The 72,089-nt window shown below is 34.2% G+C and overlaps 1 protein-coding gene across 4 annotated transcripts; it reads right to left on the minus strand.

Annotated features, from left to right (window-relative positions):
* Positions 1-22,965: 22,965 nt before the first annotated feature.
* On the minus strand, positions 22,966-53,679 carry LOC129315461 (ALBINO3-like protein 2, chloroplastic). 4 transcript variants are annotated; one of them, XM_054959138.1, is made up of 14 exons: positions 53,230-53,679; positions 52,903-53,009; positions 52,277-52,404; positions 51,311-51,382; positions 50,875-50,976; positions 50,324-50,383; positions 50,019-50,084; positions 30,034-30,081; positions 29,692-29,937; positions 29,552-29,607; positions 29,295-29,412; positions 23,864-23,953; positions 23,422-23,531; positions 22,966-23,330 (listed from the first exon to the last, which is right to left on the minus strand). In XM_054959138.1, the coding sequence occupies exons 1-14, from the start codon at positions 53,628-53,630 to the stop codon at positions 23,180-23,182; spliced, it is 1,755 nt and encodes a 584-aa protein (XP_054815113.1). In that variant the 5' UTR covers positions 53,631-53,679; the 3' UTR covers positions 22,966-23,179. The 4 variants fall into 4 exon arrangements, 2 of the variants coding, with proteins under 2 accessions (XP_054815113.1, XP_054815114.1); XM_054959139.1 differs by lacking the exon at positions 51,311-51,382; XR_008594508.1 differs by having other exon boundaries at positions 23,291-23,330; positions 23,422-23,975.
* Between the last annotated feature and the right edge of the window lie 18,410 nt (positions 53,680-72,089).

The raw sequence follows: 72,089 nt of genomic DNA on the forward strand, positions 1-72,089 counted from the left end.
TTCCTTAGTACCCTGTTAGGGTACAGTGTTGGAAATAATTCTCCTTAGTGCCTTGAAAGGTACTATGTTAGAGAAGATCTCTTAAGTGCCTATTAAGGTACTGTGTTGGATAGGAGAGATTCGTTGGTATCTTTGTGATATGGGTTGGAGTCAACGATGCTCAATTGTGTGTATTGGGAGAAAACCATAATCTGTATTGTGCATTAGAACATCTTTGGCTAGGTGATTCTACCACTGCAGGTGAGCTCAAGACCAGTGAGAGTATACATTGGTCTGATATGGGCCTATGGTTTCATGTCGGGGTGATTTGGAGGTTTGGTTGGTAGAGATCATGCTAGTATTTTATGTGATATGATAAGAGATTGTGGTAACACCGTAATCTTCTCTTATATTAAGTGGTTATAGGAGGAGGTTACACTTGGAACAGAAACCTATATCAAAGGCTCCTTATCGGATGTCTGCATCTAAGTTAGAAAAATTAAAGAAGCAGCTTGAGGAGTTATTGGAGAAGGGTTTCATAAGGCCGAGTGTATCTCTGTGGGGATCACTAGTACTATTTATGAAGAAGAAGGATGGTAGTATGAGATTATGTATTGACTACCGATAGCTAAACAAGGTAACTATCAAGAACAAATATTTGTTGCCTAGAATTGATGATTTGCTAGACTAGTTGGTTAGGGTTGCTATATATTCCAAGATTGATCTATGATTAGGCTACCATCAGCTATAAGTTAGAGTTGATGATGTGCCAAAGACTACTTTTTACATCAAACATGGCCATTATGAGTTTTTAGTGATGCCATTTTGGTTGACGAATGCTCCAATGACGTTTATAGATTATATGAATAGAATATTTCATCCCTACCTTTACAAGTTTGTGGTAATGTCCATCGACAACATTCTAGTCTACTTAAGAGATGAGGAGGAGTATGCAAAACATCTTCATACTGCCCTATAACTTTTAAATGACAACAAATTGTATGCCAAGCTTAGCAAATGTGAGTTTTGGCTAAGAAAAGTGAGATTTCTTAGTTATGTTATGTCAATGGATGGGATTGTAGTAAATCCACATAAAGTATATGCTATTCTGAAATGGGAATCACCTACCTTAGTGACAGAAATAAGAAGTTTTCTTAGTTTGGCTAGATACTATTAGTGTTTATTCAGGGGTTTTTACATATTGTGTCCCCATTAACCAATTTGACTCAAAAGGATCAGCTCTATATGTAGACTGACAAGTGTGAATTGGCATTTCAGAAGTTAAAGAAGAAATTAACATCTACACCAGTATTGACCATTCTTGATCCTCATTTAACCTATGTGGTTCATACAAATGCCTCATTGAAAGGATTAGGGTGTTTTTTGACGCAAGATGAGCGAGTAGTTGCTTATGCCTCAAGATAGTTAAGGCCTCAAGAGGAGAATTACCTGGCTCATGACCTAGAATTGGCATTAATGGTCTTTACTTTAAAGATTTGGTGACATGACTTGTATGGTTTAGTGTTTGAACTGCTCAGTGACCATAAAAGTTTAAAGTACTTAGTGGACTAGAAAGAGCTAAATATAAGGCAACGCAGGTGGATGAAATTTCTCAAGGACTATAATTTTGAGACCAAGTACCATTCCAAAAAAGCCAATATGGTGGCTAATGCACTAAGCCAGAACACGATGCATATTGCTCATATGATGATTCAAGAGCATCAATTACTAGAGACTTTCTTGGACACTTAGAGGAAAGCACCACAAATGACGTTATGTAATGTGCACTCCATAATGGTGACCAATGAATTCTAGAAAGAATTGAGAGTTATATAGTTTAAGGATGAATATTTGCTGGGAATCCGTGACGATATTAAAGAGAGGAAAACCATAGAGTTTGGATTCAATGATGATAGTTATGTGACTTACCATAACTGGATTTGTATACCAAGTGATAAGGAGATAAGGAAAATGATCTTAGAGGAAGCACATGGAAGTGAGTACACCATCTACCTAAGTGCCACCAAGATGTATCATGGTATGAAGCAAATGTGATGGTGGCCCAGAATGAAAAAGGATGTGATAGAGTTTGTAGCTTGATGCCTGACATGCTAAAAAGTCAAGATTGAGCACTATGGACCTAGTGATGTGTTACAACTACTTGAGATTAGTGGAAACGAGACAACATATCCATGGATTTTATCATAGGTTTGCCTAGAACTCAAGCAATTTATGATGCAATATGGGAAATTGTGGATTACCTGACTAAGTTAATGCATTTTCTTATGATGAATATGACTTACTCATTTGAGAAGTATGCCAAGGTCTATAGGCACAAGATTGTCAGACTCTATGTAGTACCGAAGGACATTGTCTCAAACCATGATCTAAAGTCCACATCAAACTTCTAAAGAGTGTTACGAAGGGCAATGGGCACTAGACTGAGGTTCAGTATGGCCTATCATCCACAAACGGATGGCCAAACTGAGAAGACCATTCAGACATTAGAGGATATGCTTCAAGTCTATGCACTAGTGTTGAGGGTTAGTTAGAACACTCATTTACCTTTGGCAGAGTTTGCTTACAATAATAGTTATCACACTAGCATTGGAATGGCTCCATATGAGGCTTTATATGGAAAAAGATATCGATCGCCCTTACGTTGGATAGAATTGAGTGAGATAAGGTTGTTAGCTATGAATTTGGTAGACCAAACTACCTAAAAGATCCAACTGATTAAGAAAAAGTTATTCACAGCCTAGAATCGATAGAAGGGCTATGCAGATCGGTGTAGGAAGCTGTTGGAATTTTTAGTAGGTGACTATGTGTTCTTGAGGGTCACACCAATGACTGTTATTGGGAGATTAATAAAATCTAAGAAATTGACTCTTGATTTTATTGATCCCTTTGAGATTCTAGAGAAGTTAGGACCTACAACCTATCAGATTGCCATGTTACTGAGTTTGTCAAGAGTTCATGATGTTTTCTATGTGAGTCAACTAAAAAAGTATCACTTAAATCCTTATCATGTTATTGAGTTGGAGGATGTGGAATTGTAAGAAAATTTGACCAATTGAGCTGAACCAAGTGAATTGTAGATATGAAAGATGAATAATTGAGGAATAACACTATCTATTTGGTTAAGGTCTTTTAGAAAGGCATGACTCCTAGTGATGTAACTTGAGAGACTGAGGACAAAATAAGGAAGTTGTATGCACATCTATTCTCACAGGTATGTGGTTAAATGAGATCTTGAATTTTGAGGGCAAAATTCTTAAAAGAAGGGGAGAATTTTAACATCCTAGATTTTTATTCTAGGAATTTCTAGTATTTATAAGGGTATTTTGGTCAAATTAGATAAATTATTCGTTTGACAATGTTCTTGGGAGGCTAATGTAGCAAATAGATCATTAGACATTCTTAAAAGTGGGCTAGATCAAAGTTCAAGTGAGTTATGGAGTGGAGGGAGATTTAAATCATGAAGGAGACTTTTTGTGCCATACATCATGCCTGGTAAGCTAATGTGTCAAGGCACACGTGCAAAATCTACACTTATCAATTCATGAAATTAGACTAAAACTCAAAAGAGGGAGTGAGAGAATGTGAAAAGGCGACAAGCAGTGACTAGTGGGTGCTAGGGCTCAACTTTAGGATCACTTTGGAAGCATTTGGAGCAAGATTTAGCTTTGGGTGAGCTTCCTACACCTTTCCCTCTCCCTATATTCAAATTTCTAAAAGTTTGGTGTTTTTCAGGATTTGTTTTCAGTTGTTCATATGTAATGGTCGAACCCATTTGCTTAGATAAGGTAATAGGGAGTTAAATCAAGCCTCTAACCCTAGGTTTATGGGTTTTATTTGGATTTGGAACTGTTGGCTTTGAGTTGGATAAACCCTAATTAGAATTTGGAAGATTAAGAGCAATATGGGTAATGAAATGGTGTTGTTTAAGTGTTTGGCTATTAAATAGAATTAATGGAGTGTATTGGAAATGAGAAGCTAAATCAAGGTTTTGGGTATGATGGGTACCCAAATTTGTGTTAGAAATGGGGTAACTAGTATGTGTATTGATGATTAGGAGTTTGATCTTATAGATTAATCACTGATCAAGCATTGTGGCACTAGTGGACAAGTGTGAAATTGTTGTTTGATCATGGTAACCCTTTCAGTGACAAAAGGGTTACGGTAACCGGATTATCTAAACTCTCTTCTTATGTGTTTGGATGGTTGTGTGGTAGTTATTAAGGGTATTACCCTAGTTTCATATTAATATATTATTGATATGAAATGTTTATGATTTAGAAACTATGTGAAGTGAAATGAAAAGTTATGATTTTAGTGTGGTGGTTTTTGACGGAAAAATGCTATTTTAAGTATAATTAGTTGTGAAATTCTATGTTTTAACTGGAAATGAGGATTTGCAAGAATGATATGTGCAATACCCTCAGTGACATTACCAATCTTTTGCACAATCTACTAATCAACATAAAGCATCTTTGAAAGCTTTGGGATCCCAAAAATAAACCTTTTGAGAATCGCTTATAAATGGTTCAAGTCATACCAAACGGTATGTAGCAGAAGCAGACAATAAGGAATAAGTAATTCTCAAAAGAAACCATTTCAAAACATCAAAATTCACACAAAAAGTAAGCCATGCACTGTTTTTGCATCCGATGTCTGATTAAGGTTATTCAAATGCCTACACAAAGCTTGTTTCATAATCTAACCAATGACACAAATTTTATTTCAATTCGATACCCCAATCAAAAATTGAACACCCAAGTACATTTTGATCAAATTATGTCAAAATTCACCATTTGAGCATCACCATTTGAAACCATACATCATTAACCACCTCTAGGGCCTTGACCACATCCAATTGAACAATTAATACTTGACTAAATAGTTATATACACTATAACACACGTGCACACATTTGGCTTGTAAATCACCCATTTCATGCTTTTTGGCATAATCTCATTTTCTCATCTTTTCTCACAAAAATGGCCAATTCTTTACATACATCACATATACAATATATCCACGTGTACATGTATTCATTCACTTGCCTCCCCCCACACACACACACACATGTACATTATGGATTAGATTACCAAAACTCTGATCACATATACAATTAAAATGTTTATGCATAAAGTAACCATTCCTATGACAACTTATATACATACAAACTACTATTATAACACGAATTCATTACACTATCTTACAAATGGGCTTTTCAGAGGAACCTTTATTCAACCCATTTCTTTTCCCTTCACACCACTAATACCAAAACCTAAAAAATATAAATAACCATGAGTGAGATCAAAGTTTCAATAATCAATATAGCTCATTTAATGTTCATTAACATAAATAACTATGTCAAAGTAACAAAAACCAAGGTAAGGGTTTATGTATCAAAGTAAATATAGAATTTCCTCTTTTCAAGCATTTCCATGCAATCATAAACAATAGCAAGATTATCTATCCACTGATCCTCCAAAGCTTCCTGACACAAAACTATAGGCTCTCCTAGATCAATCACATATTGACCCAAGCACACCTTCGATGTTAAAAACACTCGACTAAAGATAATCTATCCCACCTACGAACTATGGCTTCCCTCATTTCACACACTTGTGATAGAGGTGTCGTTGGCTCCAAACGGCACCCTAATGAGCACTAGGGAATTGCCAGACTGCCCAGATGTCTTATGGTAACAATCCCAATATAATGTTATATCAGATTATCTATGGTACTAGCCCAAATATAATGATACACCAGATGTCCCATGGTGCCAGCCTAACTATATAGATTTGTTTACTCACATTTTCACACATACACATCTACACATACCTTGGGTGAACTCCCACCCCCTAGGATCATGCTTTTCATACAAAATTTACCACTTTTCCACACTTTATACCATACACACCACACATATTAATCAACTTCAATATTTAACAAACTTCCATTTTATAAATCAGTTTCATGCTAACACTGTTTACATTACAAGATCATGCATAGAAACTGACAAAACAGCTATTTCACAATTATATAATTACTTTTATGTAGTTATAATAGTTAATAAACACAATAAATTGTATGGTTAGGTCAACCCTCCTATTTGATAGAAAGGGTTACTCATGTTACATTCCTTTTCTCAAATCTCTTTCCGCTATCAACACGTCACATATAAGAATCTACATAATTAAGGTACTCAGAGTTAATCTTATCATTGACTAAAAGTGTCAATTACAACAATTTAACACTTAATCATTATCATTTCCCTTATTCACATTCATTCACACCTTCTGCATCTAATCACTACCCAATTTAAGTACTAATGCCCCTACTATCAAATTTTCTTTTAGTTTTCTCTCTCTAAATTAGGTTAACTTGAGCTTACAGCTTTAAAGCTGTATTGTTCAGCCTTAAACCAATCATAAAATCCTAGTTCAATTTTAGAGAACTTTTCATTACTATAGAGTAAGAAATCATCTCCTTAAAACTTTTGGATTCAATTTCTTACTAGTTAAAACTAAGAGAAAATAAGGTAGAACCAAAGGTTAAGGTAGTATAAGACTTACTAATAAGTAACTAGTTGAAAACATCATCCTTACCCCCAAAATTTCTTGCCCTAGTAGAGCTCTCCTTCTCCATGCTTGAATCCCTTTTTCTCTCTTTTCTCTTCTGTTTTCACGAGCTAACATGTTCTTATTCACTAAGTTTCTGCACCATGTGTCAGGGCGCATCTAGTTCTAGCCTTAGCACATGGCATAGTGACGGAATTCCTTACCGTGCTCACATGCTCTACTTCACAAGGCCGTTCTCCCACTCAAATGTATGCATATAACATCCCAAAGAGTCAAAATAACAATCCACCATCTAGAATCCTTATCTCACATTAAATCATTAATTCATTCCTTAATCAATATTAATACAGGTGTTAGAAATTTTAGATGTTACAATATGTTATGCTTATGTATGGCTTCACTGAGCATATATTTGGCATGATCATGGTGAGAGGGTGGTAATTCACCCTAGTGTATTATTGTGGACATTATTTAGAGATCCATATGGTACACTAGTGATAGAACACATTTGTTACCCACTTTTATTTATCAATTAAGACCCTTTTATTAATGATTTATCACCTTCAAGTGCACACATTACATGAGATTTAGAATTTTGCCTAAATTTTTAGGTTCAGTGCACTAAAGATATTTTGGTCCAAAAAAATGAACTTTTGAGAAAATGTACAAGAAAAATTGATAAAGTGCATTTTATGTCCAGTTGATGAGTGGTGAAATTATATTTTTAAAATTGATTTTAGTTTGAAAGTAATTAAATAAAAAGTCAACACTTTCTTAAAGTCTTAGTTTGACCTAGTTTTTGGTTTACCTTTGTATGACAATTTTTATATAATTTTGTGTAGCCTGAAACTTAGTTATTTTAATTAATTCTTCCTTCTAATTATGAATTTAATTCTGAAAATTAATTATATTTTATTATGTCACATGCTATTTAATTGAATTATGTGATTTGTGTGACATAAGTGGCATGTGACTTGTGCATCAATTGGGCAGTTGAGGTCAACACTCCTTGAGGTCAATGGCTAATCATTTGCACGTGAATTATGATTATTTTGAGGGATTAAATCATCTTAAATGATGTGGATGACATATGGAAAATTAGGCACACATTGGAATTATCTACAAACCAATATGATGGTGCCACCTTGCAAGTGTGACAAGGCTCCCATTTTCTTTTTATTTTCTTTTTCCATTGTTCAATTGAATATTCAACTGATGGGAAACACTTAGGAGCACTCAGCCCTAATTGGAATTCAACACTCATCTCATTCATCTTCCACATTTTCTCTCTCTTGTTCATAGTGTTCTTCATTTTCTCTCTCTTGTTCTTCTTTTTCCAGCACCCTAACCTCCATTTTCAACCACCAAACCTCCATAAAACTCATTCCATTCTTATCCTCTCTTCATTTTCATTCCATCCCTTCCATTTTCATAAGGATTAAAGCTCATTTCCATCATTCAAGAGCTATGGAGTTTGGCCTTCACAAGCAATCACTAGGGTTCTTGAATATAATGAAGATTGGCTAATTTCTTTACTGGAATCCTAGAGAGATGAAGATGGATGAGTCTTGAGCTTTAAATTGGCTAAGTTCTTTTATTTCCTATCCTCTTCTCTTTTTACTAGATAGTTAGATTCCTTAAGCTAGGGTTTAATCATCTTGGTTTGTAAATTCTAATTTGAATTTGATGTTGATGTAAAGAGAGAGGATTATTTCATTTAATTTCTTCCTTGGACAGTCATGACTGAATTTTTCCACTCTTTTTTTGGCACATAATCTTGTGTTTTTTAATTAATGAATTACTTGTATTAATATTGCATAATCTTATGGTGTTAATGCTTGTGTTGTTGAGTAGCTTGACATAATCTTGTGGTTACTCACATTGTTGTTTTGACCATGGCTGTTGAGAGGAGATTTTGAGTGAATCACTTGGCTAATTTCTTTACCAATCGGTTAATTGAAATAGGGACTTTAATCTAAGACCTAGGAAAGTTAGCTAATTAGGTCAATTAGCTTAGGATAATTTTCTTAAGTCATGATAGTTTTAGTCAAGAGAAAAGGGAAGCTTAACTTAGCCTAATCATGAGAAGATAATGAGTCCAAAATTAACTAATCTCTAGGGTTCCATTATTGTAAGAAGGGAAGTGCATGTCACTCACTTTATTTTGCATTTTAATCATTTGGTAATTAGTTTAGATAATTAGGTAACTAAATTCCTACAACTTTGGGTGATTTATTCCACTAGATAACTTTTAATTAAACTAAGACCATTCCTTGGGAGATGACCTAGGGTTAACCTTATTGCATTAGGATTACCTTTAGTTTAATTTTGAGGATAAGCGACTAATTCCCTATCAAAATTTTGGCGCCTTGCCGAGGAGTGGTAAGGTTTAATTCTAATGTTGTTTAGTGCTTAATTTACATTTTGTATTCCTGAAAAATTTTGTGAAAAATTATAAATATTTGTGTTTTATGTTTTTTTTTGTGTTTTTGTGTGTTTTAAGTGTTTTTATTCTATTTTGGAGAAAAGAGAAAAAAAAAAATTAGTGCAATTTTTGTTGGTTTGGTGTAGAGCTGAAAATACTCTGTTTCTAATGTCTATGCCTGAAATTGAAAAATTAACTAGGAATGATTCTAGGGGAATTTGAAATTGAAATTTATTTTATTGAAAGCTCTATATCTTAGCTTCATTTTAAAATTGTTTTGGTCAATTTTGGACATGGGAAGTGTCCTGTGGAAATTTTAAAAGCTAACAACGTCCGGGGAGCCTTTATAGAGGACTCCCAAAACCCTGTTTCAACTTTGATTTGGCATATCTCCCTCTTCATGTGTCCAAATTGATTGATTCCAGTCTCATTTTTCTTAATACTGTATTATGTTTGTTTGTTGTGTTTAGGATTTTCTTCAATTTTGCCATTTTCCTATTTAAAAGTTTGTTGGAAGCTCTAAAGGTCTTCTAGACAAAATCTTGTTTATCTAGACCTGTGGACCAATTTGTGAAACATTTTGGGAACAATTTGAAAGGATTTTGAATCTGAAATTTTTATATAATTTTCCTATATATCTCTTGTGTCTCTCATAAAAGTTTCAGGGAAATTTCTTATTTGGATTGGATGATAAGAAATTCACAAGTTCACTGTCTCTAGAAAGCCTGTTGCATGAATTCTAGAATTGTTAAAGCTTCTTAATTGAGCATTTCTAACTCTCTTTCTACCTTTTCAATGATTTTTGTTTGTGTGATTATTTTTGTTTGTTGAGTTCAAAAAAAATAAAAGAAAAAAAATTCACTTGTTTTTGCATTCTAGAGCTTGCTTGTGAACCTTGGTTAATCATGTACCCTTACAGCTATAATTTTACACCTCTTTATTATCATAATCAATTTCAAGCACAATACAATTTTAACCCACCTCACCAACAAAGGAATAAATATTGTGTGCATTGTGAGCCTCCTTACCATTTTTATTTTGAGTATCCTTCTCTTGTAAGATGGTCATCACCACAACATGAATACCAAGTAGGAAATTGTTACCAAACAATTAGAGAACTTACATTTGCTCAAGACCAAAATGAAAGAAGTCCATATGATTTTCAAGACAATTACATGTGTCCTATGCAAGAACCATAAGGAACTTCATTCTATCAAGAGGGTTCAATTCAATATGAAGATTCAACAACCCAAGAAATGATGAGAAAACTTCAAGATAATCTTGATTCCATGAAGCAATCCATGGAAGACCGCCAAAGAAAGATCAAATGTTTCAAGCAATGGAAAAATCTTAAGACCCTTTGAAAGCCTTGGATGATATGATAGAGAGACTTACTCAAATCAACAATTCATTTCAAGCTTCATAGATTCAAGAGTCATCTTGTTTAGGTAACAATTCTCCTATTTTTGTTAAGGTTGATTCTTCTTCACATTTGACTTTGTCTAATGATGAGCATAATGATTTAAATGATGATGACATAGATGAAGAAATTATAGTTGAATCACCTTGGATGTTTGAGCATGAATCATATTGTGAAAAAGTATACCCTTGGGAGAAAAACACTTTGAGTTCACATGATAATTCTCTTGATTTAAATTCAAATATCATTGAAAGTGTTGACTCTTCACTTAGCTTGAATAAATAAAATAAAATGGATGTTGATGGTGGCGATGATATATCTTGTGTGCTTGAAATTCCAATTCCTTTTTGTGATATTTTTGATAGTGCACATGCACTTGCTTCTTCTACCATGATGTGTTTGAGAAAGGTTGTTTACCTTCTTTTATAGGTCAACAAGGCAATGTGGCCAAACTATCTCTTGATTTCAAGGAGGAACTTGCTCAACTTGAAGAGGCTAATGCACAAGGCTTATAAGAAATTAAGGACAAGTCACAAGAAGGAGAGAATTTGGAGGATTTAAAGCATGAGGAAATTGAAGTCAAAGTAAATGCTCTTGAAAATCCTAATAGTGAAATCATCAAAGGAGCTAATGTTGATGAATTTCCTCTACTCGAGCTTGATGTCCAAGATGTTTCCAAGCTATTAGAGGAAAGTTCTACACTTGTGGTACCCTTGGCCGAGCACCCCATTGAAGTGCTTGAAGAGGCCGTGGCTCCCCCTAAGGATTTGAAGAAGGAATTGAACATAACTCAAGATGACAAGGAGGTTGGAATTCAAGGAATTGATTTTACAAATCCAAATAGTAATGAGAATAATATTGATTTAATGCTTAATGATTTTGATGATGAGTTGGCTTTGTTTTATAGTACTTGTTCCAACTAGCACCATAGAGGACCCAGTGTTTAGTATTATATTATTTGGATGTCCCAGTACTATGTAAGGTAGATTGGGCATCAACATTTCTAGTATTTATGGACAGGGAAAATCTATAGTCCATAATGGGTGAAGGCACTCTTGCTTGAGGCTGCTCCTACTAATGGTGAGCTTGCACCAGTCTAGTCACATGGACTTGGTCCTATCAAGTTATTAGCCCACAGATTCAGTTGGAAGACATAAGGAGGATATAAGGTGGTGTGTTAATTATACATATCATATTATATCCATTTGTGTGGATATATGACTTGTTATATTTTTTTAATGCTACTTCATATATGAACTATCTATTCTTACACATGAGTAGTTTGATTAGACTATTTGATTACTAAGTCTTTGACTCACCCTGTGGTTACATTTTACAAGTAAAGACTCCGATAGGGGTAAGGGAAAGGAAGGTGCAATCGAGCATAGAGGGGACTAGCCAGTAATTGTATAGTCTCTTTTATTTTATTTGGTTTTTGTAACGAATTATATATGCATATGCCAACTTAGGAATCATATATTATTTTGTGACACACTTGCATGATTTATGTTGTAAACTATGGGTATCTCAGCCTAGGATGTTGTATTGATGTTGTAATGGCTATAAGAGGTCGTGATACTAGTGCAAGTGTTAGTTTTATGTTAATTCAAATGTTTGTTTAGCCATTTAAAAGATGATTGTTTATGTTACCCCTTGTGAAAATTTATGTTAAATATAGGGTCTTGGTGGCCAAATCTTGTTTGGGATGTTGTTGTTGTGGTTTAAATGCATGTATAGGTTTTATGGTTCATTTGAGTTAGGTCAAGTGGTTCCTCGGTATTGGCACTTGGCATGCGAGTTTAGATACCTTGGTGGTGGTTTTGGAAAGAAAATGTTCCATTTTGAGTTTGGATGTCTGAATTTCAATTGGCTTAATGTTTAAGTGTGAGATTGGTGCTAATAGCTAGGTGACTCTAAGAGTAACATGTGGACACTTAAATTGCTCAAATCGAACATTGAATGGCAAAATGGCATACTTCAGAAAGTCATAGTGTTATCATGGCAATGGGCACGCATCGCGGTGTAATGCTCTTTGAGGGACGAGTCCCTCTATGTCATCCACCGCAGTAGGTGTGGCCTGCATTGCAGCGAACGAGCTAAATTCTAAAATTTTCTAGTTTTCCTTTTTGTGTTTTTAAGTGCTGATTTGTGTTTTCATGCTTCCCTTATCGTGCATGATTTATTTTAAATTATACTTTGAGCTCGAACAATCTTTCAAAAGGGTTTTCTAGGGATCCCAACTTCTTAACCTTTTTGTAACCCTTGTATTATGATAATCATTTTTTATCAAATTTGATTAATTCTGGTTATCATAGTAGTGTTCCGTGTTTGGTGTTCTGTGCATTTGGTAATGTCATGGATGACATTACACAAATGAAGAGCTTGTTCTTAATTTTTCTAAGGTGATCATTTCATGTGATCTTGCACTAGATAAAGAAAGGGAGTTATTTAATTTGAATTTTATTGATAGTGCATTAGATCTTATACCAAATGATTTATATGATTGCATTGGTTTATCTAGTTCTTCTCTTATACAAGGTCATTGTTTTATTTCTTATCCTTTAGGACCTTTGCCAATTGAACCCAAGCCTTCAAATGGAAATCAAAGAAGAATTCTATCATTCAAGCTCTTAGAAGGGGCACAAGTTTCTCATTATAGATTCCACTTTCTATTTTAAGCCTCCATGATTGGCTTTAAGGTCGTATCTCTCCAACTCACACCTTGTATTTACTTGGACTGTTCACTTAGCACACATGTTGAGCACTTTCCAATATATGCCTACTGACACTTGTGAAAACATGTGGATCACTAGATTCTTGCTTGTGATTGTGCTTTGAAGTATCCATTTTGAGATTTAAGCATGGGGGAGATATAACCCTTTTCATTAGGTTTAGAATTAGGTATGTTTTCTTTATTTCTTTTTTAAAATAAAAGGGTTTTTTATTCTTGAATTAGGTGTTTGATTTAGGTCTAGTGTTTCAAAAAATTTTCCTCTTGCATTTTTCATGCATTCTTTTGTAAAGACATTGTCCAAAGACATGTTTATACATATATTGTGGACAATGCATGATTTAAGTGTGGGAGGGAACAAAAAGTATTTAATTTTTGCTTTTAAATTTTTTTTAAAAATTATAAAATTTGTTTTGTTTTGTCTTGGGTTAAATTTGTTTTGGATTTTTGGAAATTAAACCCTTGAAATGATGTTACCATAGTTGTTTTACCTTGTTAAATAAATTTTCTTTTAGATTGTGTGTAATTGATTAGAAAAGCAAAAAACCCTAATTGGATGAAGCCTAAACACTTTTTTGCGGTTTGTCTTTAGCATTTTTGCCCTCAAGAACTTGTTTTTTCCTCTTAACTAAGGTTGCATCATTGCATTTGTTACAAGGATGATAATAATGGCATTCATTAAAAATATCCAAGAGATTTAAAAGGCCAACCTTATTAGATTGATCAACCTTTTTGTTAGCCCTTTGAGCCTTTTGTTTATTTTCTTCATTTCTTAAATACTATCCCTATTTGACAATAGATTGAATATATTGTTTTTAAAGTATGTTTCAACATTCTCATCTTTCTTTAGTTTAACTTAGTGGATATTACTCATTTTTTTCATTTTTTATTCTTCCATCATTCTATTTCATTCAAAGAACAAGCGCATTATTCTCTTATTACTTGATACTCGAGATGACTAGGAATGCGAATGAAAAAAGAAAGAAAGAAGAGGGAAAGAAGAAAATGAAAATGTAAAAAAATGAGAAAACCAAAAATTGAAAAATAGAAAAGAAAAAACTTTGAATAAAAGGTTTAATACTTCAGTTACAAGAACATTTTTTCCCTTTGCTTTTCACATTCATTTCACTTACATTTCCATCCATTTTTCACTTTGTACCCACTTAGTGAAGTTTTAGAAAGATTTGAATTTTGTTGCATATTTACATTGTGGCCAAGACTTAATTGCTTGAGCCAAACCCTAGCTTCCAATTGTAAATCCAAGAGCATCCATTTCATAGCTGCATTACATCCCATTAAAGTCCATTTGATTCTTGAGAGCATTTGCATGTTAGTAGTGGAGAGGTAGAGGGATTACAATCTTATGGTAGGACATGTTTGCTAAGAATTTTGAGTGAAATTGTTAAACCCTAAAAACTTAAGTACTTGAGTGCATACACTATCCTTGTGAGGCTTTCTCTGTGAAATTGCATCTCTTTAACATTTTGCTTGTGGTTGATGAGGTATTCCAACTAGGGCAGCAACATCTCTGGTGTTTTTGTGAAAAAATTCATTGACTTTTAACTTGATTACCCTTGACAAGTTGTTTTGTTTTACTTTGTTCTTATTTTAGGATTTTGAGAGAGTTTGTTTTTTGCTTAGCTTTTGCTCAAAGTGCAAAAGGTAGATGTGGGAGAATTGATAAGTTACATTTATTGCACAGTTTTCTTTATTATTATTAACCAAAAATCATCTTATGTTTGCCCAAATTACACACTTATTGATTTATTATGAAAAATTGCCTAAGTGTAGGATTCTATACATTAGAGGCATTTTGGTCATAAAAATGGACTTTTGAGAAAATTTTTCAAGATTCATTTTTAGTCCAAAAACAAATGGTCCAATTATATTTTTCAAATTTATTTTAAATTGATAGTAATTAATTTCACAATAGTTTTGGAAAGTTAAAGTTTCAGGTTGACTTGTTGTCTTGCACTTAGGCTAGGTTATTTTGGCGCATGTGTGGACTTACATTTTTTATGCTGAATGGCACACCTCTAACCTCTTTTGTGATGTCAAAATTGGTTTTAACTTTTTATTGTTTAATTTGCGTTGTGCCACATATTTTGGAATTAATTTTAATTGAAAATGTAAATTAGTATCCATATACTTTGAACTTTGATCTTGTGTGTCACATTTATTTGTGTAGAGTTACAAACCTTAGATTTGATACACGAGGACCATTGGATTAGAATATTAGATGAGTCCAAAGGCAAAACACTTGAGTTTTAGGGTGAAAGTACAAGCCTTGTATGGTCTTGCACACATTGTACCATACTGTGATTCCACTCTCTCTCTCTCTTAATTTTTCATTGTCTTTAGTTTTGTTTAATTCAATTTTCAGACCATTTCACTCTGAATTTTCGTGCATTTCACCCTAGTAAATAAAAAAGTTACCTTAGCTCATTTTTCACCCATTTTCTTAACACTAGAATTAGGCCCATTCACCCTAGATTTGAATCAGGTACCTTAATTTCATTTTCAGCATTCATTCTTCCATTCACCCTCATTTTTATCAACCATCCTCCTCCATTTTCTCTCATTGTTCTTCATTTTCTTCTTCATCTCCATCTCACCTTCAGTCCTCCATAACTCATGATCCAACTATCAAAACCCTAATCCAACTCCACCATTCTTATCAAACCCTAGTGTTTTATTTCTTGATTTGGCTTCAAAATCTTCAAGGTGTTCATGAGTATGGTTCAGCCATCATGGAAGGATTGTGCTCCAGTGGATTCCAGGATAACTAGAAGCTAAATCTACAAGGAGTGCTAGGGGGAAAGGAGCTATAGGAGTTTTAAAGTGTCTCAAGGAAAAATGAAGGTCATAGCCACTCTCCATTAAATATAGGCTGATATAATCTTGTTATTAAAATTAGGAACATTATTATATCTTATTTTTATTGATTAAAATTGGTATTTCACTTATTGGTTTAGTGTTTTTTCACTTGGTTTCACTTTGTGTAATTGCTGGAAATTTTTTCCAATATGTTGTAATTCACATAAATATATGTGTTGTATGTATCTATATTGGCTAGACATAAATATGTTTGGTTAGTGTTTAATAAAATATCTTGTGTGCAAAATTGTGCATTTGACATACAATAGGCCGAGCTGCACTTAAGGCAAACTAAGGGAGATTTTGATCACTTTGCATTTAATTAAGGAATTGATTATGGACTTGTACAAAATTATGCAAAAACTTGGTTAATTGAATTGGTTAGGAAAGCACACTTATACAAAATTGTGTGAGGGTTTAATATAGGTCAAGAGAGTGAAAGTTAACCTAAGCCTAATTAAAAAGAATAGATGTAACATCCCCATTTAAAAAAATTGAGTTAATTAGAGGTCAAAAAATATTTTATTAAGAAGAATATTTGAGGGTAAATAAATTAATTAAAAGATTTGTTAAACTTAGGGTATAATTTTATGTTAAGAATTGTTTTTAGAAATTGGAAATAATAATTATAAGTGATAATATATATATATATATATATATAGGAAGAGTAATAATAATAATGATAATAAGACAATATATATATATATATAAATAGAGGAGAAGAGGTAGTAGTATTAGGAAAACAAACAAAATATATTATAATAATAATTTTAGAGGAGAGGCGGTGGAAAGGGAGTCTATCAATTGTGATTTTGAGGTAACATTTCATGCTCAAAACTATTATTATTCTCAAGACTCTTTTTATAAATATTTTCCTACTCGTCTAGAGCTTTTTAATCATAGTAAAATTTTGATGAGTAGAGAAAATTTTAATGTTAGAACTTAGAGTAAATATTGACTTTTAAAAACAAAAATTATTAATTAGTAGAGATAAATTAGTACTTAAATTAAATCGGTTTTGTTCTATTAACTAATTTGAGAGTTTAAAATTAAGTTTTTAGCTATAAAATTTGTGATTTGTGATGTATAAGACATTTATATTGATTAATAGATAAGTCAATTTAACTTAGTATTGGATTTTTATTGGAGGGATTTAGATTGGAAGGATATGGTTGTAAATTTGAAAAGTTTAGTTGAATTTTATATTGAATTGATAAATTATAATATACGTATACATACATATGTATGTATGTATCTAATGGTATTTATATCATTTGATGTCGTAAACTAATTTGTTATTGTGGCTAAGAAGTTCCCTACACGTCTAAGTTTATTATAGCTTGGCAAAAGAGATAACATTGGAATATACTTTCATGTATTGGGATACTTTTTATTATATATATATATATATAACTGTTAGTGTGATTTTATTATGAAATGTAACATTTGATTTATGTGAAGCAAAAGAGGTAATAAGGATGGCTAACAATGTAATTATTTTTTTAGGACTGATGATTGAATATTGATGCCATGTGGTTTGCCTCCACTATGCACATAATGGTTGGCCTTTTACTTATAGTTCCCAATGTCTTTGACATTTTGGGATGATGGGCATGTCCTTTTTAAAAAAGGGAGTTCTATTCTAATGGCAATATACCTTTGGTCAAGTATAGCCTCAGTTCAAGCTCCAACTAGTAGTAATAAGGGAGTTGGGAGTCATAAGGGTGAGTTTTGATAATATATCGTTGTTGTTTTAATTTGATATTGATTTAAAAATGGTTATATGATTGTGAATCATGCATTTCCTATCTTATGTATTGTTTGTAAAAGGATTGTGAAATACATTAGTATATTTACAAATTGGTTTCAAAAAGTATGTTAGTATATATTAGAATATTCAATTGTTACTGAGATTTTTAATCTCACATGTTATCTCTTACCAATTTTTAGGTGAGCAGTCAGGTGGAGATACAAGGAGGGCACTGAAGAAGTGAGCTTGGTGTCACGACCTTGGAACTCCTCTGTCCTTGAACCATACCGGCCTTAGCGTGATCAACCTCTTGATCTTTGCTAAGTCAACTGAACCCTCAGAATGTAGGCAAGGGAACTAGAAAACTTGAACACAAGAGAGAAAAAACCTTGGATGAGAGAACTTGAAAGTTTAAAACTTTTCCTAGTTTTCTTATTTTGCTTCTTGTTTACAAATGAGGGGTGAGGGGGTATTTATAGTCTTCCCCCTTATTCTAGAGTTTTCCCACCTCCTTAATGGACGATGAAGAATAATCCACTCCTACGATTTACATTCATCCTCTAGAGTGTTTCATAAAATTATCTACAACAAATATCTAGATATTTTCAAGGATATTTCTAGACTAAACTTTAAGATATGTGTGGAATGTTCTAGAGCATTCTAGAATATTTTAGACATCTTCACATCCCTCTCTAAGTTTCTAGAACTTTCTAGAAACTTTTAGATTTCTCCAGATATTTCTACTTTGTTCTAGATGCTTTTAGAACATTCTAGAACATACTAGATTCTTCTTGGAAATCTTTGCATGATGTCTCCAAAAGCACCACAATGTCATGGTTTCTTCTCTTTTTGAATAGAGGTTGTGACATTGGGCTCCCTTCTCTCAACTTGGCACATGGTTTTCAGTTTATTTTGTAATTATAGCTGCCATAACCTAGAAACTTTTTATAAATTTTACTTTGGATAATTGTTATAGGTTATTTGACTAGAACTACTTAATCTTTTTTGTTTGAGTTAGATAACTCTTAAACATGTCAATCTAGACCGTGTTTTTTATTGGGCCAAGCCTATTTATTTTGGGATGTATATATTAATGGTATAAAAAAATGTGTGTTTAGCAGAATTGATGATATCTATAAAATGTTATTGAACCTAGACTCATTTCAAATTGTTTATTGGGCTTCCTCTGCCCTAAGCCCAATGGTGATTATTAATCTTGTTATTGTTTTGTTTGGACAAGTATATTTTTGGAGAAAAATATTTATTTATAAAGGAAAAGGGGGAAAGGTTTCCTTTTGTGAAAAATCTGTGATAAAAATCAAGCCTATTACAATAGATAAAGAATCAAGCATCCCATAACTCCTTAGACTCCACTTTAAAAAGATTTAAACATTCTCATTTTCATTTTACTAGTTAATTAAGTTTTTAATTAGATATGTATAATTAAACACTCCCATAACTTCTAGGAATCTGCCTTAATTAACCTTAGTTAGCATCCTTAGTGAAGAATGACCTAGGTTGCCACCAGTACTATATTAATATTAACTTAGCTATTTTTAGGTGAAAGTGACATATGCTCTCACATGGGAAGAAGTCAAAAAAATATTCTTCAATCGATATTTTCCAATCTCTTTTAGAATTGAGAAAGAAGAAGAGTTTCATGCATTCAGGTAAAGAAATCTGGACTTGCAAGTGTAGGTACTAAGCACAATGGAAGGCCATCTAAGTTAAATTAATTAACTTAAGAGGGATTAGATGCACTATAAGTAATTTGTATGAATGAACCTGGGGTGCTTAAGGCAATTACAACTACAACATAGGAGTACAACAAGATGACCTTGTGCGATGGTCATGACAGAGCACCAAGTATGAAAAGAAAGAAATAAGCTGTGCAAGATGATGGCATCCTCATGTGCAAGTGGGAGATATAGGAATATTACACCCATTATGACACTGATTGGGAAATATTCAGGTCATTATGAGCTAACCCAAATCAAGATTAAATTGTGGTAATGTCTTAGTTGATATTACAGCTAATAGGGCAGTTATCCTTACATTAATGGCAATGATCTCAATCAAATTATTTCCTCCATAATGAGAGAATTAATATCTGATTAGGTCTTCCTTTCGATCCATGGACCCATAAATAGAGGCTTAAGTTGAAAGCTAAAAGATGAACCATTCTCATTATCAAAATCTCTCTCTCTCTTTTGGTGCATCTGCTGTGCACTTCAATCTAGGCTCTATTAGTCTATTCTCGTGTGGGCGGGCAAGAAGACTCTGTCCAAAACTCCTTTTCTTGTGAATTCATTCATTTGTGTTTTCGAATCCTACACTCTCTGTACTATTGCTCATACGAGTTAGCCTTTCATAGAGTCTGTTATAACAGCCTAGCATGGTCATGCACTATTTATTATTAGTCTAGAGAGAGCCTGCCAGGTATCTTGCCTTGGCCTCATTCATTCCATTTGTCCTTACTCTCGTTCTTGGTATCAAAGGTACGCCTGTGTTCACCTGTACATGTAGTTAAGTGAGTTTTACCTACTGGTGTGACACGATCAAGCTGAGTCGAGTAGAGTAGCATGAAATTTGCCCAGCTATCCAAGTACCATGCGGAGTCATTGATTGTAGACGATGAAGCATAGAGCTCCTGAGGAGAGAAGCCATGAGACTGAGGCTGAAACGTATGATCAAACCTTGGTTTATAATATTGTGATTAGTTGTATCCCTTGTATACGTGCATATTCTCTCTGTACTATTGCTTATTCGTGTCATCATTTCACAGTCTGTTGTCACGGCCAAGCATGGTCATGCACTATTTATTAGTCTAGTGAGAATCTGCCAGGTATCTTGCCTTGGACTCATTCATTCCATTTGTCCTTACTCTCGTTCTGGGACCTCCATGATGCTGGATACCATGAAGGCCTCTACCGTAGTCATCCAGAGGTACAATGTTTTTTGGCCAAAACCTCAAGAAACCCAGTTGCAACGGCTTCCTGTGTTTCATCAGAATGGAACAGAGCAATCTTGCGCTTAAGTATTGATGATGAAATAGCAGAAAGACATGCTGAATCAAGACCAAGCTCAGTATGTTGACTATGAAGGAGAACGGACAGGGGGGCTCCAAACTACATGCTGAATAGAAGCAGTGGAAGTGATCTGAGATAAGTTGGGAATGTCCACCATCATGATCTTTCACATGCATGAAATCATAGCATGCATGACTCAACTGGAAAAACGCGAATGTAAGCTTCATGCCAGAAATTATGGATGACGAGAGGTTTGCGCATATTTCTTGGCATAATGATGAAGTCATCTTGGAGTTTACGTGTCCAAAAAGAGTGATTGCTGAAGTAAAAGAGTGGAGCGAAAAACTTGAAGAATGCAGTAGTTAATTAAAAATTACATGACACAGTTGATGAAGTCATCTTGGAGTTTACGTGTCCAAAAAACCATAGAAGAACCATCGACAGGTGTAGATGAAAAAACAGAGAGAGACATCCTTGCCACATGAAGAAACCTGTGCTTGAGGTGAAAAAAGTTTGTGATTCAACGACGCAGAATGAAGATCCAAATGGAACTTAGATCGTTTATTTGGATACCCACAAGGTGAATCAGAACCTTACAGCAGATCAGAGAAGCTTCGCTTATGACAGCGAAAAGCTGGAGGAGTAACGTGCACATTGACAACTGTACTTGAGGAATCAGTGAACATTGGACCGACTTTCAAGGTCCAGGGTCTTGGTGTTCCAGGGAAGAAAGAAGAAGCATTATCCCGCTCAAAGGCTATTGGTCCATGACAGAATCTCAAGTAGAGTGGCCTCTAATAAGATATGTATTTAAAAAACCGCCAATCAAATTCGACCCAAAGAGACTCTTCGTGCAAAAAACTCAGATATCATGAACGTGCAAAATTGAAGATTATATCTGAGAAAGATCTGACGTTGTGAGAAACATGGCCAGCTTGATGACAACTAAAACAAACGCGCAATCCTTTCACAGTAAATATTAAAATCAAGAGTGTTGCCATTAGAAGGAAAAAAAAAAAAAAAAACCAGAATTCCTCAAAGCTTTGAAGGCTGAGTGATATCAACTAAGACTTGAAAACGCAGACCATATGGTTGCAAAAGGGAAGAGTCATCAACAGCAATGAAGGTACCCATAGAGTTACCCTATATAAAGTGAAGTGGCAACTGTAGTATAAAATTTCATAGGCAAGCCAGTAAGATGAACCCAAAGAGAAACATGAGAGAGAGAAATACCTTGTAATCTTGTATGTGACTTCCAACTGTGAAGAATCATCAAACAACCATTAAGATTTAAGAAGCCAAGGTCCACAGTGAAGCATGAATCGAAAGTCTGGTGTTATAGAAAAAGCGCAAGAAACGATTGTTATGAGATTGGATAACCCTGACTTAAGATCTTAGATGCCAAAAGCGTGAAATATATTACTGCAACTTTGACAGATGAAAGCGTCTTCGATCATAAATCTCAGCAATCCAAGAGAGTAAGTGTGTATATAGGGATCATGATGATGAGGAAAAAAAACAGGAAAGGTAGAAGCAAGCTCCCAGAGAGTAAAAAGAGCATAGAGCTGAGAAGAAAACCTAGGGAGAGAAGAGAGAGAACTCTCCCGCAAACAAATATTAATTATTCTTTTATTTTTATATTATTCTTAAAAAATTAGTTGTATTTCCATCAAATTTCAAACTAATTTTGATTTGCATTTGAACTATAAAATTGAAGACTGATTTTTCCCTTCGGTACAAATTGAAGATTGATTTTACTAACGCATGAGCTGTCATGAATATAGTAGATGAAATACATCTATGCACGGCTAATAAAAGCTAGTTTGTCCAAAAGCATGTAAAATAATAACCGCAAACAAAAGACGATTTAAACAATTCGTTTGAGAAACAATCCGCTGAAACAGCACAATAATACAATGGGCATTATCAGCAAAGTCTTAGAGGACGATTGCTTATAGGAGCAAATGCGATACATCAAAAGACAGAAAATGAATTAACTTATGAGTGAAGCTTGAACAACAACGAATAAATTGTCTTTTGCAATTTGTAAAACTGGATTGGGAAGTTAAAAACAAATTACTATGTATTTTGCTTATCTTACCAAAGGTGAGCTGACAAAAGCTAGTCCAATTTAGCCCCCCCAACAAAACAGGGATATATATTACTGCTAAAATGAAATCTTATTCAACTTTCATGCTCTTTTAGTTTATATGATCAATCTCGAATTATTGGTGGATAATTTGCAAGTATACCCGTAAATGTTCTTTCAGCTAATATGATCTATCCAAGCTCTCGTGCATCTTTGGAACCCAACTTACTAATTTTTTATTTTTTTTGTTTTAAAAAAGAAGGGAATTGGTAGACAAAACTTGAAATCATAATTCTCTTCTGCTGTTTGCAAGATCATTGGCTATATCTTCATCCTGCTCACATGCATCCAAGAATCTACGATAAGTAGGTTTATAAGCAACCACAAGACGGAGATACTTGGCAGCTTCAGCCTTTTGCCCGGCATCATATAGAGTGCTGGAAACCCAAGAAATGACATAGAATAGTAAATTAGGAATTGGCGGTGTTTCATTTAAGTTTCAACAGAGGCAGTTACCAAAAGTCAGACCTCGCAAGCAATAGTAACCCATTAAAATAATGAGCTTTGCATGCTGGATCTTCGGGTTCTTCCATATTTGCAACTCTTTCAAAGTGTACAAATCCTTCAGCCCTCTTTCCCTGACCACGAGGAAAATTTGACAAGAAAACATAATGCACAGAATCCTTTCAATCTTTCAGAGGATGCAAACTTCTAAAATTGCCAATGCCAACTGGTTAGGTAACAGTAGCCCTAACATGCTCTAGGTTATTAATTTAATGATGCACAAGAGAATCAGCTGACCACAGGTTTTGAAACAGATAACATTGGCAGCGCCCCCCCCCCCCCCAAAAAAAAAAAAAAAGATGGTCAATTTTCATTCAGGCAACAAAGACATTCTCCATAAAAGGTTGAATTCTGCCAACTAATCTGAATATCCAAGCCTGTTCTCAATTCAACGTATGAACTTCACCTGACGTTCATAGGCAACGCCTGCCCATTGGGAAGCAAGAATTAGAAGATCAACATCCTCCACTTCAGTTGGCTGGCCAGCAAGAGTAAGCTAGGGAACGACCAAGAAACAACTGATGATTAAGGAAGCAAACAATTCAAAAATAGGAATAAACGGAGAATTTTATAGAAGAGAAAGCAAAAAGGAGACAAATGAAAAGGTTAATTAGTAGTTCATTGCATATGCACAAATAGGGATTTCAAATTACTAGATATTTGCCAAATGCTATATATGATAAAATGTTCTATGATTCAAAAAATCTCACTGACAATAATTTCAAAGCACATCAAATCAAATTTTACTTCATAAATGAAAAGCATGGTTAGAAATAGTAATTATTTAATGTAGATATATGTTATTATTAGGCGAGATATTGGGTAGTTAAAATAGAGGGATTTACGCGATTCATTCCCTAATATTCTCCTCTGATTCTGTCTCCTTTGTTCTTGGAGATTTGATCATTCTTGCTCATGTATATATTTCTGTACATACATTTTGATCAATATAGAAGTATTATTCGGCTCAGTAACTTCATGGCATCAGAGCCGTGATACTCTCCAGTGGAATCCGACACCGAGAGCTTCAAAGCAAATAGTACCGAGAGTGAGTCGAACCCAGTTGATACTATCCTGATGTCCACTAATGATGGGTCCTCTAAGATTGATCCGAGCAAGATAGGTGGTCTCATAGGATCAACTACCAACCACGAAGGGTCTTCAGTACATCTTGTCTCTGTGAAGCTTAACAGTGCGAACTACCGTATGTGGGCACAGGCCATGAAACTCGCAATTGGAGGTTAGGGGAAGACGGGCTACCTTGACGGCTCATTGAAAATTCCAGAAGAATCCAAGACGCAAGAGTTCCAACAATGGCACACTAAAAACACGCTGGTATCGTCATGGCTGATAAATGCCATGGTTTCATAAATCCAGTAAAGTTTTATATTTCTTCCCTCAGCCCATGAAATTTGGAAGGCTTTGCGAGACTCATACTCTGATGGGAAGGATTTAGCTCGCATATATGAGCTCAAAACGAAGGCATGGACGCTGCAACAGGGGGAGTGTGATGTCACGACCTTCTAGTTGGAACTTAATGCTATTTGGCAGGAACTAGACCTGATGACAGACTTAGAGTGGTCAAGCAGCCAAGATGCAACACGGTATAAGGAGCAGATTGAAAGTGAACGAGTATTTCAATTTCTGGCTGGTCTAAACCAATCTTTGAATGATGTACGAGGACAAGTTCTGAGTCGTACACCACTTCCATCAACCAGGGAAGTATTCTCTAAGGTGCATCGTGAAGCTTCAAGATGCAAAGTCATGCTTCCGGGGCCTACTTCCACTCAACCATCTTTAGACTCGGCTGCACTTGTGAGCAAGAGTAATGACACGAATCAGTAGACCCAAAAAGGGAAGGTAACTTGTGACCATTGTAAGAAGACTGGACATACTCATGAGACATGTTGGGATATACATGGCAAACTAGCTCACTGGAAGCCGAGAAAAGGAAAGACACAAGGATATCAGACTTCCCATGGTGTACCACCAAATAAACCAGAATCAACCCCACCGGTGCCAGAGATTGATAAGGAACAACTCAGTAAGTTGCTCAAGATGCTCAGCATGCTCCAACAGAATGAAAAAAGGCAGAAACAAAATCATACTGCATCTGTGGCTCATAAAGGTAATTATGCCTTACTTCTACTAATAACTTCAAATGGATTGTTGATACTGGGGCAACGAACCATATGACATCAGCTCTACGCTATTCAGTACCTATGCTCCTAGTGTTGGAAATGAAACAGTGAGCACAGCAAATGGCTCTTCCTCATCAATAGCAGGGACAGAAAGTGTCGTTATTTCTGAAATTATGAAATTAGAACATGTTTTACATGTATCGTACTTGGCCTGTAGTTTACTGTCCATTAGTAAGTTGACTAAAGCAAATTATTGGGCTCATTTCTGTTCTACTCATTGTATATTTCAGAACCTCTCATCGGGGAAGATGATTGGCAGTACTAAGGAGCATAATGGTCTCTACTATCTTGATGAATCTACCGTGAGTAGTCTTTGGTCTCGAATCCAGTGCAATGTTGCATCTGCCTCAAAAAATAAAGACTTTAAAGATCTTATGTGATGGCATAGGAGAATGGGTCATCCAAATTTAGTATTTATGTCATTTATTTCCTGAATTTCAAGCCAATAAAAATTCTTCATTTCATTGTACTGACTGTGAACTTGCTAAACATCACAAATCTGTTTTCAAACCTATGGAATATAAGTCTACCCGTCCTTTTTCCATAATCCATGGTTTATTGCATTTAGTGATGATCACACCAGAATGTGTTTGGTTTACTTATTACAAGATAAGTCTTCTGTACCCTCTGTTTTCTCCAAATTTTATACTACGATAAAAAACCAGTTTGATGCCACAATTCAAGCACTTCATACTGATAATGGGACCAAGTACTTCAATAAAACCATGAATCTGTTTCTAGATGACCATGGAATTGTTCATAAAAGCACCTGTCCTAACACCCCTCAACAAAATGGCATTATGGAAAGCAAAACAAACTTCTTTTAGAAGTTGCTCATGCTTTATTATTCACATATAATGTTCCCAAATATTTCTGGGGTGATACCATCCTTACAGCAACATACTTAATCAACCGTATGCCCAATCATGTTCTTTCCTATATTTCACCAATTGAGAAACTCAAAGAATCTCACTCCATCACTCACCTTGCCACTGACCTACCTCTTAAAATATTTGGTTGCACCACCTACATTCACTCTTACCATTCCCAAAAATTGGATCCTAAAGCTGTCAAGTGTCTCTTCCTTGGTTATTCCTCAACACAAAAAGGGTATAAGTGTTTTGATCCTTATACTAAAATTCGAGATGTTACCTTTGTTGAGCACGAACCTTTTTACCCAAATGCTTCAATTTAGGGGGAGAGAGGGAGTGACTTTCAGCATTTGGACAGTGAGGATGTTTCAGGTCCTGTTATTCTAGAAAAAACCAGAAAAACTTTATATTCCAGAGAAAAGTCCAGAAAAAAACCCAGAAAATTCTCAATCTCAGTACAATACAGATTCTGAATCTCTTGTCCCTCATATCACCGAACTCAGAATCCAGTCTCCTAGGTCAGAAACTAAGGTGAAGAGCCTTTCAAAGCATCATAAAAATGCAGAAAATGCACTGGAAAAGACACCAATCACTTACTCAAGGAAGAAATGGCAAGAAAGGGAGACTATTATGCCTAAAGTACAGCCAGAATCTGAACTAAGAGGGGCTCCTTAGACTGAGAACATAGAGAGTAAAAATCACTCTCAAGAATCTAAGGCAGAAGAGGTAATTGAGATGGAGGAAGTGGAAGAATTAGATTTACCTATAGCCCTCAGAAAGCAACCTAGAATGTGTACACAGCATCTCATTCAAAGGTTTGTGAGTTACCGTACCTTGTCTTCACAATTTCATGCATTTGTAACTAACCTTGACAAAGTGTAGATTCCTAATGATGTGTATGAAGCATTGAGCATTCCGAATGGAAAAATGCTGTACTTAAGGAAATGAATGCACTGGAAAAGAATGGCACGTGGGAGATAGTAGAACTTCCAAAAGGAAAGAAAGTTATGGGATGTAAATGGGTATTTAACCCTAAATATGATGCTGCTGGAAATTTAGACAGGTTAAAGACACGATTGGTGGCGAGGGGATTTACTCAAACGTATGGTTTGGATTACAAAAAGACATTTGCTTCCACGGCCAAACTGAATACAATCAGAATTTTGATTTCTGTAGCTGTAAATCTGGATTGGCCCTTGCATCAACTAGATATTAAAAATGCTTTCTTGAATGGAAATCTTAAGGAAGAAGTCTTTATGACGTTACCCTTTGAGGTAGGGAGAACAAATCAGGTGTGTAAGTTGAAAAAATCGTTGCATGGTTTAAAACAATCACCCCGGGCTTGGTTTGACAGATTTTCCAAAGTTTTGAGGGCAGAAGGGTACACACAGGGGTTGTCTAATCATACTATGTTTGTGAAGATGGAAAGCGGAAAAAGGTGTATCCTCATAGTATATGTTGACGACATAATTGTCACCGGTGATCATGAAGAGGAAGTAAAAAGAATAAAGATGGCTCTTAGGAAGGAATTTAAATTAAAGGACCTTGGAAATTTGAAGTACTTTCTGGGTATGGAGGTTGCAAGGTCACAGAAAGGGATCCATGTGTCCCAAAGGAAATACATCATTGATTTGCTTACTGAGGCAGGTATGTTGGGGTGTAGACCTACAAACATGCCCATCGTGGTTAAGAGAAAGGGGAAGAAACTGAGAAAAGAGAAGGAAGATGAGATTGAATCTGAAGAAGATGATTGTGAAGAGGAAGAAGAGAAGAATCAGTCACTGGACAACGAGAGATACTAAAGGTTAGTTGGGAAACTAATCTCTCTCTCACACTCGGCCAGATATAGCTTTTGCAGTAAGCGTTGCAACTTAATATATGTGCAACCCTAGGGAGAGGCTCATGGAAGCAGTGTATAGAATCTTGAGATAGTTGAAAGGAACATCTGGAAAAGGGTTGTTATTCAAAAAAACAAAATCTATAAGAAATTTATACAAATGCAGATTGGGGAGGAACATACAAGGATAAGAGGTCAACATCAGGATATTGTTCCTTTGTATGGGGAAATTTAGTCTCATGGAAAAGCCAAAAGCAAAGAGTGGTCTCAAGGAGCAGTGCTGAATCAGAATTAAGGGCTTTGGCTCAAGGCATTTCAGAGGTATTATGGGTAGAACGAGTCATGGATGAGATACATGTCAGAGTTGATCCTCCATTAAAGCTCTACTGTGATAACAAAGCTATGATAAGTATGACGCTAAATCCTGCCCAACATGAAAGGTCCAAGCATGTGGAAATTGACAGACATTTAATTAGGGAAAAAGTTGAAGAAGGAGTTGTGTGCCTCATCTATCTACCAACTAGACTCCAAGCTGCAGATGTACTCACCAAGGGATTACACAACCTAGCGTTTGATAATTGTATTAGCAAGTTGGATATGATTAGCATCTATGATCCAACTTCAAGGGGAGTGTAGTTAGAAATAGTAATTATTTAATGTAAAAATATGTTATTATTAGGAGAGATATTGGGTACTTAAAATAGAGGGATTTATGCGATTCATTCCCTGATATTCTCCTCTGATTCTGTCTCCTTTATTCTCGGAGATTTGATCATTCTTGCTCATGTATATATTGCTGTACATACCTTTTGATCAATATAGAAGTATTATTTGGCTCAGTAACTTCAAAAAGGTACGTAAAAAATATAATTTAATCAGCATAATATTTTTTTTTCTCTGAAAAATGGAGCAAAGCCAAATTTACACCTTGGAAATTGCACGCTGGAAGTAACCAGTAGCTTCAGCATTTGATTGCTTCTGCAATAGAAGATGCCCCATTAAAACCAAAGCTCTTACATATTCAGGATCCTTATCAAGTGCCAGTCTGCATATGGAAGTTATGAATGCAATGCATCAATCGGATATGGAGCTTATAAAAAGATCACTGGGGGTTTACTTGTCAAATTTTCCCACTCTTTTCTCATTCAGCAAGGATTTTAAAAATTCGAGAAAGAATAACTGACTTCAGTAAGAGAAAGGCTTTCTCTCTGTCCCCACCAGCATGAATTTGAACTGAAAACTGTCAGCAAGTACAACCATAAATGTATGAGAAATTCTTCATTCATAATAGGGTCTTAATAACACGAACATTTCAGCCACTCACAGCAGTTAGTTCTTTGGGAGATAAATTCTCCGCAGGTATTCTAAACCACTTTTCAGGTGAATCACTAGTTGTTTTAGGAACATTAGTTTCCTCAGAAGCTTTTATAGAACTGTTCTTGTCTTGTAACTCCTGTGAATCCAAGACCACAATTTCAGGAGCACCAGAATTCTCAGAATCCTGTTTTTGACTAATGTCCTCTTGCAGCCCCAATTTGGCAAGGATGACCGGATGTCTCAGTGTTAATTGCTGCCAAGTTTATATGATAAACATTCTTGAAAACCAATTGCAAAACATTGGATCAAACTACATGATAAACCAAAAAAACAACCATTGGCATCTGACCTGAGTGATGGCTAGAGAACTATTTGCAATCCAATAGACGAGGCTCCCCTGCATGAATGGAGAATACAAACTATAACCTTCAGAACATGGCAAGAGAGGTTGGAAAAAAGTACACCCTCAAATCAAGCAAATGCAATGACAAATGACATTTAAGCTTGGTAACTGGTCAAGTCTGATAAACTAAATAACGGTAGAACAATTCCACTACTAAAATATAAAGCAAGAATCTCACTTTATAATCTCTTATTAGCCAAAAGTTAGGAGAATCTGCAATGGGTAAAATAAGCTTTATTTCTTAATCTGACTAGCTTTTCAGTTACTAACATATTTATAGAGCTCAAGTACATGCAAAAATAACAAGATCAAATCTGAATAATCCCCAAAATATCTGAAACAAACTCCAACAGCTAGAAAATAAGTAACGTTGAACCACCTTGATAGGATTACTTTTGCTGCCCAGACCTACAAAAGGAAAACAAAGAAGAAGCATGAAAAAGGAAAGATGCCTTCAGATGGTCAGAATGTTGACCTGATTGCTCCAACTATTAAAGAGCAAGAAAATAACAACTAAGGCTGCTTTAGAGTTGCTTTTGACCTGGCCTAGGAGAAGGTTCTTTTTGGAGTCCATGAGGGTTGTCTTTTGGGTTTATAGTTAGGCTTGAGGTCCCCAAGCGTATTAGGTGTCATTTTGGTATAGTTGAAGAAAATCAGCAAAAGTGGGTTTCAAAACTCATGGGTTTCAAATTTGAGATTGTCTACAAGCCCGGCAAGGAGAATAGGGCTGCGGATGCTCTTTCTAGGCAAGAAGAACCTATGGAGTTGTTTGGTTTCTCCTTATGGCAGCATGATGACATTGAAGAATGGGAGAAGGAGGTTTAATCGGATCCCAAGCTACGTCAAATTTTGCAGCAGCTCATTGCCAAGCCACACAATGTAGAAGGGTACAGCTTGGAAAAAAGGTACTTACTCTACAAGGGCAGAATGGTTCTACCAAAAAACTCCAGCCAAATTTCCTTATTAATGCGGGAATTTCATGACTCACCGGTTGGGGGACATTTTGGTTACCTTCACACTTACAAGAGATTAGCTAATGTAGCATATTGGGAAGGCATGAAGAAAGATATCCAGCTTTATGTAGCACAATGTAATGTTTGTCAAAAAAATAAATACCAAGCTAACCCAGTCCCTCTTAATATAGAACACTTGCTGGCTTTCGAGAGGCCAGTCCTCTCCTCCCAACTCTCAAATACCAAAATGACACCTATCTCATTTTTTTGTAAATGGGGATACCTGTATGGCCTTATATTCGGTGGTTGCTTGCCAGGTTTGATGATTATAGCATGATCCTTGGCTCGCAAGGTGGTAATCCTTCAAGAGCTTGACACATTAATGGGAATTGTTGCAACAGCTCTTCTATTTCTGGAGTGAGATTCACAGTCTATTCATTCTCCCCTATCAATCCTTAATACTCAATTAAATACCCCTCCCCTTTCTTCCTCATGGCACGCATCAGAGACTTAAGGGTAGTCTGATTTTTTGACAAGGTAGGATCACCTTGTAGACAAACTCGGTTGCTTTTCATTGTAATGAGGGAAGAGGGTTTTATACTGAATCAGGGAGTCCTTCCTGTAACTCTGATTCAGCACCTTATTATATTAATCTAAAACCTCAGGATTTCCCTTGTTTTGTGCTCTGTTGTTGCATGTTTTCTGTTTTTCTGGTTTATCAATTCACAGGTCTCATCACACCTTAATAGAAGATATGGTCCCTTATTTTGCTGAAACAACTCTTAAAATCTCTCAAACAGAATTATTCAAAATACTTTGAAGTAAACAAAAGCAACAAAAATAACTTAATTCAGTTTTTGCCCTTTTCTCCTTTTGAAATAAGTCATCAGAGGTCTCTTATCATTCCCAAAACTCAACTTGTCCTCAAGTTGGAAGGAGGGAAATTGAGCTTGCAAGAGGTCATAATCCTCCCAGCTTGCTTCCTCTATAAGTCAGTCTTGTCATTGCACCAACAATTCAAGAGAGTGATGGTGAATCAATTGATGAGCTAGCACTTGAGTAGGCTCCAAATGCAACTCAAAATCAACAGGGTGGTAAAGAAGCAATAGTAGTAGTTGGCTTTTGTCCATAGGGAGGGCGCATGAGTGGCACAAGAAAAATGGGATGAATTCTAGCATCCTGAGGCAGCTCCAACTCATAAGCTACATGCCCAATCTTCCAAAGGACTTTGTAGGGCCCAAAAATAGCATAGGGATAGCTTCTCACTCTTTTAGTGGGTAACCACTGCACAGCCAAACAACATCAACAACAACAACAACAACAACAAGCCTTTATCCCACTAGGTGGGGTCGGCTACATGGATTGCAAGACGCCATTGTGCTCTATCATTTATTAAGCTTTTAGAAATATTATTAATTAAGAGATCACGTTCAACAACTTCCAAGAGTGTTCTCTTAGGCCTTCCTCTACCTCTCTTAATCGGACTCAAAGTTATATGTTCCACTCTTCTCACTGGTGCCTCCCTTGGCCTTCTTTGTACATGCCCAAACCATCTCAACCGATTTTCTACCATTTTTTCCTCAATAGGTGCCACCCTCACTTTTTCACGTATGTGCTCATTTCGAATTTTATCTTTACGTGTATGTCCGCACATCCATCGTAACATTCTCATCTCTGCTACTCCAACTTTATGCTCTTGCTGTCCCGTTAGAGCCCAGCATTCACTACTATATAACATTGCCGGTCTGATAGCAGTACGATAAAACTTTCCTTTAAGTTTATTAGGCACCTTACGGTCACAAATAACTCCTTTAGCTTTTCTCCAATTAAACCACCCAGCTTGAATTCTATGTGAAATATCTCCACTGATTTCGCCATCATTTTGGATAATGGCTCCCAAATATCTAAACTTTTCCACTTGAGGTATAATTTGATCTCCCAATTTCACTTCCAAATTATTTTCGAATAGTCCTTTATCAAATTTACAATATAAATATTCCGTCTTACTTCTACTCAGACGAAAACCTTTCGACTCCAATGTCCTCCTCCATAACTCAAGTTTGCAATTAACCTTTTCTCTTGTCTCTGCTATAAGAACTATATCATCCGCGAAGAGCATACATTTCGGGATTTCCTCTTGAATATGTTCCGTCAAAACATTTAAAATCAAGTTGAACAAATAAGGACTCAGAGATGATCCCTGATGTAGCCCAATCTTTATAGGAAAATCCTTTGTTTGACCACTAGGCGTTCTTATACTAGTTTTTACCCCCTCATACATATCTTGTATGGCTTTAATATAAGCAATCCGTACTCCCTTTTTTTCCAACGCTTTCCAAAGCACTTCTCTTGGTATACGGTCATAAGCTTTTTCCAAATCAATAAAAACCATGTGTAGATCTTTATTTTTACAACGATACTTTTCCATTAATCCCCTTAGTAGATAAATCGCCTCTGTAGTTGATCTACCTGGCATAAAACCAAATTGATTCTCAGAAATACTTGTCTCCAATCTCAACCTGTGCTCAATTACTTTCTCCCACAATTTCATTGTGTGGCTCATGAGTTTAATCCCTCTATAGTTAGTACAATTCTGAATATCTCCTTTATTTTTATAAATAGAAATTAATGTACTTCTCCTCCACTCATCAGGCATTTTCTTGGACCGTAAAATCACATTAAATAACTTAGTTAACCATCTCACCCCTTCTTCACCTAAACATTTCCACGCTTCGATAGATATACAATCAGGTCCGTTAGCTCTACCATTTGCCATTTTCTTAAGAGCTTCCTTTACCTCCTTATCACGTATTTTTCGATAGAATGACAAATTTTGTTCTCCTTCACCAGTTACTAAATCCTCCAAGTTACTAGATGAATCCTCTCCATCATTGAAAAGTTTAGAAAAATAAGTTTCCCATCTATTTTTAATTTCATCATCTGTAACTAAAATTCTTCCCTCTTCATCCTTAATACACCTTACCTGTTCTAGATCTCTTGATTTTCTTTCCCTACTCTTGGCAATCTTATAAATATTTTGCTCTCCTTCCTTCGTCTCAAGGTTCTTATAAAATTCTTCAAAAGCTTTAGAACGAGCTTCACCCACAGCTCTCTTAGTTTCCTTCTTAGCCATACGGTACCTCTCCCAATTTTCCTCATTGTTACACAAATGTATGGCTTTAAAACAATTCTTCTTATACTTGATTTTGTCCTGTACACTATTATTCCACCACCAAGACTCCTTATCTCTCGGACCAGGACCTTTCGATTCTCCCAAAACTACTTTTGCAACCTCCCGTATCTTTTTAGCCATATCCTCCCATATGATGTTAGCACTTCCCTGAGAATCCCAAATTCCTTTATCCAAAAGATTTCGCTTGAAAATATCTTGCTTCTCACCTTTTAATTGCCACCACCTAATCCTTGGTGTTACTACTTGTCGACGTTTTTGGATTTTACTCATAATACACACATCAAGGACTAGGACCCTATGTTGTGTCGTTACAGCATCTCCGGGGATCACCTTACAATTTTTACAAAGTTTTCTATCTGTGTTCCTAACCAAAAGAAAATCAATCTGCGACCTTGAGGCTCCACTTTTGTAGGTGATGAGATGCTCATCTCTCTTCTTGAAACAAGTGTTGGCAATCTTAAAATCATACGCCAATGAGAAATCAAGAAGAGTTTGCCCTTCATTGTTTAGCTCTCCAAAACCAAAACCACCATGCACCCTCGCATACTGACCAGCTTCCCTCCCGACATGCCCATTAAAGTCTCCTCCAATAAAAATCTTTTCACTCTGTGGTATGTGTCGAATCAACCCCTCCAGATCCTCCCAAAATAATTCCTTAAGACTGGCTTCTATCCCGACTTGCGGCGCATAAGCGCTAACAATATTAACAGTCTCACGTCCAATTATCATTTTTAAAGAAATAATTCTGTCTCCAATTCTGCTAACTTCTACAACGTTCTTCTTCCACTCCTTATCTATAATGATGCCTACTCCATTGCGTGCACTTACTTTTCCTGTATACCAAAGTTTGAAACCTTGAATATCCTTAGCTTCTTCTCCACGCCATTTTGTTTCTTGCAAGCAAAGGATATTGATTTTCCTTTGAATCATAACCCCTACAACCTCTACAGATTTACAATTTAATGTCCCAACATTCCAAGTACCAAATCTAATTTTGCTCTTATGGACTAACTTCTTTAGCCGCGTGCGTCCAGAATGACGCGGTAGCCCTTGCTCATTTAACACTACATCCGGGCGCCGATGCAGCGGCTCTAACTCACTTATCACTGTACTCGAGCCATGCAGCGCGTTACTTACGGGCAACGACCTAGCATTAACATTATAACGTCTATTGTCCATGTTCATGATAGATTCAACAAATTTTTACATTGACAGCCAAACAACATCACCCACTTTAAATTCAAGTTCCCTTTTATGTTGGTCAACATAAACCTTCGTTCTATCTTGGGCTTGCACTAATTATCCTTTAGGAGTTTAAGCATTGCATCCCTAGTCTACAACCATTCTTCCAGGTCAACAATAAGTGTTTCCCTCTTAAGAGTTTAAGCAATGCATCCCTAGTCTACAACTATTCTTCCAAGTCAACAATAAGTGTTTCCCTCTTCACATACAGAGACAAAGGAGGCAGATCTCAACTGTACACACTTGAATGGAGAAGAGTTGGTGGATGTATGATGGCTGATGTTGTAAGAATACTCAACCCGACAAAGAAACTTGTACCATGACCAGGGTGGTCATGTGAAAAGCAAAGCAAGGCCTCTAGATCTCAATTTACAACTTCTATTTTGGGGATGGCAAGCAATGCTCATTTATAACTTGGTTTAGCTCAACTAGAACAACTCTTGCCAAAAGGACTCATAAACAAAGAGTTCTATTAGATACAAGAGAGTGGGATATACCATGTAGACGTACTAATTCCTCACAAAAGACAGCAGCCACCTTTTTTGAAGTAAAAAGATGAGCAAGAGCAATGAAGTAAGCATGCTTATTCAGTCAATCAACCACAACTAAGAAGAAATCATAGCCACCAGATTTTGGAAGACCAACAATGAAGTCAAGAGAAATGTCTTCCCAAATCCGAGATGGAATGGGTAACGGTTGAAGAAGCTCAGCCGAAGCCAAGGTTTGATACTTATTATGTTGCCAAATGGCATAATTCTGCACATAAGCGTTCACATCCAGCCTTCATTGATGGCCAGTAAAAATTTTCAGCAGGCCTTTTTTAAAAGTTTTAAGAAAACCACAATACCCGCCAATAAAAGAAGAGTAAGCTTCAGCTAACAATTTCGAACTTAGTTGGAAGTTGTGAGGAATAACCACATGGTTGTTGTAGAAGAGTTTCTTATCAACCAACTGGAACTTCAACTAAGAAGGATCCGGCTGCAAATCTGGCACTATGCTATTAGTGAAAGGATCTAGTACTAAATCAGTGGAAAGGTCTTGCAACTCAGCAGCGAATAGGACTGCCATTAGGAAAAAATCTGCATTGTGGGGTCTCCAAGATTGTGCATCAACTTCTTGATTGTCAACCCTTGCCTCATAAATGATATTGAAATCAAATGGCAAGAGTTTCATAATCAATCGCTGTTGTGTATTGGAGGTAATGCGCTCCTATAAATAATAAATTGCATTTGATAGTAAAATCAGCATTAAAGTTGGGAAGTTGTAAGACCAAGGCGGTGATCAAGGTGAGTTTCAGACAATCAAAAGCCCTTTGAGCTTGCTCGAATCATAAGAAGGCATACTTCTTGGTCAAGTTAGTAAGAGGTCTCATAATGATCCCATAGGTCATCACAAAACATCTCTAGTACCCAGAAAGGCCTAAAAAACCACAAAATTCCTTCACATTCTTAGTAGTCGGCCACTCCCACACTACTTCAATTTTTTGAGCTTCCATCTTCAGCACCACATGTAAAAATTCTGTGCCCTAGGAATGGAATTCTTGGCTGCCCAAGGAAACATTTTTTGAGGTTGACACCAAAAAAAAAAAATCCTACAAAGCTCCCAAAACAATACGCAAGTGTTCCTGATGCTGCTGATAAGTTGTACGCTAAAATGTAATCAAAGAACACAAGCACAAGCATTTCCAAATAAAGCCAAAATAAATCATTCATAGAAGCCTAAAAAGTCATTAGGGCATTAGTTAAATGAAAAGGCATATTTACAAATTCATAATGCCTAGAGTAATTGCAACAAGCAGTCTTGTGAATATCAGCAAGGAAGATACAAACCTAATGGTGCCCTGAATGGAAATCAAGTTTAGAAGAATAAACAATTTGGGATAGGATACTTATTTAGAATGGCGAAGCTATTAAGATGTCTGTAATTCACACAAAAATGCCACGAACCATCTTTCTTGGTAACTAGCAGTATTGGGCTTCCAAATGGACTTGAGCTAGGCCTAATTAAGCCCTTTTGAATCAGCTCATCCACCTGCATACTTTCTATAAATACAGGCAGCCATATGGCCCAATATTTGAAGGTTTGGCCCCTAGCAGCAACAGAATCACACGAGAACGGCTTCTAAATGGAGGCAAACTGGTTGGTTCTTCAAAAAAAAAGGGCAAGAAATTCACCATACAGAGGGTCAAGGTTGAAATATATAAAAGAAATTGAGTCGGTGGAAGCATTAGTATGTTGCCTAAAGTAAAGTTGAGCACTTCTATCATTGCTAGGAACCCCCCCAAGCTTGTACTGCTTACCATTCAACTAGAAAACTATAAATAATTGATTCCAGTAAGCTTGAATCGAGTTTAGGGATAAAAGCCACTTAATGCCTAGGACCAAATCTACCCCTCCTAAAAAATAGGGGTGAAAGTCTTCTTTGATTGTCAACCTAGTGAGCTTGACCTCTACAACTTTGCATACTTGGTTGCAACGTACAACACTATTGTCTCCTCTTTGAACCCTGAAGATAGAGATAGATTGAGTAGGCAACTAAAGCTCCTGAACTAATGAATCTGAACTAAAATTGAGTGGCCCCACTATCCACTAACAACAGCACATCATGCATGAGTAAAGTGCCACGAAGCTTCATAGTTGATCCACTTTTGCTACCCAAAATAACAGAGGGAAATTTCAACTCCATGATCCCTCTCCACAATTTTGTCATCTTCCAAAGGAGGAACAACCTCTTCACCTTCCTCAATGATCTGCATAAGCAAAAAAGATCCCTTGCAATGATGCCTAGGTTGGAAAATCTCCCCACAACAAATACATAGCCCCCTCTCTTGCCATCATTGATCGTCCATGGAGGCTATTCTGATTGAAGTCACAAACACTAGTTTGGAAGAAAATGATGTCAACGTTGATACTCTATGCATGTTCAAAGAGAATGATATAGATGGTCCCTTTTGGTCCCATGTGAAGTATGTTGAAGCATTAGTAGGGGCATGTTTAGGCTAAAATCTATGTGCTCTCAGCTTGCTCTCAAACTAAAGATCAAGACTCAGTTCACGGTAAACACTCAACTTGTGAATTCACATGTCTGCTCACAACTCTTCCCTCAACCCATGGAGAAAAATGCTAAGCAAGCAATGTTTAGGCCAATTCTTCACTCTAGCACAACGTGCGAGCTCTTGAAAATACTCTTGAACAATATTGGTCAATTTGATGCCACAAAGATAATCATATGGATTCTAGTACTCAGAAGGGCCATAGTTCTCTTGCAATGCCTTCACCAGCTCAGCATAGTAAAGGATTATTCACTCATTGTTGACCTAGGCTAAAACTCAAGTGCGTCACCCTCCAAGTACATGGATGCAACATCAACTTTGCATTCTTCAAGTGTGTTATAATATTTGAAGTAGTTTTCTAATTTCAAAATTCATCCTCCAAGGTCACCTCCATTGAATTTTGGAAATTAAATTTTAATGTGAGGAAGTTTACTGCATCTATGAGTCCAAGAGTTGTATAGATCACCCTCACTATCTTCATCTCAAAGAAAACAATATTTTCCTTTGCCGTTCCCCTGGGTGTTATTGGTTCTAGCAACTTCATCTTGGAAGTGGGCTTGCTGCCTCTTAGATCCATTAGAGAGTCAGACCTAGTTTTCCTATTATATCATAATTGGTATAATATTTCTCAATTATACTATATCCTTAAATATGGAATTTTTCTATTTTAGATTAATTAGGGTAATGCAATCAAATACGATTGTCTCTCCCTTCTCTGTATGTAGTTTGTTTCCCAATGAATAATACATGGTGCAATATTTCACAAATTATAGCATGGTAATAGAACCCTTGGTAGGATGATGGACTATTGCCAACTGCTGGGAATTTTGGCACAAGTTCTCACCACCAATAGGGATCCTACTAAGTCTCCTTTGGTTGGCAAGGGCTAATCGAGTTTGGGTTCAAACCTAACAAGGGGGATGGACCATTTAGTATTTCTAACTTCTCCCCGCATCTTGTCTCACATCATCTCATCGAGGACAACTATCTCAAATGGTCTCATAGTATGCTAATGATCATACGAGGTCAACAACAGGAACACTATCTGACGTGGGTGCCTCCAACACTAATCTAGTGATAGCTCGATTGATTCACCCAATAATGCCAGAAATTAGCAAAAATTATCTCCTCTCTATCTCTGCTAAAAAGATATAAGACTTAGCCAAGACAACCTACTCAAATAAGGAGAACACAGCAGCTATATTTCAAATCAAGCATCAACCACAGCCCCTAGTTTAAGGTGATCTTTCTATTACTCAATTTTTTAGCACACTAAAATGTTTGTGGCATCTTTACGAGGTTCATGCATGTTGTGCATTAAACATGAGTTATACTACAAGCAACAGGTTGATCAAGAACTCTGTTATGAATTCCTTTTAGGTCTTAAAGACTCATTTGAAGATGCCCGTGGTCAAATTATGAGTGTTAAGTCACTGTCAATGTTGGAAGAAGCCTTCAACATAATTAGATGTGAAGAAAGTCATGAGGCACTATAGAAATATTGTATTTATCGTAAATATTCTTATCTGATTATTAGGAGTTAATAGGATTTATTAGAATTATTAGTATTTATTAGCCATTTATTCTCATCTCCTGCCTTTGTGTATATATAGTCTCCTGTATCCTACTATTATTATAAATGGAAAATCATATTTTTCCTCTTAAAAATCCCACATGGTATCAGGGCACATTAGATCAAAACCCTAGCTGGTTTTTTGTTCTGTCGCATACGATAGCTTCAAATTGGTAGCTGACAGACAAAACCCTTATAGAGGATGAGAAGCGTTGTTGGATCTCACCATCGGCCAAGGAAGGACCAGAGACCTCCGATCAACGCAACCTTGAAGTTCGAGGTCGATTAACAGTGCATGGCGATCACATGTGCCACTCGTCCATTCTGCGTCAGAGGGAGAGTCCAGGTGCGTGGCGGCACGTGGAGAGCTGTTTCTAGCAACAACGACTTGTTCCGGCAACGATAGACTATTTCCGGCCTAGTCTCAGCATTTTCCCGTTGTGGATCTTCCAAGTCTTCACCTTGTTCGTTGAATGTGCGTATTGTCAGAACAAAATAGACCTAAAGAACACAAATACCTAGAAATTCCTAAGGGAAATGGGCCTTCTAATCCTAGAAGTAGTATGTCTCGGTCTTCTTGATCTGATTTGTGCTCATTTTCTTATAAGCTTTTGACAATGGGTGATGAAACATGCAAAACTACTATCAAAAGTTGTTGAATCTGATGCAGAATGTGTCAGTCAGATTTCATAATCAGTCTCTGTCTTCTTGGCACAAAAAGGTAATTTTCTTCAAGCCTTAAAAACATTGTGGATTGTTGACTCTGGAGCATCGGATCACATGATCGATAACCACAAATTATTTTCTACATATACTCCATGTGCTGGAAATTTGAAAGTCAAAATTGCATATGGGTCTCTTGCTCTTATTGCGGGAAAAGAGAGTATTCATATCTCTGAATCTATCACTCTAGAATCTGTTCTTCATGTACCAAAACTAGCATGCAATTTGTTGTCTGTTAGCCAACTAACAAAGCAATCTAAATGTTGTTCTAATTTTCTTCCAACCTATTGTGTCTTTCAGGATCTATCATTGGGTATGATGATTGGACGTGCTAAAGAGTGCAAGGGACTCTTCTTCCTTGAAAATGCTAGAGTGAGTCACCATCAAGCAACTAATATATGTAACTCTATATTGACCTCTATAGATACAAATATTCTATTATGGCACAAGACAATGGGGCATCTTAATTTCCATTATTTATCTCATTTGTTCCCAAACCTTTGCCCTATCAACCATGATGTCAAATGTGAAGTGTATGAACTGGCAAAGCACCAACGAACACCATTTCCTAAAACACCGAATACACCCACCAAACCGTTTGTTACCATACATAGTGATCTATGGGGTCCATCCCGTATCCCAAACCGCACCAAATCAGAATGGTTCATTACTTTCATCGATGATCATACTCAAGTTTGCTGGGTGTATCTCTTAAAAGACAAGTCTAAGACTGCATCCGTATTTATCAATTTCTTTACCATGATATAAACCCAATTCAACACAAATATCCAAGTTTTACATACTGACAATGGTATTGAATATTTTAACCAGGTCTTGAGTACCTTCCTTCACAAGCATGGCATTGTTCATCGAAGTACTTGTGCCCATACACCCCAACAAAACGGGATTGCAGGAAGGAAAAATAGATATATTCTTGAAGTGGCTAGGGCCCTCATGTTCACCCACAATGTCCCAATGTTTTATTGGGGAGATGCCAACTTAACTGCAACCTATCTCATCAATTGAATGCCCAGTCGTATTTTGTCTTTTGATACTCCTTTTCAAAAATTGCAAAGTGTTTTCTCCACATCTCATATTGAAACCCACATCCCTCTTCGTGTCTTTGGGTGCACAACCTTTGTTCACATCTATCAATCTAGTAAATTTGGACCTTGTGCTACAAAATGCATATTCCTTGGTTATTCCTCTACTTAGAAGGGATACAAATGTTTTGATCCTATTTCCAAACACATTTGTAAGCCTTGATGTTACTTTTCATGAAGATATGCCTTTTTACCCCAATTCTTCAACTCAGGGGGAGTATAGGTGAATCTCAAACTTGGAAAAAAGAGATTAGCAAAGAACAAGTGCTTCCTTATTCTTGGTCCATACCAGCAGAGTCATTACCACCTCAATTTCCAAAACCATCACTCTCATCCGAACCCTTACCACCATCACCATCTCTTGTGCCAGTCACAAAAGAAAATTCAACATACAGGGGGAGATATAGAAAGGCAAAAAGACAAAGACTTGTTGGTTTATTATCGAAAGCATAAATCCAAGGAAGGAGAGAAACTTGTATCTGAAGCACCAAAGGAGTCAAAACCAATGGTAGCTCCTGAATCACCTCAGCAAAGTCCCGAACAGGTGAGTGATCAACCTAATCTTGATTTACCCATTACTCTCAAAAAACAACCTCGCTCTTGTACTTTACACCTACTATAGAAACACATATCCTACAAGGCTCTTTCTCTAAGTTATCGTGCTTTTGTCACTAGTCTAGATAAAGTTGTAGTTCCCAACAATATCGAAGAGGCATTGGAAATGCCAAAATGGAGAAATGCAGTCATAAAGGAATTGAGAGCCCTAAAGAAGAATGGAACATGGGAGATTGTTCAGAGGCCAAGTGGCAAGAAGCTTGTAAACTGCAAGTGGATTTTCACCCTAAAGTACAAGGCCGATGGTACTCTTGACAAGTTAAAAGCACGCTTGATAGCAAGAGGGTTTATTCAGACGTATGGTATTGACTACAAAGAGACTTTTGCACCAGTAGCAAAATTAAACACCATTAGAGTTCTCTTAACTGTGGCAGCTAATCTAGAATGGCCACTTCATCAGCTTAACATCATGAATGCTTTCCTAAATGGAGAACTAAAAGAAGAAGTATACATGACTCTACCACCAGGATTTGATAGAGGCAGAGGTGATCAAGTATGCAAGTTGAAGAAATCTCTATATGGCCTAAAGTAGTCTCCTAGGGCATGGTTTGACAAATTCTCAAAAGTCCTCAAGCGAGAAGGCTATAAGCAGGGATTGTTAGGCCATACAATGTTTGTTAAAGTTGAGGGAGGTAAGAGGTGCATCCTTATTGTATAAGTTGATGACATTATTGTATATCTTGAGGAAATCACAAGAGTAAAGGTTGTTCTGGGAAAAGAATTCGAGGTAAAGACTTTAGTGCCTTGAAATACTTCCTTGGGATGGAAGTTGCGAGGTCAAGGAAAGGTATTTATGTATCTCAGAGGAAGTATATACTTGATTTTCTAAAGAAACAGGTATGTTAGGTTTTAGGCCAGCTGAAACCCCTATTGTGGTTCCGAAGAAAAAGAAGCCTAAGAAGAATAAGGAAGAGTCAAAAGAAAAAGATGATTCTTATGATGAGGTTGAAGAAGAAGACAATGAGAATGAAGAGGCCACTGATAAAGAAAGATATCAGAGGCCTGTTGGGAAGTTGATTTACCTTTCCCATACAAGACCAGATATTGCCTTTGCAATAAACATGGCTAGCCAATACATGTCTGAACCAAAGAAGAAGCACATGGAAGTAGTCTACAAGATCTTGAGATATTTAAAGGGTACTCTTGATAGAGGGTTATTCTTCCAAAAACAAGAATAAATAACCATTGAGGTCTACACAAATACAGTTTGGGGAGGAACTAATCATGATAGGAGATCAACTTCTAGTTATTGTTCCCTTGTTTAAGGGAACTTGGTTACCCAGAAGAGTCAAAAGCAAAAGGTTGTTTCTAAGAGCAATGCTGAGTCCGAGTTGAGAGCTTTGGCTCAAGGAATAATGGAAGAGTTATCGCTAAAACGAATCCTAGAAGAGATACATGTCAAAGTGGACTCACCATTAAAACTTTATTGTGACAATAAGGTAACTATAAGCATGGCCTTAAATCCTGTTCAACATGAGAAATCAAAACATGTGGAAGGGAATAGACATTTCATTATAGAAAAAGTGGAAGATTGAATCATATGTTTGATTTATTTACCTACAAACCTTCAAGCTGCAGATGTTCTAATTAAGGGATTACACAAGCCTGAATTTGAAAGTTGCATAAGTAAGTTAGACGTAATTAACATATATGATCCAACTTAAGGGGAAGTGTGGAGATATTGTATTTATTGTAAATATTTTTATCTGATTATTAGGAGTTAATAGGATTTATTAGAATTATTAGTATTTATTAGCCATTTATTCTCTTGTCTCCTAGCTTTGTGCATATATAGTCTCCTATATCCTACTATTATTATAAATGGAAAATCATATTGCTCCTCTCAAAAATCCCATAGGTACTTAATAAATCTCCATTTGGACCTTCTTCTATTTCTTCTTCTCCAAAAGTCTCAGCCTTGGCAGTTCATGGAACACAAGAAAACTCTAATAGAAATAAGGCTGACCATTGGTGTGATTATTGCAATAAAAAGGGCCACACTTCAGGAAATTTGTTGGAAATTGCATGGTAAACCCTCCAACAACAAACAGAAGCCATGAAATGACAGTAAAGGCATGATGGTGGGACCTGCTGTCACAGATAATGGTTCTTTAAGCATGAAGGAGCTTCTGGTTCTTTGCAAACTCTTATACAAACATGGTGCCCAATTTGCTCTTGCTTTTGGTGAGCCACATACCTCTTCTATCACTCTAGCACAAGCAAGTACTGTCCTTACTCAAGCACTCAGCAATGCTTCTTCATCTAAAAATATCTAGATAGTGGGCTTTGGTACTGCAAACCACATTACAAGTTACAAAGAGCTATTTTCTGAATTTTCTAAGTTCTTAGGACATGATGTGGTGGAAGGAGCTAATGGGAAGTTTGCTAAGGTTATGGAAATAGGCATGGTGGTTATCTCTGAAAACATAGTATTAAAAAATGTTTTCTATGTTCTAGAAATTAAGTGCAACTTGCTATATGCGTGTAGAATTGTCTTGCTATATGCGTGTAGAATTATGCATCCAATTAATTGTCATGTTGTTTTTGACAAATCTGGGTGCGGCAATGCTAAGGAGTGGTATGGACTCTATCTTCAAGGAACTTTACCAAAAGCATGTATTTCTTGTGCCTTGGCTTCTCTATCTATGAATGATGTTTAGTTATGGCATTCTAGATTATGTCACCCTAGACTTAACTATTTGCAAGCTTTGTTTCCCAACATTAGTAATAAAATTATTGCTGATTTCCATTGTAAAACTTGCCAATTTTCCAAACAAACTTACAACTCCTATCCAGTTCCTTCTTATAATCCCATAAGTCGTTTACTCTCATTCATAGTGATGTATGAGGTCCATCTAAAATTGAAACTAATTCTAAAGCTTGCTGGTTTGTTTCATTTATTGATGATTGTAGTTGTTTAACTTGGATCATTCTTATGAGAAATAAGTCCGAAGTTTTCTCTAGTTTCAAAAATTTCTGTATGTTTGTGCAAACTCAATTTCACACTGAAATTCAGATTCTTAGGAGTGATAATGGAAAGGAATATTTGAATTCTCAATTTACAAACTTCAGCAATTCACATGGTTTGCAACCACCAAACATCTTGTGCATATTCTCCACTACAAAATGGTGTTTTTAAAAGAAAAAATAGGCACCTTCTAGAAGTTGCTTGGGTACATACAGTGCACAGTAATGTGCCTAATAGATTTTGGGGGGATACTATTCTTACTGCTGCATATTTGATAAACCACATGCCTTCCAAAACTTTAAATTTTTGACACCTATTCAGAAATTTCTTGAAAGTTTTCCCCTCTCCCCTCTAATTTCATATATTCCTACAAAGGTGTTTGGATGTACTACTTTTGTTTACAACGAAGGGGGAGCAAACTTAATTATCGTGCTTTAAAGTGCATTTTTCTAGGATATTCTTCATCTCAAAAAGGCTATAAATGTTTTTCTCGTTCAAATAATAAGGTTTATGTGATTATGAATGCCAAATTTCAAACTCAGCCATTTTTTTCCCAAATCACCCATTCAAGGGGAGATGACTTCTAAGATTTCTAAGTATGAATGGATCATTTGTGAAACCAAGCATGATTATCTCAAGGTTAATTCTGATCAGCACCGTTATGAACCACATACATCACTACCTTCTTCTCAATCAGACTAATCTTTACCTTCCACTTCACCTTCTAAGTCTGAAAACAGCCCACAAAAATCTCACCCACCGCCCACCAGCACTGAATCATTATCCACCAGGTCCAGATTTCAAGATATTAACCCCTTTGAGCCTTTGAACCTTACTTCTTATAGAGATTCAGCTGAGACTATGGTGGAAGAACTTTAAAATGCCACTGAACAGCAACATGGTGGGGTTAAGTCCATTGCTACAACAAGGCAAAGTCAAGAGTCTGCACCTAAACCAAGTCTTGAAGACTTGCACTGGCCAATTGCCTTGAGAAAAGGGAAAAGGAGCTGCACTCAACATCCCCTTAGCAGGTATGTTTAATACAAGATTTCCCCTCAACTAAGGACCTTTGTTGCAGCTGCTAAAAAGGTCAGGATACACAGTAGCTATGAGGAAGCTGTGGCAGATCCTGAAAAGAAGGAAGCTATTGATGAGGAATTACGAGCTCTCCACAAGAACAAGACTTGGAAGCTTACTGATTTACCTAAGGGAAAATCAATTGTGAGCAACGAGTGGGTATTCACAATCAAATATAATCCAAATGGAATGATCAATAAATACAAGGCTCGACTAGTTGCTCGATGGTTCACACAAACTTACAGTATTGACTACCAAGAAACCTTTCACCAATAGCTAAACTCAACACTATTAATGCTTTGATGTCTATTGCTATGAATTTGGATCGGCCATTACTAGATGTTAAAAAAGCCTTCCTAAATGGAATCTCGAGGAGGAAGTATAAATGGAGATACCTCTAGGCTTGAGGAACGCAAGAAATTCCAATAAAATTTGACGACTCTTCAAATCTCTCAATGCACTAAAACAGTCCCTAAGGGCTCGGTTTGACAAGTTCAACGAAGCAATAAAGAAACAAGGATATACTCAATGCCAAGCAAATGATACTTCATTTGTGAAGCATTGTGGTTGAGAAATCATTACTCTCATTGTGTATGTGGATGACATAGTCCACACGGGAAATGATGCCAAGGAGATCATCAACTAAAAGGATAAACTAGCTGCTGAATTTGATATCAAGGATCTTGGAACTCTAAGATACTTCTTGGGTACGAAAGTAGCCAAGACTCAAAAGGAATTAGCATGTCTCAACGTAAGTATGCTATTGACTTACTAAAAGAGATAGGCATGTTGGGAACCAAACAAGCATGGTATTGACTTCTTAGGCATGAAGCTTAATCAAAAGTTGATGATTAGGCCAGATGGTAAAGCAGTTGACAAGAAAGATATCAAAGACTGGTAGGAAGATCTACTTGTCCCACATGAGACTTGACATATGCTATCTTGTAAGTGTGGTGAGGAAGTCATCTAGTAGTCCTCAAACAGAACATATAACAATGGTGTATCAGATTCTCAAGTACTTGAAAACACCAGGACAAGGCTTGTTCATTGACAAGGGCAACTCCAAAAGCATAGAGATGTTCACTAATGCAAATTGGGGAGGTTCCAAAAGTGATAGACTCTCTACTACTGGCTATTGCTTCTATGTGTGGGGTAATCTCATGACTTGAAGGTGTAAAAAACAACCTGTTGTATCAACAAGCTCAGCTGAATCAGAATTTCAAGCATCATCCTTGAAGTGTGTGAAGGAATGTGGCCTATAAGACTTCTAAGGGAGTTGAAGATGGTTGTGAATTCTCCAATAAAGGTTTAGTGTTATAATATGTCAGCCATTTGCCAAAATTCCAAGTCAACATGATCGAATGAAACATGTAGAGATCAATCAGCACTTCATCAGGGAGAAAATTGAAAACAAAACAATTGATTTAGCATATATTCCTTCTGGTCAACAGATTGTTGGTGTGATGACAAAATCATTGACTCAAGAAGTTCAAAGGATTTAGAAGCAAGCCAGTTTAAGGGGGAATGTTGGAAGCAGACTTGCTGCCCCTTGGGCCCATTAGAGAGTCAGACCTAGTTTTCCAATTATAACCTGATTCGTAGAATATTTCCTAATTATATTATATCCTTAAATATATGGGATTTTTCTGTTTTAGAATAATTAGGGTAATACAATCGTCTCTCTCCCTTCTCTCACAAATTATAGCAAAGAGCAATCACTTTGTCTGTTAAAATTTCAAAACTCTCAAGTCTGGAGGCTACGGTGGTTAATGGGTCTAATGAAGAAGCAAATGGATTTTTGAAAGGGTCAGGAGGTGGTGGAGGGTCATTGGAGGAGATAGAAGGGTTTCCGGAATGTTTGTTCACCATCTCGAACAAACCTTTGATGCCAAATTGGTAAGCACTCAAGTCATATAAAGAAAATAAAGGTAGAATAATGCTACTAAGAAAATATAAAGCAATTATCTTACTTTATAGTCTCTTAATAACCAAAAGTTAGGAGAATCTCCAATGGGTAAAATATCATACTAGCTTTTCAGTGGCTAGAAGATTTATAGAGCTTAAGTACATTCTAAACTAACAGAATTAAATATGAATAATCCCTAAATAACTAACAAATGTTGAACCCCCTTAACATATGGTTCCTTATTTTGCTGAAACAACTCCTAAAATCTCTCAAACAATATTATTCAAAATAATTTGAAATAAACAAAAGTAATAAAAATAACTTAATTCAGTTTTTGTCAGTTTCTCCTGCTGAAACAAGTCTTCAAGGTCTCTTATAAAGCTGAAGCGAGCTACTGCAACAACCACATAATCTTCTCATGAAATTCAAGAAAAAGTTATAACTTACAGTTCCCCTATTTTCATTTCACAATTGAAGATTTCATGCACTCCCTCAACTAAGAAACCACCCTCCATTTTTTTATTTAAAAGCAAGAGTATTTGCCCATAGACCAAAATGTTTAAAAATGTAATTCTATAAAATAATATAATTACCCGAGATCAATGTTCACTGAATCGTATTAATAAAAACTATTATACTCTTAGTTCTAATGGATAGTAATTTGTAAAGGAAATATTGCCTTGCTTTATAAAAGTTCTACATCTTCTGCAAAAATAAATCTCAAGTTTTGTCATTAAAAAAGAAAAAGAAAATCTCTCAAGTTTCTATAACGTCTTGATCATTAAATTTCCTGTAAAACTTAAAAATGGAAATTTAGCTCCAACGTGCAGTTTTAATCACAATCTCAATATTCTACCTCAAGAGATGCATGGGAAATATAAAAGCTGTAATTTAAGATTAAATTAAAAGTTTCTCAAAGTTTGTGCCCATAAACCCTGTCAAAATGCGGAGAAAGATTCATATTACGAAGTCAAAAGAAACCAAAGGTTTAACTTTGACTGACATCTAAAAGAAAACTCAAATAAAATGTCAAAAGATATTACAACAACAACAACAACAACAACAACAAGCCTTTATCCCACTAGGTGGGGTCGGCTACATGGATTGCAAGACGCCATTGTGCTCTATCATTTATTAAGCTTTTAGAAATATTATTAATTAAGAGATCACGTTCAACAACTTCCAAGAGTGTTCTCTTAGGCCTTCCTCTACCTCTCTTAATCGGACTCAAAGTTATATGTTCCACTCTTCTCACTGGTGCCTCCCTTGGTCTTCTTTGTACATGCCCAAACCATCTCAACCGATTTTCTACCATTTTTTCCTCAATAGGTGCCACCCTCACTTTTTCACGTATGTGCTCATTTCGAATTTTATCTTTACGTGTATGTCCGCACATCCATCGTAACATTCTCATCTCTGCTACTCCAACTTTATGCTCTTACGTGTATGTCAAAAGATATTAGAGAACAAAAAATGTTACACTAGAGACAACATCCTACAGACAAACTGAACAGATCAAAGTTACCTGAGGAATAGCCAACGCAATGAAAAATATGGGCACTGCAAGAAACTTCAAATACCCCTTGTAAAGCTGCAGTAGCAAAGACAATTAAAGACAATGGTCACCAACTTCAGGAAATATTGCTTTTTATTCTATGACTGAAGAATTACCCTTGCCAGACTCAATTTCTTAAAACAACATTAGTTAAGAATATGAGATTCATCTAACTGTTCGGAAACAAAAAAATCAGGTATCAGCTCTATTTTTGGAAAAGGAAATGTTGCGTAATATTAACAAAAAAATATGCTACACAAGTTACACATACTCACGTCTGCTAGCAAGGCAAGAGCGCCACCAGCCTTTCCAACTAATTTTTTCTGAAAGGATGTCTGACAAATCAATTAAATAACAAGTTAGCACATATCCTATCACAAATTTATTCCTGCCCTTAGGGAAATAAAGGAACTGAATTAAGGAATAACAACATGCCCAAGAGATTTGTTTAAAGAAAAAAATATCCTAAAATACATCTATCACGTTAGAATCTAAAGACAGCCGCAGATAAGCCAATAGTTGCAGGCTGAAGTTGAACTGAGACCAATTAATTGAAAAGACTTTTCAGAAAGACATATAAATAAACCTTAGCAGTTCTTTGAGAATTTCAAATACAAGATAGCAAAAACAAAAAAATGTAATTTTTGTGACAAGTAAGCCACGGATCACTAACATGCTAGAATCTAACCCTGAATGACAGAATTGCTAACAAAATGGATCCAGTTCATGTTAAATGTATGACAGAGTTAATGCAAAACATAAGGTAAACAGGTAAATCAGATTTCAGGTTGAATTCCTCATTCATAAGGATACAGTATTCCATTACCTGAACATTAGCACAGTGCAAACCAGCTATCAATGAAGGGATTATGAAACCTGACCAACCATGAGAAAGTGCTGTTAAATCTTGGAACCATAAAGCTCCACCCTGCAACAGAAGCAATATGTCAAAATTCTTCAAAGCCAAATGAAAGTCTCAGAACATACCATGCATGTTATAAATATAGACAGTAAGATATAGTTTCTCTCAGCAATAAAGTCTCAAAATAAGTCTAATCACTAATGTTAGATGAGATGGCATCCTTAAAGCTAGATCTTTATCATTTCATAATCTGTCACATATATCCTATCCAATTGAATTGGATCTTTGTAGTTTATACATTATCATCTCATTCTAAAGTGACATCACAACTATATAACTTTTTCTGATAGAAATATTTGAAAATTACAAAAACCATGCATTCTTGTCTTTTACGCCTTACACAATCAAAACCAGGGTGACCATCCAGTGACATCCTCCGTATGCTAAACATCCACAAGAAAAAACATGGAACCTGGAGGTGAATCAAAAACAAAAAGTTAAAAATAGGATGAATTTTAGCCATTTAGCACTGGAATTGTTTTGCCAATTAAAATCAGAGATTTCTGATCCTCTTATACGTGACCCATCTGTCCATCCATCCATAATTCCATATTCTTAATTAGTCCTAAATTCTCTCCCTGTGCAGAATAGAGTAGTATGATTGTTCATACCAATCTTATAAGAGATATACCCTATTCATCAGACGGGGCTAGATTTTGATACTAATCTTCTGATTTTACTCAGAAATTAATATTTTAAATTGCATTTTTATTTAAATTATGTTTTTTTTTTTTTGTATTTTCTATCTCTTCTTATAGTTTAGGCTCCTATGTTATGTATGGCCCTTTGGTAGTTTATTCTAGACAAATGTGAGGAATATTCATCAGGAGTGTTTTTGTCTCCCTAAACTGCATCTACCCCTGTTCTCTTCCCCCTTTAAAATTCCTCTGTTTCTTGTCTCCCTCGGATCTATGTTTTTGCTTTTCTCTCATTTCTATGCCTCTTTTCTCTTCTGTCCAGCATCAATGAATCATATCATCGTTTGTTAATGTAAATGCAGTAGAAGTTTTCTCTTATAGGAGGTGCAGGGGACCAGAATTAACATCAAATTTTGAATATCTATAATATTATCCAAAAATTCGAGAATAGCACTTACTGTCTATTAATTTGAGACTCTGGTGCTGCTCTAATCATCATGTTGCAAATATTGAAATTTCACACCAAACGATCTTTATTTTTATTTTTTTTAATCATCATTAATGCATTGGTTGGTGTTTTAATTTGGATATGGTGGTATAGGTATAATGAAAGTTATTTTCTTTTTAATATTCAATCACATTTTTCCCATTGAAAATAGATATATCACCTGAACAGTCAAGAATGAAAGCTGCCAAAGTAATGAGGGACATCCAATTGCTTTTCTCTCCTTCTCGAATAGCAAATACTGGGCTTTAAAACTCCTTTTTGACATAGGTGGTGGGAATGGAGGAGGCACTTTTAAGAAATGAAGGAGTCAAACAAAAATTAATAATAAATAATAAATTTAGCATTTTATCAATATATGAGGAAGGAAAAAGATTTTTCCACTAATGCTTTGTTACAAAAGGACATCAGCATCAACTCTCGATTCATTGTCATATTAAAATTAAAGAAAGCATATTTTCAAAGTGGATAACAGTCAAGCTAAAAATCAAAAGAAGCCAAATAAAGAGGGTTGCATGCATGATGTGCAAATGCACGGCGTGTGTGTGTGTGTGTGTGTCCGCTGCACAACTGTTACAACACTTTGTAAAATGTACTCAGATGCAAAAGGATTAGCCCCCAGTAGGGAGTGCCGATCGCTACTTGCAATGAGAGAAGACTAGGAAATGCCAGTCCACTAAACACAAGATGATGTCGCAAGCTACTCAGGATGACTAAGCTAAGGACTATAAAAGGGGAGTAGTCGGTTCTATAAAAGCTCAAAGTGGAATATTGGCCTTGGCAACTTACATCCAGGGAGAAACTGGACAAGCCTTTGAGTCTTATGAAGTTGAAAAATTAGAACCGGAAGTATTATGATTCTGAGAGCCAAAGTAGAGGAAGCTATGACCATCCACCTGGGAACCAATTATTCGACAAGATGTTGAAGTTAGAAAAGTGAACAATGATAGAGTCAGAAACCAGAATTTAAAGGATTGAAGAACGAACAATAACACTAATAAAACAAAATATTAAAAAAGAGTATTATGAAACGAAAAGATTCGATAAAATCAATTCATGTTTATAGCCTGTACTAGAAATTTCATACACAAATAACCAGATGTCAACAGGGCTCACCATGGCAGTCCAGTGAGATCATGAAATCCATCAAGCATCGAGATCACAGCTTGAACAGGGAAAATGTAGTCGTTCCCGTCGGTGACACCAGCAGCCACCGGCTCATTTCCATTCAAAAGCTCCGACAAAACCAGTGGATCACTACCCAAGATTTCCGAGTCATCGTCAGGAAAAGAAGTAGAGAAGGTACGCGAGGAAAAGGCACCAAGAACTGCCAAAGAGTTCAAGGCCAATCGATAGTGAGGTCTGTAAGTATCATATGGAGGAGGTGGAGGCCGTAATGGCGGTGTTGAGTTAGGTGACGATGTAAGGAGTTTAGTGTTGACGAGTTGCGATAAAAGGGGGAAAGTGAAAGATAGACGACGACGGCAAATGCGGGCAGAGATGACGGAGGTGGCCATGGAGACTGCGGGTGGCGGCTACCCCCAAGGTCCAATCTAAGTAAGCGGATAAAACAAGAGAAAATGGAAAATGCTTAAAATGGTAAAAGTTATTCTTAGGAAAAAAACAAAAAAAACAAAGAAAAACCCTTAGACTAAGGGGAGAATTTCAGTTAAAGACATGAAATGACCTTTAATTGCTCATGGCTCCTTAAATAATCCAAAACTTCAATTCAACCCTCTAAGACTGAACTGAAAATAATTTGAATGTATAAAAGATGAAAATATTTTCAGTTCAAATATTAAAATATAAGTTCAATTTGTATGTGATAATGGAGAAAGAACACAATGTTTTTCTAAAGAACCATTATCGAGATCTGTTTTCAATCTTTAGTTTCTACTCTCTATTTTCATCTTCATTAAACTCTTGACTTTCTGGTTTACATTTTCATTTTCGGCTAGATTTCAGTTGACGTTTTCACTCCCATCTTGAGGGATTTCGTCTTTCGCCATTAATGACCTGCATAAAAGCGAGAAAGTCGAGTCTTCTTCTCTGTTCCAAGTACACTCATTCACTGATATCTCTCTTCCTTTTGATAGTAAGTTTATTCACCATTTTTGCCCTATTCATGTAAAGCATTTAGTATAGGTACTTTCCCACTTATTGGGTATGTCAATTGTTGACCATTACTTGCCTGCGTGATATGTGTTTTGAAATTGGAATATGGTTTTTAAAAAATAAAATTAGTCTGGTGACTTGCAAGTGTTGTTAAATAAGTTACTAATTATTGATAGTAATCATCATTATATTTATAAAAGTAAGATTTAAGACTACGAGAGAATGCCACATGTTCATTTTTAGGTTTGTTATAATTCTGTACTTCAAAATGCTTTTCTTGCGATTCTATACTCTGAAATTAGGTTTGAGGTTAGGTTTGAGATGTGTTATTGTTTTTTGAGAAACATAAAATATATTATTTAGGTTTGGAGTTAGGTGCGGGATGAATTATTCATTTTTAGATGTATATAAAAATATATTTTTATCTATTTAAAATTTAAATCTGGTTATGTTTAAATTCAAATTAATAACTCTATCCAACCTAAATATATAGCAAAAATCTAGGTTCAATATTTTTTTCATATATAACTTAGTAAATTAATATCTATCTATTAATATTAAATATTAATATTTTTTTGATACATGATTTAGTAGGAATTCTTCGAATTTGATATTAGAATTAAAAATCAATCTAGCAATTTCATGCCAAAAAAAATAAAAATATCAATTAGATTAATAAAAAGAATCACAATTTCCTTTGTTTTACTTAGTATTCTTTAAATTTCCTTTAAATTGCTAATTACTATTTATCTATTTAATACCTCTATCCAACCTAAATATATGGTGAAAATCTGAGTTCATTCATAATTTCAAGTATATATATATGGCTATATATTGGGATTCAAATTTAAATTAATATACATCTATTTAAATATTTAGAAAAAGAATATATGTTTTACTATTTAAATTTATCCTCATGAATTTTTAAAAAATATAAATATGATAAAGTATAATATATTTAATTATTTGGGTCTCATTATGTTAAATTCACATATTAATTTTTTCTATATTTATATAATTTGGATTCTACAACCAATTGTTTGAACTATTAATTTTATATATTAATAATCAGGATCTCATTATATTAAATTCATATATTATGTTTGGTAAAATTCAAATTCCTTTAATATCTACACTAAAAAAATAAATATTTAATATCTATCATTTTAATTTTTTAATTAAATCACCTCTTAATTTCTCCTCCCAAATGAGCCTTATTCAATTATAAATTACTAAGTTATGCTAATAGCATATTTCATACCTTCATGTCCAACTTAATCATCTAATTGCATTAGGTTTATTCTCCTCTCAATTATTATTCATATTATCCATAGCTTCTACATTTGTGATTTATGCGATTTGTGTCATCAACACAATGAAAAAGGATTAACACATTGTAATTAGTGTGATTCATGTTTGGAGATTAACAATCAAAAATACATTCAAAGAATCCAACGGTGTTGAATTTCTGTAGTCATTTGAAAGCCTTTTGCGAGATATTTTAGAGATAGGTAGCATTCCTTTAAAATATATGAAATTTCAAAATTTTGGGGGCTCTCAACGTTCCTGATCATATAAGACAATGGATTATCCTTATAAGGTTAGCTTTCATGTTCTCTACCAATGTGAAATTGCATCCTGAGACGGATTTCATTTATCATTTTCGGTTTAATTTTGTTAATATTCTAGAACTTGCAAATAGAAAGGTAATAAATGATAATTACTTAATTGGTATGTATTTAAATTTTTTTGAATTTATTTTTCAAAAATAATAAAGTGTTTATTTAATATGTACAACTTGATTATCAAATAAAATAAATAGGTCTGAAAGAATTATTTATTCTTTTGGACTTATTTATTTGATAGGTTCAGAGTATGAAGTTAGGTTCAGGACAATTTATCATTCTTATATATTTTTATTTTATTTTAACTAAATTTATCTATTTGAAATTCAAATTGAACAATTTAAAATGGAGTAAGCACTATTTTATATTTTCATAAATAATAAAATTAAATTTTGATTATATTTTGACTGGTCCAACTTGAAAAATAAACTAATAAAATGTATAGATCTATCTATTTGAAATTCAAATTATTATTTTGTTATGAGACAATTATGTAATATCTTCAAATTTATAACATTTTCTCTCATTTAATTAGTTATTTACTATATATAATCAATAAATTTGGATTTTTAATAAAATACCAAAAGATATTATATAATTCTAATAAATATAAATAAAAATATTAAAATTATTTTTAAATCTAAATTTTAATTCTAATAAATTAAGATTTTTTTCACAACTTTAAATTATGTTCTTTTAGATATTATAATATAGTATTTTAAATTTTATTTTTTTGATAAATTTTATAAATATAATTTAATTATTTTTTAATCATTTTTAAATGTATTTTCACTATTTTTTAAACATGATTTTTATTTTAAAATTACATTTTTACTTTTTAAAAATTATTTTATTATGATATATTTCAATAATGAAATTTATTTATCTTTATTATATATATCAATAGTTTTATATTTTATATTTTTATTTTAAGGATGCAATATTATATGATTTTTTTTAACCAAGAAAAGAGACCAAGAATAGTTTTTGGATGCAATTTTATCATTCACATCAAAATAAAAAAGATTTTCAGTAAAATTATGAATATATGTTAAATTACAACTAACAAATTTTAAATCATATTAAAATTTTTAGTCAAAAATAAATTTCTATCAAAATATTTTAACATTATATTTGCATTTTGAATGATAGAAAATTAGGACTTGTATAACTTATATTATATTCTATGTTTGCATTATTTTCATTATACATCAAAGATTATTATTGTCTTTTAGATATTTAATTAAGGTACTTTATAATCTATATATGTATTAGTATAATTAAAATTTTAAATTTTTTTAAAAAACTATACAGGCTTTCAAACTTAGTCCTAAATCTTACCAATAAAGGTCAGATTTAAAAAAATTGAATTTATGAACTCGAGCCCTTAAAGGCTGAGCTTATAAAAGTTGGGTCAACTTTTATTAATAATTTTATGTGCATTTTATATGTAATTTGATGCTTGAGGAGCTAAGTTTTGTTGTTAGTTTATAAATAAGTTTGGGCAAAATTTTTAAATATTTATAAATAAACTAAAATAGTGGTCACATTATGTGTGTGTAAAATATATATTTATATAGCTAAATTGACTTTAAAATATGATTTTAAATATTTATATAGATTAGCATCTTATTTTAAGTAATAAGATATATTAACTTTAAAGATAGATTTTATTTAAAATTTTAAAATTTAAAATTACACATAATAATTATTTATACTAAATATAATTCAAATTTTCAAAGTTATTTCAATTATTTAAACGATCTCATGTATTAAATATTTTAGTGAGAGGTTATGAGAAAGTTATTAAATTGACTAGACAATGATTATTTTAATATGTATCTTTTTAAATGTCACATATCATTTTGTGCATCCTCCAACTTTGAACGTTAATTGAACAAAAAATTATGAAAAAAGATCCAAAAATATAGACAAAGGGCAAAAATACTTAGAATGATCAAGAAAATTTTTTTGGTCTCTTTTTTGTAATTTTTAAGGTCCTTTTTAATAATTTTTTGGCCAACTAATGATCAAAATTATCATTTTTAATTGTAGGGGTAATATTTCACTGTCTTTAAAAATTAGAGGAAAACATTGCACAAAAAATGAGTTTAAGGGACAAATTTATCATTTAACCCTTTAATTAACTTTGTAACATTTTCAAGTCTATTTTGCATGACTAATTTGTATAAAAGTAAAATTTTGTTTTAATATTCTTCCAGTAATTTTATGCTTTAAAAGTTAAGTTTGATTGTTGGTTTGTGAATATATTCGAACTCAAATTTTAAATATTTATGTATACAAAACAAAAACAATAGTTACAGTATATCTTCTAAAAATATAAATTATATTTATCCATCTCTTCATCTATATTTAAATCTTTAAAACTCAAATCATTATGAAATATTAAAATTTGATGAATTTTTATAAAATTAAATATTCTCAAAACGATAAGATATTATTGATTATTTCTTATGTGAAGTTTCAAATTTAAAAATACTCATATTTTCCAATTAAATAATGTTATTTAGAAAATAGTATTAATTGATTCAATGATAGTTTTACTTAACCAATCATTTTATTTAATTAATAAATATTGAACTTTAAAATTCAAATATGTAATCTAAATAAGTTAAAAGTGCAAAAAATATTGAGCAATTAAATGTACAAAAAAGTATCTTTAAAACATATCTTTAGTAAAATGATTCCACCAAATTAATCTTAACTTGAAGAAGTATTTAAAATATTGGTAATACTATAATTTGAGTAGGATAAACTACTAATATTGGCTAATATATTCAGCTATTTTGTATTACTAATATAATATACTCCCTCCGTTAAAAAATATAAGGCATTTTTAACTGAATCTCACCTTCCAATAAAGTTATTACCTACTTTCAAACTAACCTTATCTTTTCATATTTATCCCTATTAAACACCCTACAATAAATATAAAGTCATTATCAATAGGGACACTTCTGAAAAAAAGCAATGATTATACCTCAAAAGACTAAAAATGCCTTATATTTTTAAACATTCAACTCTTTAAAAAATATCTTATATTTTTGAATGAAAGGAGTAGAAAATAATAAAAAGACTTTAAGTTTTTAATATAAAAAACTTTAAGTTTAATTTTGAATTTTAAGCTAAAAAATTAAAATTTCAAAAATATTGTCAATTTTAATTTGAATTTTCATCCACATATATATTATAATAATTAAAAGAGTAAAATAAATTTACTTCTTTTATAATTTATTTTTATTGTAGATATGTCTTTTCTATTTTTTAAACATACACAAACCTTAACTAAAATTAATATTTTTAAAACACAAACCTCATTTCTATTTTAAAAATTTCATTTCCATTCACCGAACTATTAGTTAATTGCTAAGTCATATATTGAATCAAAGTACCCTTTTTACATAAGTTATCTGACAATTATTCAATATATCTAAAAAAATTTAATGCATATATATTTTTTAACATTTTATTCATATTTTAAACTTTTTATCTTTGCAAACTTATCTATTTAATAATTTTTTAAAATATAAATGCACAACTTATCTAAAATAATATTTTAAACACTACTATACAAGAAGCTTAATGAAATAGGAAAGTAATATATAATGAGAATAAATTAGTCAGTATAATTTTTGCTTATTTTTTTTAAAATTTTATTAATCTGATCATAAAATTTCTATATCAATTATTTTAAAATTTTTATAGTTAATTATTTAAAGTTCGTTTAATTGAAGGAGGGAGAGTATAGACAAATACATTATAAGGAAAAATTAATACTTAGTTTTTTAATATAATTAAAATTAAAAAATTAAAGTATTTTAAAATCTTTACTTGAATATTCCAATTAGAGCTAAAAATTAGACTAAAGTGTAAAAATAAAAGGGAGGTCCATGTAAATTTAGCAAAATGAAAGGGAGATGATCAAATGATTGTATTTTACTCTAATTAAAATAAATGGTATTGTCTACTATATATATGTATATATTTCACTCTAGTTATATATTATACTAATTAAATAAGGAAGATTACTCTAATTAGATGTTGGAATAAAATGAAGAAGATTAGAAGAGAAATGAATAGATAATTAAACAATGAAAAATTTAAAATAAAAAATTATGAGCAGGTTAGCTTGTGGGTCGACAGGGTTAAGTTAAATGGTGCTAGCCAAAACAAGCCAACATCTAACCGAGCTTTAGATTATACAACCCAACCCATCACTCTTTGGCCGGGTTGGACCTACTGGCTCAACTCATATTACCATCTCTAATTGAAATTGAGAAAATACTACAATTTAATAAGAAAAATCTTAAAGACTACGAGCTTATACTTTTAACTAACATGTCAAGTTTGAATATAAGTGAAAATGAATTTATAAGAAATGAACTAAATTATGATAAGGTTGCATTATATATGATGAGTGATAAGGTTTCTTCAAAGCCTGACTTCTAAAAAAATAAGAAGAAGAAGATTTATGATAAAATTATTAATGCCATTGAATTTGATAAAGTAAATGTTTTTTTTCCTTATATGGATATGGTGGTAATAGGAAGATGTATGTTTAGTAGACACTTTATGCTTCATTAAGATCTAGAGATAAAATAGTTTTCAATATAACATCATGAGGGATGGCTTCTCTAATACACCTAGGAAGATATACAACTCACTCAAATGTTGTATTCCTCTTTCTGTGACTAAAGACACTATATGTAGCATGAAACAAGGGAGTAACTTGGCTAAATTATTAGTTCACCAGTTATTGATTAGATGAGATAAGGCTCTAATGACACATAAGTTTTGTCTTAAAACTTTTGACAAATACTTAAAGGATATTCAAAAGTTAAGTAGCCATTAGCTAGTGATCCTCCTTTTGAAGGAAAAGTTGCTGTGTTTGATGAAGACTTCAAGCAAATCTGGCCTTCCTGTTATTCTAAGTGGGTTAAGAGAAAAAATTATTTTGGCAACCATTAATTCTTTGTTTTCGGATAATTGTCAACTTCTTATACTAACGATAAAGATGAGACTACTAATAACAAATAATAGAGCATCTATTAGTGCTCTTATGGATTTTGTTGATTAGGTTATCTCAATTGATAATGGAACTGTTGTTAGAGCTAATGAAGGATTTATAGATATTAAAATCTTAACTGATTTATTATTGAATGGTTCAGATAATCTAATAGAGTCCATTGTTGATTCGACTTTCCTAGATTTTCTTACTAATATCTATAATTCTTTATATTTTAAAGATAAGACTATATTAGCTTTTATGCTGGCTGTTGTTGAAAAGGTAAACAACTATGTGTTGGTCTTACTCCTCGAAAAGAGAGTTCTATACTTGAGCTTTAATAATGTTATTAAAGATGATGGAGTTATGAATTTAATTAATGACTTGCACTATAGATATTTTTTAAATTAAATTACAATGTCAAGCATCCTAAATTATGAAATAAAGCTTAAAGTGGGTGGCCAAATTATTTTAATGCAAATTGAAACATTGATTAGTTTATGGAGTTATGCAATGGTACATGTCTTATAGTTATAAGAGCTAGAAAACATGTTATTAAAGCTTTAGAAATGTTTGCATCAATTACACAGATGAAAGTATGCATACCATGTATTACTATGTATCCATCTAATTCAAGGTTGTCCACTTGTCATTTACTATGAAAAGGAAGAAGTTTTCCATTGTGTTGGCTTTTGCATCCCCATTGATAAGAGCTAAGACTATATCTTGTGTCATATTGGTTTGTACATATCTCATCATGTTTTCACCAACAATCAATTATATAGTATTATTTCTCCTGTTTGAAGCTTGGAGAGTCTAAAAATATTAGTTCTTGATGAGAATAGTTGTTTCAGAGACATAACTTTCAATATCATTTATAGGAATGTCTTTGATAATTTGATCTAAATAATTATAAATTTTGTTAATCTACTTTCCATCGCATCCATTTACATAATATGTATTTAGTATTTACCATTTGCTTTACTTTGATATATATACTCCTTCCATTAAAAAAATATAAGGTATTTTTAACTGAATCTCACCCTCTAATAAAGTAGTCACTCACTTTCAAACTAACCCTATCTTTCCATATTTACCCCTATTAAACACCCTATAATAAAGATAAAGTCATTATCAATAGGGATACTTTTGAAAAAAAAAACAATGATTACACCCCGAAAGACTAAAAATGCCTTAAAAAATGTATTTTTGAACATCCAACTCCTTAAAAAATGCCTTACATTTTTTAATGTAAGGAGTATATATATATAATATTAATGATTATAATTACACAATCCCATTATATATTGGATGATATATATGGATAAAATATATAGTATAATTATTCTTTTGGATCTATTCATAAAAATTGTAATATAAAACTCGTGCATAGCACAGTTACTTTACTAGTTTAACATATATATTGGGTTGTTGGTTTATAAATTGTAAAAAGAAAAATGACAAGAAGACTTAGGAAATTAACATGATTGATATATGAGATTAACAAGTGACATTGAATATAATGTCTATTAGTTTATAAATTATATGAACCTTGATAACAAATGAACCCAAGAAATTAACTAGTATGATGTAGGAGATTAACAAGTGTTATTGAATAATAAAATGACTATTGGTTATAAATTGTATGAAAATCGATAACAAGTAAATCTAGGTAATTTACAAGTCTTATACAGGATGTAAGATGTGATATTGAATAATAAAATAACTATTGGTTGTAAATTATATGAAGGTTGATAACAAGTGAAAATAGGTAATTTATAGGTCTTATGCAGGAGATTAACAATTTGTATTAAATGAAATGTTTGTTAGTTTGTAAATTATATGAAGCTTTATAACAAGTAAATATTGGTAATTTACAACTCTTATACATGATATTAACAAGTGATATTGAATGAAATATCTGTTAGTTTATAAATTGTATGAATCTTAATAACAAGTAAAGCTACGAAATTTACAAGTCTTATATAAGAGATTAACAAGTGATATTAAATGAAATATCTATTGGTTTATAAATTGTATGCAGATTGACAACAAATGAATCCAAAAAATTAACTAGTGTGATATAAGAAATTGACAAGTGATAAATAAAATGTCTAAAATTGCAAGGGCCTAGATAACAATTTTGATCCCTCATGTTGATTAGGTTGCACAGGATTAAAATTGTTATACAGCAACCTTCTAAAATAATCAAACTAATCATGGCTAAGAATAGTTTGAGCTTCTTGAAATTCAGGTTCAGTTAATATCTTTATTTCTTAACATTTCAGTTAAAAGAATAACTATTTGTCATGATGATAAAAATTCTTGCTCTGCTTGTTGGACTTCTTGAGCTCCTTGTTGCTCCTCCTCATGAGGAAGCTATCCATCCCTTGACTAATAGCATGAGCAAGTTTCTTTTACTATATAGAATTACAAAATGATTAATAATGATAAGTATTAAAATGAAAAATATTAAATTTATTAAAAGTAAATAAAAAACTTGCATCCTGCTCAAAAGCATCATGTAAATGTCTAATTCTTTGTTCAACCATTTGATGAGTGTATTCATTAGTATTAAATTAATTATTCAATTGTTTTTGTCCAATAATCTTTTTCATCTCTCTTGGAATCTCTTTTGACATTGGTACATTCATATTTTCACTTTTAAATTGCAACATTAATGAAATAAGGTGCCTAGTTGGTTGAATCTCCTAATGAAAGTTCAAGTAAAGACATGTTGGAGATTGCAAACTATTGGGTGAGTGAGTGAGGAAATGAAAATAAACATGAAAATATAAAATTATTAAAACCTATTTAGAATTAACATAATATTACTTATTAGAATTCATACAATACAAACTAGTCCTATATCTATAAAAGATTTAAAATACACTAAAAATAAAATTTTTAAGCTGATATAAGAACCCATAGAAAAAAGATAAAATCCTCAAACCTGAAAATATAATATCCAAGGGACTAAACTATAAGGTCTCTCTTACTAAACCACGTTTAACTTCAAATCATGGCAATCTAGGGTTTAAACCTCCAGGGATTACCAAATTATAAAGTTTTATAAGGGAAATTTCTCAAATTCTTTCAAAGGAATTCCAATTTCAACAATTCAAATATCAAACATTATTTAATAAGTTTATATCAGAGTTTTGAAAGTAAAGCGGAAGCTTGAAAATCAATTGGAACCCAAACTAATGAGTTTTAAAATTCAACAACAGATTTTATGCAGAAAATGACACGTGTGTTGCAGCTTATGACATGTGCACCGCAGCTTGTCTTTTCTATGCCATGCGCCGCAGTGTGAGGTGCCGTGTGCCGTGGCGCATTGCATGAATTTGACAACACAGGGAGCGAACTTCCGACAAGTCCCAAATCTTTGTCCAACGTCCGATTGAGGTGGTTTCAGTATCTACACGGAGCTTTCTCCTAGCTCTAGCTAATGGCATCAGTTTCACACTCAAACTCATTTTTCATAAAAAGTTGGACACCAAAACCCATTTTGACTACTTTTTTACAAAATTTTACAAATGGGGTGTCCTAACTCAACCACATGTGCTAATTGTAATGTCCGCCTTGACATTACCAAAATTCACTACACAATCACAACAAACAATTATAATTAGGAGCAAGGATTGCTCCTAAGCTCACATTATCCATATAAGGGTCAAAACTAATAATCTTTTAAAAATAATTGTAGTATAATTGGGATCCCATAAAAACCCTTTAAATTGAGAGTTTGAGCTCAAACTTAATGATTTATAAAGGTATTGGAAGCATGGAAAAGTTTTGGGAAGCAAACCACTTCAAAACAAGGCCAAAAATGTTATTTTTTAGTGTTTTGGTCTATGGACTGTGGCTCGTGATCCATATGCCACGGCATATGGCACAGAAAGCCAAGTTCCTTGCTGTACTGTGCTCCGCAGCACACGTGTCCATGACAACAATGCTGTGATGATAGCTTTTTTGGACGAACTTCGAATGCGCACCATTTTCACATCCGATGTCCGATTGGAGTGATTCAAGCTCCCATGCGAAGCTTATTCAATAAGCTAACTAATGGTACAAGTTTCGTTACGACTCGACACCGTATGAGAATTTTAGACACTCAGATGCAAAAGTTAGTTTTTAAAGAAATTTTTAACCATCCAAGTACCCAAAACTCATAACTTATACTATTAACCCATTGTGAGGCTTGAACCAAGTCTAATGGACTAAAATACACTTGAGTGACCAATAAAAAACACAAAAACATACCAAATACAAAATTTGGCCACTCAATGGCTATTTCACCCAATATGGCCAAAACACATAATCAATACTACATGTATTATTTGGCTTCTATTGCCACATAATACATTACAATTATATTGTCACCATATAGATAAAACATTCCTTGCACTTGTATTAGTATTTTAGCCTATCATCATAAAAATTCTCACATATTCACATCACATACCATATTGGGCTAAAATACAAAACAACATAATATGAAACAAGTGCAACCAATCAAAATGATATGCATTCCTAGTTAGAAACATATAATATCATTCATATAAGTTTATGTACACGACTCAAAATGAAATCGAGCTTTACAATGAGAATGTAGCAAGTATGTTAGCCCTTGCCCGATTCCCTCTGTGGCTCAGTCTCATTGGTAGAATCTGTAAAATGATAACCACAGGGTGAGATAAAAATCTAAGTAATTAAGATAATCTACATTATTGATTAACAAGCCAAGTTATAAACAAGCATTAAAATAAGTAACATAATCACATCATATAAGATCACCATAAATTGCATGCATGATCCCTAACCATCCAGTCCCCCAATACTCCCGACCGAACCATTAGGCTCTTTCATAGAACCAAACCACATGTATGGCTCCCAAGCTCACCATCCATGGTAGGACTACCCGGCCAAGGTGTCCTAAACCACTTTTGAACTACTAGTTCCCCCTATTACAAGTAATTGGGGTGTCGTTACTCCAACACCGCATCCTATAGATGCTAAGGAGCATAGTCTCCAACTCCGCACCTTTTTGGGTACTAAGGAGAGTAAGTCTCTAACATCGCACCCATTTGTGGGTACTAAGGAGAGTAAATGCTGCACCTGGCATCCCGAGGTGCCAGTAATGCTATATGGATTTAATCTTTATTATCTCTATTAGTGTGACCTCCCACCCTCTAATATGCCACATTTCACTATATATCTCTACTTGACCATGTATAAACAACTTTCCAAACAAATATGACAAAATATTACCATTTATTTCAAAAATATAGAATTTCACAAAGCAATACTCCACTCATTTTCTAAAATAGTTAACCTTTAAAGAATTTATACATATATACTCAACAATTCATAGAAAAGCAACTTGAGAATAACTTATACAAGGTAATAAACAATGCAAATTATCTAGTTACCTTAGCCCTTTTGTTACTAAAAGTGTTACCTGTGGTACTAATTCTTTTCTTGTGTCAAGGTAAGTCTTTCCACTCCACAATCTACATCAACAAGTACTATATGTTAATTTTCAATTAACACAAGCACTATTAGCTAATAATAACCTCCCAATTCTCTCACTTCTCACTCATATTCTCAACAAAGAGACTTGTTAAGATTAGAATTTGTTCATACAATCCCTTTAAGCCTCCTTCTACTCTATCACAACATAAAACTTAATATCTCAATTTATCACACTTCAACACCCTATGATCAAGTTAGGGCTTGATCCAAAATTCACCAAATAAGAAAGTAGCTTCCTATTACTACATATCCAAGATCAATAAAACCTAAATTAAACCTTTAGAGTCAATAAAAACCTTCAAAACATTGACTCATGGCTTAATCCAATCAGATCGAATTCTTGCTCTTCCAAATCCCATAGAAAATGAGATGAAAAGGTAGAGGAGAAGGGTACAAAACTTACTCAAGAGTTTGAAGGCTCAATTTGTTTTCAAAATCCTCCCAAAATGATGCCCTAACAATGCCCAAAGTTGCCCCCTTTGTGCTCTAGTTTTTCCACCCCAAAATCTATCAATTTCTGATGATTTGCGAAATTTTAAGTTGCCTGCTGTGCCGTGCACCGCAGTGCACGTCATGCAAGCCGCGGCTTATGACGCAGCGAGCAAAATGTTGATTTTGCTACCCGCAATGCCACCTGACTTGATCTGACTTTTATCCTATCTTAATTTAGAGCTAAATATGACCCAAAAATCCAATTAGCAACCCAAAAACATAATTAAATAAATTAATCATATTTTTAACTAATTTATCCCTTAATTAATCAACTTTTCTAAATTTGAAGTTTTAGGATATTACACCAATAGCCACACCAACCATCCGACCACACTCAATGGGCTCTTGCGGCCTCGTGCAACACACCGCACACAATCAAGACACTTATATCACAAAATCACTACTCAATCCTAATTTCACAAAACATAAATGGGGAGGGAATGTTGCATAAAATCAACAATTTCATTCCAAATCTTTCAAAATACATATGTGTAATGTCCACCATGACATTATCAAAAATTTATCACACAATTACAACAAACAATCATAATTAGGAGCAAGGATTGCTCATAAGTTCACATTATAGATATACGGGTTAAAACTAATAATCTTTTAGAAATAATTGTGAAATATTTGGGATCCTATAGAAACCCTTCAAATTTGTAGTTTGAGCTCAAACTTAATGATTTATAAAGATATTGGAAGCATGAAAAAGTTTTGGGAAGCAAAACACTTCAAAACAGGGCCAAAAATGTCATTTTTGAGTATTTTAGTCCATGCATCGCGGCATGTGGCACAAAAAGGCAAGTTTTCTCATTGTACTGTGCGTCGCAGCTTGCACAAAATACGCCACAGTACACGTGTCCATGACAGCAATATTGTCATGACAGCTTTTCTGAACAAATTTCAAACGCGCACCATTTTTGCATCCAATGCTCAATTAGAGTGATTCAAATGCCCACAAGAAGCTTATTCGATAAGCTAACTAATGGTATAAGTTTTGTTATGATCCGACACCATATGAGAATTTTAAACACTCGGATGCAAAAGTCAGTTTTTAAAACGATTTTCAAGCATCCAAGTACCCAAAACTTAAAACTTATATCATTCACCTATTTTGAGGCTTGAACTAAGTCTAATGAACTAAAATACACTTGATTGAGCATTCAACCACACAAAAACATACCAAATACAAAATTTGGCCATTAAATGCCTATTTCACCTAATATGGCCAACATATAAAATCAACATCATATATTCTATTTGGCTTCTATTGCCACATAATACACTACATATACATTGTCACCACATAGATAAAACATTCCTTGCACTTGTATTAGTATTTTAGCCCATCACCACAAAAATTACTACATATTCACATCATATACAATATTGGGCTAAAATACACAATAACATAGTATGAAACAAGTGCAACCAATCAAAATGATATGCATTCCTAATTGGCAACATATAATATCATCCATATAAGTTTATGTACACGACTCAAAATAAAATCGGGCTTTACAATGAGAATGTAGCAAATATATTAGCCCTTGCCTGATTCCTTCCCTTGCTCAGTCTCAGAGGTAAACCCTGTAAAATGATAACCATGATGTGAGATAAAAATCTCAGTAACTAAGATAATCTACATTATTGATTAACATGCCAAGTTATAAACAAGCCTTAAGTCAAGTAAAATAAACACACCATATAAAATCATCACAAGTTACATGCATGATCCCTAACCATTCGGTCCTCCAATACTCCCGACCGAACCAGTAGGCTATTTCACAGAACCAAACCACATGTATGGTCCCCAAGCTCACCATCCATGGTAGAACTACCCAACTAAGGTGTCTTAAACCACTTCTGGACTATTGGTTTTCCCTATTGCAAGTAATTGGGGTGTCGTTACTCCAACACCGCTTCCTATGAATGCTAACGAGCATATTTTCCAACTCCGCACCTTTTTAGGTATTAAAGAGAGTAAGTCTTCAATGACGCACCTATTTTCGGGCACTAAGGAGAGTAAGTGCTGCACCTGACGTCCCGAGGTGCCAGTAATGTTATATGGACTTAATCTTCACTACTCCACTAGGGTGACCTCCCATCCTTTAATATGCCACATTTCACTACATATCTCTACTTGACCATGCATAAACAACTTTCTAAATATATATATTTACTTCAAAAATATAGAATTTCACAAACCAATTTTCCACTCATTTTCTAAAATAGTTAACCTTTACAAAATTTATTCATATATACATAATAAATCATAGAAAACCAACTTGAGAATAACTTATACAAGGTAATAAATAATGCAAATTATTTAGTTACCTCAACCCTTTTGTTACTAAAAGGGTTACCCATGGTATTAAATCTCTTTTTGTGTTAAGACAAATCTTTCCACACCACAATCTACATCAACAAGTACTATATGTTAATTTTTAATTAACACAAGCACTATTAGCTACCAATAACCTCCCAATTCTCTCACTTCTCACTCATATTCTCAACAAAGAGGCTTGTTAAGATTACAATTTGTTCACACAATCCCTTCAAGCCTCCCTCTAACTCTATCACAACATAAAACTTAATATTTCAACTTATCACACTTTAAAACCCCATGATCAAGTTAAGGCTTGATCTAAATTTCAACAAACAACAAAGTACCTTCATATTACCACATATCCAAGATTAATAAACCTAAATCAAACCTTTAGAGTCAATAGAAACCTTCAAAACATAGACTCATGGCTTAATCCATTTAGAGCAAATTCTCCCACATTAAAATCCTATGGAAAATGAGATGAAAAGGAAGAGCAGAAGGATAGGAAACTTATCCAAGAGTTTAAAGGCCCAATTTATCTTCAAAATCCTCCCAAAATGATGCCTTAGCAGTGCTCAAAGCTTGCCCCTTCGTGTTCTAGTTTTCCTATAATAAAAACTGACCTTTTTGATGATTTTTGAAAATTTAATCTGTCTGCTATGCCGTGCACCACGTGGCATGCCATATAAGCCGTGGCTCACAATGCAGCAAGCAAAATGTTAATTTTGCTCCCCCCGATGCCACCCAACTTGATCCAACTTCCATCCTAACTCAATTTATAGCCAAATATGACCCAAAAATCCAATTAGCAACCCAAAAACATATTTAAATTAATTAATCATATTTTTAACTAATTTATCCTTTAATTAGTCAATTTTTTCAGATTTGAAGTTCTCAGATGTTACAATATTTTTTTACTTGCACAAGTATTTTAGCCCTATCCACAGGTTTACAACCAAAACTCACTAACTCAAAGCATAAAATACACCAGTTATAAACAAAATCATGCAAGTAGTGCATAAATTATGTCATATGTTCCTAATTGGCAATTACATCAACAAATACATATGAAAGTAACAAAAGAGAGGCATATAAAGGATTACTCCACAATCCTAAGCCTCTGTATGTTTTCCCTGACTCGAATCCAATAAGCTAGGTCTTGAAAATATTGAGAATTGAGGGGTGAGTACAACCACTCAGTAATTAAGTTTCAGCTAACCCATATAGTTGCATATTAATTGTAAATAGATGCAATTAGGCAAAAACACATATAACACATAAACACTTGGCTACGGTTCACAAAACTAACAACCATGTGACCGGGCTTACCACAACATATTTTATCATGTTATTTCACCGAGCATAACACGGGGTCGCAAAAATAACAACCATGCACCCTCAACACATGTCAGACCATAAAACTAACAACGATATAGCCGGACTTATATGCATGATCATATGCCAATCTTATATCCTCTTGTTACCTTTGAGGTGAAACCAATGGCTATCTCATGGCTACGTCCTTTATGGACTAACCTAGCCTTCTACTTGTGAGGAGTTACCTGGCCAAGGTGAACTCACTCACTTATGTAATCCGATTTTTTCAATACTAACAACCATAGGGTGTCGTACTCTTAAACTAGCTTCCTCATGAATCGGTGGAGACTAGTTAGGTTCAAGTCCCTCATAGAGCAAGTGGTACAGTTCTAAATCAACCATGGGACAAGGGCTACCTCCTAATTCTAACAGTCGGTGCCAAGGCTAATTCTTAATTCCAACGATCACTGCTAATACCACATGGATTTAAATCAATATACTCCTCTCCCTAGGCAAACTCCCGCCAATGATCATGCTATGCATATTTATCACATATTATGCATTTCAATAATTAATCCGTGGCAATTAATCTCTTATAACCATATTCAATTTCTCCACATAATTCATATAATACATCACAATTCTCCACCCATAATAACAAATCACAATAAATTTTGTAAAACACAAGGTTTTCTTTCCAAAAACCATTTCACAAATTAAACACTTTGCCAATATGTATCATTAATTTAAATCATAATTCACATTTCACAAGCACAATTAACATTCAACTAGAAAGATTAAGTTTCACCCAGTTACCTCAAACCTTTAAGAGGTCAAAGATTTACCCCTCACTATACTAACTTTCTAAAGCCTCAACAACCTTGAATGGTGCCAAAAGATTCACACTACAATCATAAGCAAGAATATCATTACAATCTCACTCTAAGGGAAATATCAATATTAATTCCACCTTTCTTCTATTCTACTAATCCCATAAATCTCTACCCATTCACACCTAATGGGTTCTTTAGGTTTCATTAATGCACATTATCACTAATAATACTTCAAACCATCATTAATGTACATAAATATCTCTCAACTACTATATTTATGTAGATTTTTGGATATTAAATGCTCTTATGGACCAACCACTTTCAAAATCATCAATGTGGTGTTCCAATAAATTAAACGACTCTCCTTATACTTATTTTAACTAATGAAATTGGACCTATAATCCTATGGATCAAAAATCCATCTTTCAACTCAAACCCTACCATAAATCATCATAAATGTGGGAGAGAAAGGAAGAATGAGGCACCATAAACTTACCTTAGGTGTTTAGAAGCTTTAGTGTAGCCTCAATGTGATCCCACAACGTGCCTTAGAAGAGCAAAAGAAGATCTCTTTGGTTTCTCCTTCCTCTTTTCTATTTTTCTCGCACTGATACGAATATGATATATTTGATTTTTGGCCGTGTACCATAGCGTATGGCACAGAGGAGCATGTTACTTTTAAATTTGTCTTTGTGCGC

The sequence above is a fragment of the Prosopis cineraria genome, unplaced genomic scaffold (assembly GCF_029017545.1).
Source record: "Prosopis cineraria cultivar Desert tree isolate PC_DT_omini unplaced genomic scaffold, ASM2901754v1 PC7, whole genome shotgun sequence".
Classification (NCBI taxonomy): domain Eukaryota; kingdom Viridiplantae; phylum Streptophyta; class Magnoliopsida; order Fabales; family Fabaceae; genus Prosopis; species Prosopis cineraria.

What these genes read in the sequence shown, in the direction of transcription:
- LOC129315461 (XM_054959138.1), bottom strand. Translation starts at nt 53,630, where the DNA reads ATGGCCACCTCCGTCATCTCTGCCCGCATTTGCCGTCGTCGTCTATCT. An exon ending in TTGCGTTGGCTATTCCTCAG is followed by an intron (nt 30,082 to 50,018) that starts GTAACTTTGATC and finishes CCATTCATGCAG; the next exon opens with GGGAGCCTCGTCTATTGGAT. An exon ending in GGGTTACTATTGCTTGCGAG is followed by an intron (nt 23,331 to 23,421) that starts GTCTGACTTTTG and finishes TTGGGTTTCCAG; the next exon opens with CACTCTATATGATGCCGGGC.